At 41.2% G+C, this 72089-nt stretch overlaps 2 protein-coding genes across 2 annotated transcripts; both read left to right on the top strand.

Annotated features, from left to right (window-relative positions):
* Window positions 1–25219: 25219 nt before the first annotated feature.
* On the top strand, window positions 25220–30195 carry SPAM1 (sperm adhesion molecule 1; the record flags this gene model as incomplete). The annotated part of the gene is made up of 3 exons (XM_082014237.1): window positions 25220–26182; window positions 27632–27721; window positions 29536–30195. 3 exons carry the CDS (start codon window positions 25220–25222, stop codon window positions 30193–30195), a joined length of 1713 nt encoding a protein of 570 aa, XP_081870363.1.
* A 9334-nt stretch (window positions 30196–39529) lies between these two features.
* Window positions 39530–68639, top strand: LOC309411294 (ADP-ribosylation factor-like protein 8B; the record flags this gene model as incomplete). The annotated part of the gene is made up of 7 exons (XM_082007890.1): window positions 39530–40132; window positions 44608–44688; window positions 59548–59621; window positions 59979–60072; window positions 62225–62292; window positions 65743–65813; window positions 68590–68639. Exons 1-7 carry the CDS (start codon window positions 39944–39946, stop codon window positions 68637–68639), a joined length of 627 nt encoding a protein of 208 aa, XP_081864016.1. The 5' UTR covers window positions 39530–39943.
* Window positions 68640–72089: the final 3450 nt, after the last annotated feature.

Below are 72089 nucleotides of genomic sequence, written 5' to 3'. Positions count from 1 at the left end.
TCACAGAGAAAGCCATAAAGGAGGTAAAATCAGTAGAGCATAGACACTATTTGCTAAGCGCCAGCTGTTAATCCGGGGTACTGAGTTAATTTTTAAAGGAAGAATTTGCCGTAAGAGAGCCGTGCATGCTCCCAGGCGGAATGCACCTTCCTGGGATATGGAACCCAACCTGGCAGCAACGGCGTGGATGGTGCGAGCAATTTTTCTTCCTGAGCTTGTCTGTTGTCATTACCTATTTTTTTACATTTTATGACTCCTGCTTCCAGATGGCAATTGATAGCTCAGCTGAATAAAAACATAGAGGGTAATTTTTCTCCCTGTTTTGTAGATACATTCTTTCATTGTGATGTACAGTGCACATCACAGCAAACATACATTGTGTTTTCGAGTGCTGCTGAAAAGGCACGGGCAGTACACTAGGGTCATTTTTCCCAGGCACGCTCTTACCTATGGTGGTGCAGAGAAGAGACTGATGAAATGCCAGCTCCTTTCCTCCTCCTCCTCCTCCTCCTCCTCCTCCTCCTCCTCCTCCTCCTCCTCCTCCTCCTCCTCCTCCTCCTCCTCCTCCTCCTGCTTTGACTGGCTGATGCAGCACGCGTTCACTCACGCGTGGTGCGGAAGGGCAGCCACCCCATGTAGAACAGGACGGCATCTGTTACTGCGTTTCTGCGGGGCAGTTCCTGTACTTTGGTTTTCTTTAGCACCTGTTTTTGAAAGCAAATTAATTTAAGAGGGTGGTTCCTTTGCTTGCAAAGTATTCTAGGCCAATCTTTGGGTAATCAATCTGTAATACAAACAAATTTTGAGCCATTCCTTTACGTTATAGGGATGGCACTCATGAAGCACCCAGGATCTGTTAGTATTCCGGATTTTCTAAAACTAGATTTCTAGCTCCAGTACTGTAACTCTCAAAGCCAGAGGGTTTGGAGGTGTGTGTGCTTGGCTGTACAAACTCCTTAAGCTACTGGTGTCTGCATTTGTTTTCTTTAAGTCACTGGTACCGAATCTGCCCCGGATGCTACTCAGACCCTATTGATGACCATGCTGATGCCCTACACTTGTTCTTTATAAAAATAACTTGTCCAATGTATTACCACAGCAATTTGATAACAATTGTTTATATAGTGGGCATCTTTAGAGCTAACTCGGTACAGGCAATGCTTTGATTAAACTATCTAATGCTGTATGCTCTTTGGAAAAGTTATCGATATCCATGTTTTCATTTCACTTTTTGTCTTTTTTTCTTTTAAGTAGGTCATTATTAGAATTTATCTTTATATAATTTTATTGAAAATTAAGCTAAACATCAAGTATTCAGTTATGCAGTATCTTGGAGAAAAGGTAGATGAGCCTCTAAACCAGACAGTTGCTGCCCAGGTGAGTCCCCAGCACACCTTCAGACTGACTCTCAAATTGAGTAATGTTGTATGATGGTATTCAAATTGTCCTTTATCACATCCTGAGTAGTGCAATGTAGCGCAGAAAGTGCTTCCATCTCCTAGGGAGAGAAATTACTTCTGATTTTCTGTGTGAATAACTGACTATTTAGGTCTTGAATTCATCTACATACCTTACCTTTCATGAGCTAATTAGAGGCCTGCTCTCGTTAGGTACCATCTCCAGGCAATGGAGAGAGACAGGCACTTCTGCAGGGTGATTCCTCCCCCCTCACCCACCGTTCAGGATTTGAGATGAACTTGAGAGCTTCCTGCAGAGCAAGTCTATGACAACTGCGTTCCTAAAGCAGGCACCTCAGCTAAATGCCTGAAGTTACCTGGGTAAACTGCACTGTGGCATTCAGTTCTTACACATTTAACCATTTATGTGTTAGGCCTGTGGACCCAGCTATATATCCATGATTTCCTCCGTCACTAGAGGGAGAAGGGATCGCTGGGCAAGGATAAATCTCCTAGAGAGATGTTGTACATAGATGGATTAAGTCATGCTCTCGGGTTTTCTATCTTTCTCTGTCAATGATAAAGAGTGTCTGAAATAACTACCTTGGGGCAGGGACCTAACTTTTAGATGTCTGAGAGAAATTGCATCCTAAGTCATAAAGTATCAATTTGGGAGCTCAATAGATTATAGTCATCTTTTAGCTTATCCAGTAGGATAAAACAGGCAGCAGGATGCAAACAGGATGTAACGTTCTGTGAGTATCATTCAAGGTTATTAGGCTCTCATTTGCCTGGAGAGTGGGAAAATAGCTCAGTCTTCATTGCCATTAACCCAATTACTTTCAGCTGTACCGCAGATTTTATGACAGAGGGCTGGACAGTCACTATACCAATCTTACGTGATGCAGCAGGTAGCTAAGATACTAACTGGATAGACTGGAACTGAACTTTCAGCTTAGTTGTGATGCCATGGTGGAGGAAAAAAATAAATTTAACTGTAGATACTTTGAATTCTTTAAGAAAGAGGTGGAGAAAGGACCAGTATTTTTTAGTATGGGATAAAGGTTATAGGTTTCAGGAAGGTTTTAGTGTTCTCAAGTCTTGATCATCTATTTTTGATAACAAAGCCTGCAAAGAATTTTTAGTGGGTTTTTATATCTTATGTTTATAGAGTTTAAAATTCTTTAGAACTCCTAATAATTTTGTAATCATATTGCATGCAAGAGTGAACAACTGGCTGCTACACTGAAAGATTCCTCGCAAGGCTGCACAGACCAGCCTTGGGCAAGGTGCTTAGTATTGACACAAGTTGCTTAGTATTGGCTTGTGTGGTCTTAGGTGAGTTCTGCCATGCAGAAGCAAGATCGAGAGTGAGTTTAAAATTTAACTCATTCTAGTGTTACTGGCTGCAGTGCACAGCAAGCAGCTTGCATTCAAAGCTTGGTTTTGCGCAAGGAGGAAGTAAATGAGCCTAAACCTGATGTTTTTTCTGGGCAATTGTAAAAAAAAAATGGACCTATATTTTTAAAGACAGTCACCAATCCTGGGTGGTGCAATGTCTAAGTACCTATCTTGAAATGCTACTAGATAAAATTTCTGAATTAGCCTTACACTGGCTAAGGCAGTGGGCAGAGCTTTTAATGCTTCTGGAGACAAATATGTAGGACCAGAGACTGGAAGGAGTTTTCAAAATTACTTTGGTTCTCGTAATTTGTACATTGGTTTGCAATGAAAACATGAGCAGTCTTAAAGGTTTTATCTAGCAAACAATCCTGCAATGTGTCTCATCTCTTATATTATAATGTTGTCTGACATATCTGCAGCCAAAAGTTACGATGTATTATGTATCAACCAAACTAAAGAAAATAATTCTAAGTCAAAGAGATATTTGAATACTGCAGAATTTAAAGAATTAATTATAAAGGATTAATTATACCTACAACTTCCTTGAAAGATTTCCCCACTCTCCTAGACAAAGTATTCTACTGTTTATCCTCTCCTACAGCTACAAAATTTTCTAATATTCAATTTAAGTCTTTCTTAATGCGAGTGAGATTCGTTAGTCTTTGTCTAACCCCTAGTGGACGTGGAGAATGTGAGCATTGCTTCATCCCTTTTTAATCCTTTTCCCTTTCATGCCTATTAAAACTACTACCATGTTTTCATAATAATCTCCTCTAAAGACTAAAGAAATGTCCCTCATCCCTTCAGTCTTACCGTGCTGTACTTCCTAGACCTCTGTTGTTTTCCATGTTCTGTTGCATCTTTGGTGTTCCACTCAGTTGATTTCTTCTAACTAAGTATACATTTTTGCATGTGTCTCTACTGAGTTGAATACAACATTTTCCCGGTCATTCCTTCCATTTGAGAATTACTGGGTTTTTTTCATCCTAGGCCAGACCAATGTCAGACCTGTAGGCCATCCGTGTTGCAGGCCATGCTAAGGAAAAAAAGAACACTTGTCTGAAGATACAAGTAGGCCTCTCATAGGATTTTGAAGAGGCTGTGCATGCTGAGCTGGCACACAATTTCAGTGCACATCAGCACCGATGAATATATACCTTTTTGCAGTTCTACCTGTGATGCGTATGGGTACATGTCACATTAACTAGAGCCATATTGCTCCATGCCTCTGGCAAACAAGAGCTATTGGGCAACTGGGCATTTCCATTCGGGGGCTTTTTTACATCTTTCTGATACCAGTATATTTCCTTGATCATTTTTCTGTATTTTCTTGGCAACAAACTACTTCAGCATAAATCTTTCTGCTCATATCTAACCAGTATGGAAATATTTACAAGCAAGGATAAGCTGTTTAAGGCCAAAGGAAAGCTATAAATTAATAATCTCGTAATTAAAATGAGTGGCATGTTTTGGATTCACCACAATTACTCTTGCCCAAAGAAGCTGACACAGGCTGAGTCTACAGAAAAAGTGAATCAGTAGCTCTGGACAAGTTCTAATAAAACAGCTTGCTTTCTCTGCTATGGAGAGGTGTTGCATGCTTTGGCATTAATCATGTAAATACTTCCTCCTGTGCAAAGCTGCAGCAGGTATTTAAGGCAGGATCAGAGCAAGATGTATATTAGTGGACTCTAAATCCATCCTTGAAATATCCAGCATGGCGTTATAGATAATTATGTGTTATAAAGCTGTTTGAAGTAGCAAATAAAAGGTGATTTACTAAATATGGTAGCAAAATAATCGTGTCTCCTGTGGAAATTGGAAGTGATTGACTTTGAAAATTAATTTTGAAAATGAATTATTATTTCCCTAACCTTTGCTTGACAAATTAGTGTGATAAAATCCCAGATTAAGAAATAGGAGACTCTAACTATCATCTAATCCATTATGAGGTTCCTCTTTTATCTGGGAGCACATGAATTCAGAAGTAATATAACAGGGGAGAAAGAGATGCTGCTTAACATTTTTGCGCAGATGATATAATACTCAGAGTGGAGTTCCTTCATTTGTAAAATTTCCCCAGCTTGCAAGATTTTTCCCCCTTTTCAGTAAATTGATCATTTCCTTTATGTTCAGGGAAACATCTGTCCTAGATGATTTACTCTCAGTTTGCTCAGAATAGAAGCAAGAAAATAGCACACACACCCCCTTTAAAATAATCCTACATACAGCTTTTGAGTTTTTTAATCTCTACCTCACTCTCATGTTCTGTTTGTTTCATAACGATCTAATTACAGGTGGTTTTAGGAGCAAGTTCAAATACCTGTAGTTGGGATCTGAAAGATGGAATTGGAAATAAATAATTCATTTTGTTTTATACAGGCGTTCAGATGTTCATATATCATCTTTATACAGACACTTTCCACGTAGAATCAAGCATAGAAGAAACTGTAAAGGTTCTCAAATGACTAGTTGAAGAGTATAAAAAAATACCCTCCAGGAAATCTATTCCTATATTGCAAAGAATTAAACTATTGAAAATCAAATGTAGTCTAGACATGAAATTCTCATGGAAATTGCCATTCCCTAAAGCTATTCCTTTAGGGCCTAAAAATATTGGGTAGCGCCATGTTGAACTGTAGTGTAATTTTTATAATGTACAACAGCATTTTAAGACTATGTAAGATAAATAACCCATGAACACTGACACTGCTGCCCAGAATCACCATTTCACTTGCCGTGGGTCTTCCTCAGTTTGTTTTGGCACTGGTCTTTATGACTCCAAGTAGTTCTTTTTATGTCTTTAATATGTAGATTGCTAGCCTGGGAAGACACTTACCTTTTCTATACTGCTTTGCAATCCAAATGAACTGCTACCTCTGCAGTTTTCAGAAGTCATTTAAATTTGTTTCACAAGCAGGTGAAGCAGTTCAGAGGCAGTTTATAATGCAGATTTTCTTTAGGGCCACATTCCAGCTGTGTTCGCTGTGGAAACTCACTGGTATAGGAGCTAGCTGGTAAGCAACCTCCTACCCCAGCCCCTGTGAAAAGCCTTGATGTTTTTGTTTTTAATTCAAATTCAGGTAGTCATCTTCACATAGGACGTTTATGACCTAGTTCAATTAGCACTCTTCTCAGCAGGCTTAGTAAATTGGACTCTTATTTTTTGAAGGTAACAGACAGTGGGATCTGTTTCTTCAAGCATAATGAAACTGAGAGTCCTATTTATTTAAATAATCTATTTTTTTTCAAAGTCATTTTAGAAGTGCATAAAGACTTTGTCAGACTGGATTTATAATTGCTTGTATTATTGTTCCTAATATGGAAATCACAAGCAAAATTGCCTTGGTCTGATTCCTCTGTCATTCTGGCAGAAACAAATAAGGAACACCCTCTGGCAGTTTGTGCAAAATAGATCTAGTTAGTCACTAGAACTAGATCTAGTTAGAATAGGTACTAATCTATTTCTGATTTCTGCAGAAATGATGTGTAAGCCAGCAACAGGTAAATAATAATTAAAAAAAAAAAAAGAAGAGAGAGGCCTCTGGAGCCCTTCAACTTCTTGTAAAACAAGGTAAAGTTTGATCATAACCTTTTAGTACCTACATTTCAGAACTTCCAGTGCATTAATAGTTACAGCAAAGCTGTAATGAGTTTTTACTCTCTTGACTTCACAAGCAGGGTGGGGGAAAACAAAAAGCAGACTCGGCAGAGAAGTTCTGAATGCTCAGGAAAAAAGAGCTAATTTAACTGCAAGAAGATGTCAGAAGAAAATCCTTGAGATCAAAGTCCAAATCAAGTTCAGTACATGCAAAGGTGAAGAGAACAAAAACCTATCAATCAAACACACTGTAAAGTACCACTGGATGGCAACTGTTTGATGAAACCTTTTTTTTTTTTGACAGAAAATGCCAATCTGTTCAAAAGAAAAAAAAAAAAAGCAGAGGACCAAACAGAAACATAACAGAAACATAACAAAAGGGCATACAGGCTTCTCAGAGAAATTCATGCAAGTCCACACTGACTAGTCAAATACTTTTTCTCATAGCTGAACCGTGTAGTGGCAGCACAGCAAGGGACGTGGTCATGCCTCTGTACTGGGCACCGGTGAGGCCGCACCTCGAATCCTGTGTTCAGTTTTGGGCCCCTCACCACAAGAAGGACATTGAGGTGCTGGAGCGTGTCCAGAGAAGGGCAACGAAGCTGGTGAGGGGTCTGGAGCACAAGTCTTATGAGGAGCGGCTGAGGGAACTGGAGTTGTTTAGTCTGGAGAAGAGGAGGCTGAGGGGAGACCTTATCGCTCTCTACAACTACCTGAAAGGGGGTTGTGGTGAGGTGGGTGTTGGTCTCTTCTCCCAAGCACCTAGCGATAGGACGAGAGGAAATGGCCTCAAGTTGCGCCAGGGGAGGTTTAGATTGGATATTAGGAAAAATTTCTTTACTGAGAGAGTGGTCAAGCATTGGAACAGGCTGCCCAGGGAGGTGGTGGAGTCACCAGCACTGGAGGTATTAAAAAAATGCGTGGATGTGGCGCTTCAGAACATGGTTTAGTGGGCATACTGGTGTTGGGTTGACAGTTGGACTTGATGATCTTAAAGGTCTTCTCCAACCTTAATGATTCCAAGAGGCACTGGTGTGCCTGCTCCTGGCTGCTGCAGTCCAGGGCCTGCTGTGTTGGGTAAGGTAGAGCTGAAGGTGATTTTGGCTGAGGCAGCTGCCTACACCCGTGGTACCTGTCTCTGCTGCACAGTGGAGAGCTCCCAGCCGAGAGGCGGGAGGGCAGCAGGGACCTGAAACACCTTCAGTCATCCCGGCCAGAGCTGTGAGCTTGTTTCCAGGCACTCCTCTTCCTCTTCTGCTCTCTCGTCTGCCTCCTTTTACACACGTACACAGCTTGGCACAAAGCAATAGCCAGGAAGCAAAGCCTCCTCCCTCACGAGCCTGCTATGTGTCTTTGCTTGGGGCAGTGGTATGTCTCTGTGCTTGGGGTGAAGGTCAGTATTATTCACCAAAGATGACAGTTTATTCCTGGTCAGTATCATATGTGGTATTTTCTATCCCACGTTATTCTGGGTGACTATGGCATGGTTAACAGAAGCATTAGTATTCTAGAAAAATGCGGGTGGATAACATTAACGTGGATTTTGCGTGTCTTCCATATGAATTACTTCCAGGTGGGCTGAATTTCCATAACAGGAAAAAAGTTCTGGCCCATAAGACACATCCTGGCACAAAAAAGTCTGGCAGCTGAGGGCAAAAAGCAGGATTTCCTGGGATCCAATGGTCCTGGTATCCTAAATGGCAAGAATTGAGGGGCACAGGGAAGACTGGTAAGTGCTCCTTGTACTCTCCAGTGGCAGGCACACAGAGACGTTTAGCTCCTTGTCTATGCCAATGTGGCGAGGACGTGTGCTTCTCTCTCTTCCCCCCACATGTGCATTGAACCCGGGAGTGTCCCAAACCTTTTTGCACTTGGGCTGGGTGAGAGAAGGTTTTCTCTTTCTTTACTCCTTTATTAAAGCTGCTGCTTTCAATATGTACACATGACACACAGGAATACATCATTCTTGACATGAAGACCATTTCCCTCAGATTGCTTTTAGCCTTCACATTTGAAGTTATAACTTGAAAGTGCCTTGGCATAGATTGACATAAAAGACAATGAGACATGAAACGCAATCAGGTAAATAAGAAAATTCTTCTTTCCTAATTTTTACAGTGCTTATTGTCATGGCAGCTTGGCAAAGGATTAGAAAGATTTAAATGTAAATTAGATATGTCATTCTCAAAACTAAAATGAATTAGTTATTCAAAAATGAAGGGGGGAAAAAAAAAAGTAAAAGGCAAAAGAGCCTTCTATGTTGCCTCTAAAGCTTAGATCTGAGTCCTGGAAGGCACTGAGTACAAGCCACGTCGTAGGAGGCCTCCCGGGGAAGAGCCACGCTGCCCGTCATAGGATTTCTTCAGTCTGCACACAGGAACACAAGTCAGAGGTAGCCTTGCATATGCAAATATGCCAGAACAGGAAAAATCGTAACTGCAGGAGTGTGGTGCTGTGTCCAAACGAAAAGCTCTGCAGAGGCAGCAACAGCATAGCTGCCCCGCAGAACCGAGCACGGGACTGAGACCTCCTGGGGTGATCCATGTGGGCTTGTAGGCTTAGAAGGTGCAGGGCAGAACTATTCCATGAAGAGACCAGCTCATGTCCTGAAACTAGTCCAGACAAACTAAAAATCTTCTGTAAATAAATACGCTGCAGTTTTTCATGCGTTATCACTTTCAGCACCCAGGCTGGTGCCCCCGCATTGCATTGTACCGTGCAGGGAAACTGATTTATCTGGAAGGAAGAGGAAACCCTTCTTTGGGCTCCCTTACACGATATGGACGTACCCACAGAGTAGTCAAGTGCCACGGTGGGCAAGGGACGTTTTCAGAATGGCTTTAAGTGCTGTAATGCAATAGAGGGCTCTGGCGCTTAGACCCCTCGTGTTGCCAGCATTCAGGAGATACTTCCACCTGGAAAGTTTACGCACACGTAGGAAGGAAAATATTCTCTCAGGTTAAACGACAGTATGCTCCCAAGCTCCCTGGGTTTGTTATATGCTTAACCTACATCCTGGGGCAAGGCATGGGAGTGCACTGATTTCCATGTTTCTTCCCCAGTGCCCTGGTTTCTACAGTAGGGAAACCTGGTGACAAAGGGCAGAATGAGACCATGTGAATTCAGGTCAGATCCCTGACCCAGATGCTCAGAGAGTAAGGTTTGAGGATGTCCATAGTACATGCTTGCTGATCAGATGTCATGCAGCCCTCAGTCCTAGAAAAAGTGAGATTTACTGCTTCACTAGCACCTAAAGTGGGTCCTTCAAGCAAAAGAGAACACAGGTGATAGTTGCTTATGATGGCCCACCTCTGTGGATAGCTGAACCCTGTACCACCTGGGAGTTCTGGATGGAGTTAAGCCATAATTCTCCAAAAAGCAGTTTAAATTCTCGGGGCCAGAGCTGACAAAATACTGTGGAAAATATCTAGAAAATCTTGACTAATGAGAAAGAAGTGGTAAATTTTGACAAAGGCACAGGACAAAGTCACGTCTACAGTAAATGAGGAAAGCAAATGCCAGATGCGCACAGGTCATGCCAAGCACACGTGCTGCTAACCAAAACTACCAGCGCGACCTGAGCTCCCATAGCTTGCCTGTGAGGGACACAATGCTGCGCGGCTCTGGCTGCGGGTGAGGGCAATGCACACCAACCTCAAGAATCCTGGGCATAAGTTAGGGGACTCAGCCCCGTACTGTGAAGGGCTGAAGGAAAAGCGCATCCTGAGCGATGTAAATTGGAGGACAGGCTCTATCCCATGGACACAGTGGGTGACCATACTACAGAGTAGGGCCTTCTGCCTGGGGGCTGCGGAGGTTAAAACGGGCACTTTGGAGAAATGAAGGTTGGAGGTGAGGGTCTCCTGAAGTGTGTTGAAATACAGAAAGAGAAGGGGACCTCTGTGAAGGGTGGGCTTAGGAGAAGGGGATATGGTGTGTGCAGGGTAGGAACTGACATGTGTGACTGAGGCTTAGAGGACAGCTTGCTGAGAAACAGGTTACAGGTACCTTAATGCCTTGCTCTGCTGAGAGATGTAGTGATAGGACAAGGGGTAATGGTTTTAAACTAAGAGAGGGTAGATTTCGACTAGATCTACGGAAGACATTTTTCACAGTGAGGGTGGTGAACCACTAGCACAGGTTGCCCAGAGAGGTGGTAGATGCCCCATCCCCGGAAACATTCCAGGCCAGGTTGGACGGGGCTCTGAGCAACCTGATCTAGTTGAAGATGTCCCTGCTCATTGCAGGGGGTTGGACTAGATGACCTTAAAAGGTTCCTTCCAACCCATACTCTTCTATGATTCTATGACTGTATGAAGAGGTGCCAGGGAGGTGGGATTCACTTCAGCGCGATCAGACTGGCAGGAGGGCAGGGGACGCGTGGGGAGAAAGGAAGGGAGATACCACATCCTCAGCTCAGCCCCCTGCCTCCCGTCACTCCATGGAGTGCCCTTAGCCTTGCAACCCATTCTGCCAAAATCACAGTGTTGAGTTTTGGCATTGATTAATAATGGGTTCAGTTCCTCCATGCTTCATTCTTGGGGCAGCAGAGTTCAATTTTTGCCTACGCTGCTTAGAAGCTTTGGGCCACCTCTGCCTTTGCCCATTACACAGCCTATTTTTTTTTAACTTGTAGCGTTCAATGATATAAACTGGGTGGTATTTGCATATCTTTACCAGCTTCTCTTCCCATCTGGGAAGACATCTCCTCTCTTATTAACTGCCAGCTGTGGCTTTTCTAATTTTTCTTTTTCTCCTGCTGCCCCACAGCCAGAAGGAACATCTTCCAATTTGTGTTACACCAAAAGGAAATTGGGAGCCACCTAACAGCCATACTCTTACGATTTGGAGGAGCACAGAAACATTTAGCACCAGGTTATTGGGTTGAATCCAGCTCATTCAGTAGCCACTGGAAAATGTTAGTGTCTGCTGACGGGCTGGCAGCTGTGGGGCGTGACACCAGTGGCTCTTCTCCAGTTGCTAATGGACAGATGTCCACTTCATAAAAACACAAACAAAATGAACGCTTTTGCTGGCAGCCTCAGCAGGGGACACATTCAGTGGGCAGCGAGGCTGTTTTTAAGGTGGGGCAATGCCCACAGAGAAGCCCAAGAGTACTGGAGGGAATAATTTGCAGACCATCCCATTGCAGGGCTTGTTTGGGGGATGGGAACCTTCTGTACCAGCGCCTGCAAGTCTTGTTTTGAAAGAAATAATTTGATGATAGAAGCCAGAGGGACGTTGCTGGATGTCTTGAGACAAACCAGTAGGTTAATGAGGTGTGAAGAATGATTTGGTCATAGTTCTCTGCACCTCTTCTTTTTCTTTTGTTCCCCATCCCTCTTCAGACCCATTGCCATATCTCCTCAGGCTCCTCGACGTTATTCTATTCCACACCATCACTTCCACCAAGCACAGTAATGCTTCCTTCAAGTGTTGGGAATTATTTCACTTATTTATTTAATACTGCAGGCAGCAAGAGCTGGCTTATTCTGGAAGGAAATTCCTGTTTGCTTAGGGAACTGAATGCTAGACCACGAAATGAGCGGTAAAGATGCCACATGGGATTCTCCTGTAAGAGTCCTGTGGAGTGGATCCTCTACCATAAAGGTGCAAAGTTACAGGAGAGAAAACCGCTGCTTCAGGTGAAGTGGAAAAGCCTTGTAGTCTATAGCTTGGGCTGAAACAGCAGTGACTTGCTAACTGCCATTGAGTCTTTCAACAGTAATTTGACCTACATACTCTCATTATTGTGTATCTTATTTTCCTTGTTCTTTCGACACATAAAGCTGACTCGCATATTTTCCATGGAGGACGACAATGTTTTCTTTTACTAAAATAGTAGGTGGAAGAATTCAACCCAGACAAAATAAAATTTTAGCATTAACATTTAAAGTTCCAAAGCTTTAATTTTTTCTAGACTTTTACCAATCAATATCATTATAAAATTCTTGTGTCACAACATAAGCGTAATGTACAGTAGCTTATTACTGAGGAATGATAATGTGAAAATGTATGTATTGAAAAATTCTATTCCATCTTCTTTCTTCACCATAGCAAACTTTGCTTTAGAGTATTTTTTCTCATAATCTTAAAATAGTTTTATAAACTATTATTTTTGAAACATTTTTCCTAAATTTTTATTCTAAATAATTATTTAAAATCATTGTTCTACAGTTGACCTTAAAAAGTAAGATAATATTTTTACTAGTTTGTCATTTTGGGGATTTATCATTATATAAATTTAAGAATGTATGTCATGGAGTACCAAATACTTAGTAAAAACATTACACAAAGAAAACAAGCTGTATGACATGTAAAATGACAAAAATGTTTCCGTATTGAAATGGCTGGAAGACATGTCCTACGAGGAACAGCTTAGGACTTTGGGCTTGTCTGGTGTGGAGAAAAGGAGGCTGAGGGGTGACCTCATTGCTCCCCACAGCTTTCTGGGGAGGGGAAGGGGAGAGGGAGGTGCTGATCTCTTCTCCCTGGTATCCAGGGATAGGATGATAGAACCAGGGAACGGTTCAAAGCTGTGCCAGGGGAGGTTTAGACTGGACATGAGGAAGCATTTCTTTACCGAGAGGGTGGTCAAACACTGGAACAGGCTTCCTAGAGGGGTGGCTGATGCCCCAACCCTGTCAGTGTTTAAGAGGCATTTGGACAGTGCCTTAATAACATGTTGTAACTTTTGGTCAGCCCTGAATTGGTCAGGCAGTTGGACTAGATGGTCATTTTAGGTCTCTTCCAACTGAAATAGCCTAGCCTAGCCTAGCCTAGCCTAGCCCAGCCTATCCAGGTGTTAACAAACCCTACATCAGCATCTGCTAGGGATGCTCCACTGGTCTTGCCTGAATCTCTGCGCAAACAGAGGGCCAAATGCGCTGCTCAGTTCAGTGATCTCCAAGCGTAGCAAATGGTATCCATCCAGTGGAGCATCTCCTCCTGTAACCTTGCTTCCCGACCAGCGTGGATGCCCGGGGTTACTCTATGGTTTAGCAATGCAGAATGCAGTTTTGCTCCCCCTGCCCCATTTCTGCATAGCCATGAAAAAAGCTTTTACCTCCATTGGTCAAACCACTGCTGCATCAAAAAGCAAAATTAAGCTGAAATATAAAACATTTCCCGCTTGAGAAAAAAAGAACTCTTTCAAAGCATTTGTTCTGTAGACTATAAAACATGGTGTAAGACCTCTGACAGGTAATGTGTCGTTATACTACTTACTGCAATCAGCTGTGACAGGAGGCACCTCTAACCAACTACCCTGTAATTATGCTAAGGTTTTCACCAAATGACAAATGCCAATTGGCTGGGCCAGAGCCCTGCCTTTCCAGACAAGGCTAATTATTTTGTCCACTCACCTGTTCATTCACTTCAGCAAGCCCTGACTTGTGGAATCATGTAGGTGAGTATTTACTGCTTATTTTTTATGTTACTTAAATTTTTACTATTTTGAAATTTAAATCTTAGAGAGGGAAGGTAAATTTCATTAGGACTTTCCAGAAAGATCGTCAAGAATCATGAGGTGTAACAACCACTGTTACGAGCCATGTGTGATGCTATCACCTATTTGTCTCTCAGCACGTTTTAACTTTTTTTTTCATTCCAAGTGATTCATTGAACTATTACACCCACAAAAGATTACTTATAAACTGTAACAATATAGCTGTCATAGGTATCGAGTAAAATCTATGTCTCCATATCAACAAAACTGCTAAAACAATCTTAGTTTAAATAACACTTGTTTCAAGCTTTTTAAGTTAAATTGTTAGTCTAACAATTTTTCTCTGGGGGTGGGAACAGGGAAGAGTACTCTAATATGGATTTTTGTTTCTTTAGGAGTCTACTGGAATAAACTTATGCTCAGGGAAGTTTAATAAGAAGCTATTTGTCCCTAGTGAATGCTTCTCATCAGGGTTGAAAGAAAAGACATCTGAATGTTTTCAGCCCATCAGCTTAGGTAAATTATATGTTGCGGTGTAATAGTTATTTTTTATATGAAGCCACAGATGGGCAAGGCCATCCACAAAATATCCGAGGCAAGAGGTTTGAGTCAGAGTTGCTTATCAATGGTGGAGCACATGCTGGGCAGTCCCTGCAGAGGTGTGGGTTGGTGTGGGTCCCTACTGAAGCCTCCAAGGAGGAGAAGTCTCAGCGAGGGTGAGGATGTGGGCGACAAGAGCCAGGCCTGAAGGGCACACGCTATCCAGTCCCAGATCCCATGGCACGTGGTCCAAACTCACGCTCAGCATGCCAGAAATTAAGGCCTTTTATCCTTAAAAATAGTAGACTTGTTTCTCCCAGCTTCGCTGTCTAGCCAAAATTTGTGAGGGTTTGCAGGTTATTTCTGTCAGAAGAAGACATGGTGGCGAGGTCGGGTATCCCGGCTGTTCGTTCGGAAGGGCCGTACCAGCTTTCGCCTCCCGAGCAGTGGCAGGTCCAAACAAACAGAAGTTGCTGTTTGCCGAGAGCTGCAAGCTCTCCAGCTCCCTCACTGTAAATCCTTTTCCTCAGGCTCTCTCCAAGGGTTATGCTAACGTGCTTGCTCAGGCAGGTCCAGCGGTGCTCCTTTCTTCTTTTCAGTTGAAACTTAATTCTTTGCATAACCGTTTCCCAAAACAGCGCTCGATAATGCTAATGTCTCCTTCATAAATCACCAGTGTTCTGCATAGCTTTGTACTCACCTTTGTTTTGAGACTCTGGCATCTGCTTACCCATCTCTCTCGCTTATCTCCAGGGATGGGTGGCAATTACACCGGCTCCTCTGTATTAGTAGGTTTATCAAAGTAACAAAAGACTATAAGGATTGTGAAGAAACAGCAGGTGAAAAGGGACACAGTAGGAAAGAGAAATTATTCTTGAGGGAAGGTTAATTTCTTTACTGCAGTTTCATATTTTCCTCAGATTGTATTTACTTAGATAGAATCATGTGGGAGAAAGGAATATGGAATGAATTACAGTCCCAGGAGAGGAAGCTTAAAAAGAGAGAGCATTCAGGTATAGCACAAGAGATCATGAAACCACATACTGTGAAGATAGATATTAATATATAAACTGGTACTGAGATTAATAATACATATTTATATCCAAGGATAATTCCCTTTGAGGACCCCTCCTACGCCTGCCTCCTGTTGCTCAAGCCGTGAAGTGTTGCTACCGAAAATCCAGGAACAATTTCATCCGTGCAGACGGGGTTTACTCCAGGGGTACATCTCCTCCCCTACTTTTAAAAGGGAACACCACTACCATTTTTCTTGAAAGATCCTATTTTTTCAAAATAAGAGGGCATAATTTTGTGATTCAAACAGTTTCATGTTTGGAATCGGCTGCTGTGTTAATTTTAAAACTGCATTACTTCCATGGATTAAGCAAAAACCAGTTCTGTCTCTTCTGCAGACGTTCTCTAGAACAGTCTCACTTCTTTCAACGGCACAGCTACTTCTGTACAGTGTAGATCGTTTTTTCATATTAATCCCTAGAACAGGGCGATTATTTGCTGGGGGAAAAAATGTAACTAACACAGATGTGAAATGCCACCTGCTTTGACCAAAAATATACTGCAGTTATTCCTCTGCCGCATGAAGTCTTAGAAGGAAAGAATATAATATATTTTTACATTCAGTTCAAACTCTGGTTTTCAAAGTAATACTCCTATGGGGGATGATGAAGATACATGTACATTAATAGAGTATTATAATCCTCCAAATTACGGGCTCTCTTTGGTACTATCTACACACTTGTAGGTATAACATAGTCTTGTTTGCAACAGCTCCCTGAGATCTAGTAAGTGGCTTAGGAAGCCTGTTCTTGCACTGTAGTGCACAGTGACCTGCACTACAGCTCTTTGTAACAGTCGCTGCCCACAAGAGTTTAAAATTATACTGGAATACAAGATACTGTTGCAAAAAATCCCCCAACAACCCACAAAGTGCATCTTAGGTGGAATTTCAAAGCATTATCTTGATGAAGCCATTCAAAGATTATTTAATTTACTCAGCTGATGTCCCCATAGAATAGGGGAATCCATGGAAACTTGCCTAGAACTTTGTCATGGAGTTGGAAGAAAGGTTGAATATACAGGCTAAACCAGAGAAAACAGGAGTTGGTTTTTTGGTAGTTTTTTTTTTTTTAAGGCTTCTAATTAGAATTATTCAAGAGGGTTCAGCATGACACAGTGAAAAATATTTGACTAAAAACAAACCAAAGAAAACCACTAGTTGCTTTTAAAACTTGGGCTGTGATTTGTCTGATATTCTACATTAGGGTAGCAGTAATGTAGTATAGAAATGTGATCCAAATATACTCCCAGGTCGATTTGTGTTTTAATTAACTGTATGCTAACTGATATTAGTGATAGATATATGATTATATTTCTTATGTTGTATTGACTAGTAATGTATATTTTTAATTATTTCAAATCTTGCTATAGAAAGTATGTTTGGACTTGTTTTGCCATAAAGCACTAGAGATTCAGCAGCCACTGAACATTTTGCAGAATAACCTGAGATGGAATACTCTGCAGAGTGACATGTGACGGACTTTTTATCTTGTCACTCATTCCTCTGCAATGGAAACTTTCATTACACAATCTGAGTTCTGCCAAGCCTAGTTATATACAATACAGCAAAGGAAATTTTCCAAATACTCTTGGAAATGTGTTCAGACAGTTTATTTGGCTAACTCACTAAAACCATCAATAAACAGGTTGTTAGGGTATTAAGAATTTTTATAAAATTGAGAATTAGAACTTGCAAGAGAAAAAATGAGAATGAGGAGGATAGAGTTTTTCCTAACATTTGAAATTAGTCATGGAACACTGCAGCAGTCATTGTAAGACTACACAAAATAATTGGATGTATTCGTAAAAACATATAGCAGACTCATATTTAAATAATTGAACAGTAGTTTGACTAAATCTTTTGTGTAAACATTTTTAAGGGGGGCTGTCTACAACCTGGATGCTCAGCTCCTGACATGTACATCGCTGGCATATTTTGATTTCTTCCACAGGCAGCAGTCAGGAATACTAGCACAGAAATTTGTTTGGAGGCTTTCTCGGGCTTCAGATCCTCACGCACTCGTTGCCCTGTCTCAGAAACAGAACTCAGGAATGGGAGTTAAGCAATGATGAAAGAGCTGGTTTGGCAGTTCCTGATGATAAGGACAGCCACAGCACTGGGGTGTAGTTTGCCAAGCACTTCTTAAATCAGACACGCTGGCTACACTAGCCAGTTTTGCTGGTTCATGTACTTAGCCACAAAAACCCCTCTTCCCCTCTTTTCTTTTGGCTGAGGTATTTTTAACCTAAACTTTATTATGTGGCCTCATAAAAGTTGCCGTAGCCCAATTGAGAAGAGTATACTGAAGTGAAGGTGGAGTTTTAGAAACCACTGGCAAAATAAGGGCTTACCAAATTTTGACTCGACAGACAAGTGCAGCTTAACCCATTCGTAACAACAAGGCTACCTCCTAGAAAGACTGTCCTTCACACTTAATGTTTGATCAGGTTAAACTTGCCATCAGCTGTGCAGCACAGATGGGCTCGTACTTCCCGAGGTGGACCCTCTTTCTGAGGAGCTTCCTATTCCTCACAAGCGTTAATGTTATCCTCACAACACCTGCATGTGTTTGTGTTAAATGAATATCACTGCCTTCTCTTTTAGAAATGCCAAAATGACTGAAGTGGGGAGTAAAATCTAGCTACAAGGTTATTCTTCCCTTTCTTCTCTGCCTGTTTCATGATTCTGACACCTGTTTGTAATGAACAAACAGCCTCTAGCCCAGGACATGCACTTCTAAAAGAAGCAGGAGGGTTTAAATCCTCTCTAGGTTGAAGTTCCAGCACTGGTACTGTTCCCTTTGATCCAGAAGGACCCCTGCAGAATGGACAGCAAGAGAACGGGGCTATTCCTCACAATAGCACCAGCCGGGGCACCCAAGGACGGGGCAGGAGGGTTGTCAACCACACTAAGTATTTTCCTCCGATTCATGAAAAATACAAATGGTGACCTCAGACAGCTTTTTGCTAACAGTGTGGGCTGCTTTGATGCTATTCAGAGAACCATAAGTCAATGGACTGTATCAGTATTGCTGGTACTTTAAAAAAAAAAAAAAAAAAAAAGAGCTTTGGACTCTGCTTCAAGTTCCAAGTTTAAATACTTCAACACTTAATTAAACATATACTTAGTCTGTTCCTCTGCTCCTTAGGAGTCATGGCTATTTCTCCTTGGGACTTAATCAGTGCTAATCTCTTCACAGAGGCTGGAGCTGAGTCTTTAGGTTTCTGTCACAACTTCTTATTTTCATAGCATTCAGATAAAGGAAGATAAAAAGCAACATGCCCCAAGCACTTCTAAAGTTACAGTGTCAAGTTCTATACTTTTGTCTATAATGTTGGGAGTTATTTTCACACTAATGTAGCTAGTGTTTATATGAAAATGAAAGAATAGGGACTAAATCCTCAATATTCTGGTCCCATCTGCATATTTGACCATGTATCTTACACCACAGCTTTACAGCAGTTTAAAAACAAGCATTCCTCTACCCCACCAAAAAGGCAGTTCCACATGCAAACTTTTGTATCCATATTTCTCTCAGCACAGGAAAAAGACCGACCAATTTTCATATCAGTATTTTCCATTATTATTTTATGTCATTAATTAATATGCAATAAAAGACACAGTTTGCAATGCAAGAAACAGCTAATAAACATTTGAAAACTATGTTATCTATAATCTAAAATGATAATTATCTTGATGATCTTGGGCTTAGAAATGTTCTTACACGCCGTTGTTCAGCTCAATAACAATTGACTTCTCCCTTGGAAGTCATGAAGGGCATCCCTGCTTTCCTAGTGTTCAAGCTAAATCAGAGAGGGTGTGAGGATTTTATGGACTTTTGCTTGAAATTTGACAAGTGTGGTTACAACCATTAGCATAGGAATGTCAGATACTGGTTATACTTATTGCCTTAAATTTATTTTTAATGTTAGCGGATCTGACTTGATTAAGCAATGTCTAATTATCTCAAGATTGAACGTGGACTCTCATGTCTAATTTTCCTAAGAAAAACAAAGCTGAATTCTTCTAATATTCAGTGGTACTTCTTGAGTATGAGCCAAACGGTGTAATCCATAATTTTTGATGGGACACATCATCTGGTTGTGATGCACAACATTTGTGTGAAGTTCAAGGGTACATATCATACTCCTCTCCCTTTTATTTTCTAACTTTTTTTGGCCAAGTGGGGCATTTTTTTTCTGGGTCACATGGCATGGCCCAGATCTATGACGGTGTAGCTACCAAAATATGGGAGCGCACTTGCTTTTTCAATCATGTGTGTTTCTGCAGTCCAGTTTATGCCATGACAAATGATGAAATAATTAAACCAAAAAAATTAATCTGATTTCCTCTAATACATAACCTTTAAAAATGCCAAATTCAGGAAAATCTAAAGCAATAGCTGTTTCCCTAGACTAAAGGCATTTAGATCCATCAGCATGTACTTCTAGTCAGGTAGCCCCAGAGCCATTAGTGTTAATATATTGTGAAGGTATTGACTTTTTGACAAAGACAAGGGCAGCTTTGTGACTCAGCTCACTCAGACCGACATTCAAGGAGACTGAAAAGAGTAACATTTATCAGACCTGTCATCATTAGGCTGGGCCAAAGGCAATCCTTTTAACTAGAAACTATCACATAAAATAATCTATTAACTTATACCCAGCAGAGTACATACAGCAAGATTTGGAGGATAACCATTTCCCAATAATCAGTTAAAGCAAAGTTTGCAAGATCAGCCAATAGCAAATTAGTTCTAGCTAAACCAGTAAAGATAGTATTCAGAACAATGCTTTCCTCTTTTTTTTCTACATCAAATCAGCCTATTACTGAAATCCACTTATAAAAAAGCTTACAGCACCAAAGAGCTAAATATGTGTCCTGTAGTTTTCTGACTTTGATGGGGGCAAGAAATACTTCATGACCAGAGGCATAGGAGAAGCTGAACTACTCCTACAACTCCTTTCTGAGGTGATCCCACTTTGATATGATGTAACCAATTACATAAAGGATCATTGTCCTGGCAAATGCTAATTTATCTCAGCTCTTTATGTGTGATGATTTTATTTAATTTTAATAAGTGTTATTTGCATAAGTGGAAAATATTTTCCTCCAAAATTTCTGTATGGAATTATTTTAGTTTGTCCTGGAAGTCTTAGTCTGCACTGGTTCAGGAAATGTCACTTTGTTTGGATAATGTAGAAGCCAGCAAGGGGAGATGCCCTGTTGGACCTCATAGTTACAAATGAGGAAGGCGAAGGGCAGTCTTGGCTGCAGTGACCATGAGACGGGGGAGTTCAGGATCCTGAGAAGATGGAACAAGGTAGATCTTAGGATCACAAATGTTAACTTCAGGAGAGCAGACTTTGACCTCTTCAGGGATCAGCTTGGAAGAATCTCATGGGACACAGCCCTGGAGAGAAGAGGAGTTCAGGAACTGGTTGATTTTCAAGAATCATCTTCTCCAAGCTCAAGAATGGTCCAACCCCACATGAAGGAAATCGAGCAAAGGCAGGAGGAAGCCTGCATGAACAAACAAGGAGCTCCTGACAAAACATAGAAAGGAAGCACATACGAAATGGAAGCAGGGACAAGAGAACTGGGAGGAGTACAGAGACACTCTTTGAGTGTGTAAGGATGAGGTTAAGAAAGCCAAATCCCACCTGGAGTTCAATGGGGCAACAGATGTGAAGGGTAGCATGAAGGGCTTCTATAGGTCTAGCAGCAGCAGAAGGAAGACTAGGGAAAATGTAGGCCCACTGCTGAATGGGGCAGGAGATCCAGTGGCAAGGGAAAAGGCCAAGGTACTCGATGCCTCTGCCACCTCAGTCTTCACTGAAACGACTGGCCTTCTGGGATCCCAGACTCCTTAGACCCGTGGGAAAGACTGGGGGAAGGAAGACTTGCCCTCAGTAGAGGAGGATCAGGTTAAAGGATATTTAAACAAACTGGATATACACGAAGTCTATGGGACATGATTATATGTGCCCATGAGGAGCTGCATGCACTGACGGAGCTGGCTGATGATAATACTGATAATCTTTGAAAGGTCACGGTGTTTGGCGGGGGTTCTGAGGATGAGAAGAAAGCAAATATCACTCCTATCTTAAAAAAAGCAAAAAAGAGGAACCAGGGAACTACAGGCTGGTCAGCCCAGCCTCACCTCAATCTCTGAGAGTTCGACAGAGCAAATTCTGGAAACATTTCTAAACATTAAGGACAAGAAGGTGGTTGGAACTATTCAGGATGTATTTACCAAGAGGAAATCATGCCTGACCAAGCTGACAGCCTTCTACAAAGAGATGACTGGCTTGGTGAACAAAGGGAAAGCAGTGGATATTGTTGATCTTGATTTTCAGCAAGCCTTTCAACACTGTCTCCCATAACATTCTTGCAGATTAAGTATAAGCTAGATAAATGGACAGTAAAACTGAAAACTGGCTGAACAGCCCAGCCCAAAGGGTTGTGATCAGTGCCAGAAAGTCTAGCTGGAGGCCTGCTGAAGACCAGCCAGATGCCTGTTTCTAGTGATGTACGCTAAGGGTTCCTACTGGGTTCAATACTGTTTAACATCTTCATTAATTATCTGAACAATGGGACAGAGTGCTCCCTTGGCAAGTTTGCAAACAGTGCAAACTTGGAAGGAGTGGCTGATATGCCAGAGGATCATGTTGCCATTTTGAGGAACCTCCACAGGCTGGAGAAGCAGGATGACAGGAACTTCATGAAGTTCAGCGACAGCAAATGCAAAGTCCTGCACCTGGAGAAAAATAATCTCATGTACCAGTACAGGCTTGTGGGTCAACTGGCTGGAAAGTAGTTGGAAAGGCCCTAGGAGGTTGTGGTGGACAGCAAGTTGACTGGAGCAAGCAATGCATCTTTGCAGCCATGAAGACCAACAGCCTCCTGGGTTGCATTAACAGAAGTATCCATCACCAACAGGCCAAGGAATGTTTATTTAGCACTGGTGATGTCACACCTGGAGTGCTGTGTCCACTCCTGGGCTCTGCAGTACAAGAAAGAAATGGACATACTGGAGCAAGTCCAGCAAATTGCTACAAAAATGAATAAGGGATTATAGCATTTGTCATATGAGGAGAGGCTGAGATAGATGAGATCATTTAACTCGGAGGAGAAATGGCTTTTTCCTGCTGTCATCTCTTGATGAGAGAGTTGGGGGAAGTGCATGAAGCCCTGTTTTCTGCAAGTCTCACCAAGCAGATGCCACGCAAATGAGGTATTGCTCTTGGAGCAATTTTAATGAACAGAGCCACACCTTCTTTCCTGGTGATGGGATCTATGATCTAAGTCTAACTTATGAAGCTGCTTCTTGGCAGGGTTTCTTTAGTTATCACATCAGCAGCTGCAGAATGGTGAAACATCTGTGTGGATGTTTAGACTTCACTCCAACTGCTGCTTCCTTAATGAGAACTTGTTTTCATCCTGTGATTGATAAAGCTTTTGTAAGGTAAGTGAAATGGACAAATTCACTCCTAGGTGAAGGAGTCCAAAACAGAACTGTGAGAACTCATCTACTGCTGCTTGTTCATCATCCCAGGAGAACCAAAGAGCTTGATCATGAAAGAAGATCCAACTTTTTTTTTTAAATTAATATGAAAGCAATAAGCAGTCATCATACACACCTCTTTATCCTAGGGTCTCAGGTATCTGCAGTTTCACTTTTCCTTTACAGCTCTTGGCCTTTCTGAATGGTAGTTTAGCCTTCAAATCATTGGTTTTCATTTCTTCCAAAACGTTGATGAAAATTTGTCCATTGAAGAAAGAATGAAAATCTTTCCTGTAAAAGGTCAGGGGGGAAGGTAAACCTAACAAAAAAATGCAGAATGGCATTTGACCAGAGCTCAGCTATTTGTGAAAGGCCACAGAAAACTCTTTGCAGATATGTGCATAACGTTGCAGACACTCAAGTATGGTGCAAAAGCAATTTGTATTAATATGTTGAGGGGATGAGGATGACAGAGCCAAAATCCTAGCTGAAGTTTGTGCTGGTCTGTGGAATAGGGGTGTTCTCTCCTGGCAGAGAATGTAGGATGTGCTTGACAATATCAGAAATTGGGCTCTAGCGGCTCAGAGGCAGTGCAACTGAGGAGACAGATGCTGTCACGGCTGGTGGGAGGAAGCTGTTGCAGTTCTAGCTGTGCTGTACGTTGCACCTCACCACCTATACTACATTTTACCTACCTGTCTTTCATATACCTGCAGATGAGTTGCGAAGGGACATCTGATACTACTCGGGTGTATTTTCTGCTCTTTCTACTTGCACTTCCTACTCCAGGACTATAAGCTCCTGTTTGGAAAAAAAATTCCTCCTTTGCTGCCAAACCCTCTTCCAAGAATCCTTGCTATTGAGGCTCGTTTGCCAGTCTTTCAGCTGTGCATGCTTGTGTCTTTGAGTAGCTGGTTTCATTCACATGTGCTGGCACCTGTAAGCCAAGAAAATGTAATTGGCTGTTGTTACCTCCTCAGTTAGGTTGGGGACCTGGCAAAAGGAATGGCTAGCAGCTCTGTGCTTCTCCATTGACACGATGACCACGAGCTGTCAGCGTGCCCAGGAAGAAAAAGAATAAAAGGGAAAATATCCCTACTGCCTGTTAGCATCAGAAGTGATAGATGAAGAGGAAGTGAAGTGGGGTCTGCAAAATAGACTTGCTAATCTGGGAACCTAAGCGTCTGAATTCTGTCATTTTTTGAAGATTCCTGTAATGCAAAACCCCTCCTCTGGGAAAATCCACTCCTAGAGATCTCCTCTGTCAGTACAACTTCTCCATTTCTCCTTCATCTCCTCCTAGTCCTCAGAAGAGGCAAATTACCCTCAAATGAAGAAGAAGCCCTGAATCATCTCTAGAGAGTGTGATGTCCATGACCACAGGCAGGACCTTTAGTTGACATAGGTTCCTTCCTTGCTTTGGGGTCACTTAATCTGTAGATCTCAAGTGGCCTTAAGCAACATATAGATGGCCATATACCAAGATGATATGCAGCTCTTGAGCCTGTTTAAAAGAGCTCTGGACAGAAGATGGAGTGCCTATAATATTTCAGATACCTTACTGAGTATGGATGGTTTTCTTGCATGTACAACAGTTGAGGTTCCAGTTTTGTGTTATCTTGTATCTTCCCTTAAGTGCTGTGTAAAATTAATGAATTAAGACCTAGAACTTTATTTTGAGATAGGTAAAAAATATTATATATAGATTACTGTTGATTAAGAGAAGACATTGTGAGACTGCTCATGTTTACAGACATCAGTCACTGGCACAATCAGGACTACTACAAAGCACACTCATTCTGATCCATGACTCACTCGATACCATTCCACTCTTAGTTTTATATCTACTTTATATATATATACAGCTTATTTCCTCTATGATTGTACATTGTGCTTTTCCTTCAAAGGGGAATTTTATTGAATGATTACAATATACTCAGCATCAAAAATGGTATTTGTTTCATGGTTAGAAATGAAATATTTACCATCTCTTACTTTATCTACATTTGTCTCTTTTTCTGCGTTAGGTCTCAGAAGTTGTTGAAAGGTTTCCTGCAGTTGGAAGTGACAGAGAGCCTCATATAAAGGATACCCCTATTTTACACCTAAGGAAATATTGCTTAATTGGTATTAATCTGAAGAAATATATTGTATGGTAAAGCTTTTGTCGGGCTATCAACATTCTGAACACCCAGAGCATTCAATTTTTGTCTGAACTGAAGCACCTAATGTCACTGCACATGCTACAATGGAAACTCTAAGCCAAAGTTTTGGTATCTGTGTTACCTGTATGTATCCTATAGCACCCAGTATGGTGTTTGCCAGTCTTCTAGTTTCTTGCTGCTCATCTCTGAACATAAGAGCTCGTCCACTTGTTTCTAATTCACCTTTCCTTTCTATATGGAATGCTCCTACAGAACTTTGTACTGAAAGGACTGGAGTGCAGCTGGACATGAAATTTTTTTCTCTTGTTGGCAGCACACTGAAGACATCCATTGGGCAAAACATCACTCTTTTCTATCCGGACAGGCTTGGCTACTATCCATACAAAAATGAAGTCACAGGAGAGGCGTTCAATGGAGGACTTCCCCAACTCTCACTGCTGGAGAATCATTTAAAAAAAGCCAAAGAGGACATCCAGTTCTATATTCCTTCAGATGAACAGTTTGGATTGGCTGTCATTGACTGGGAAAACTGGAGACCTGTGTGGATAAGGAACTGGGGATCAAAAGACATTTATAGACAGGAATCCATTGAACTGGTTCAGCAGAGAGACCTCAGTCTATCAGAAGCTGAAGCCAGGACTGTAGCTAAAATGGAATTTGAAGCTGCAGCAAAATCAATTATGTTGGAATCTTTAAAGCTGGGCATAGAAATGAAGCCAAATCGTCTGTGGGGATATTACCTTTATCCAGACTGTTATAACTATGATTACAAACAAAACCCGCATAATTATACAGGAACCTGTTTAGATATTGAAATAGAAAGAAATAATGAGCTTAACTGGTTGTGGGAGAAAAGCACAGCACTTTATCCATCTGTCTATCTAGAGACAGCCTTAAGATCTTCCAGAAATGCCCAACTCTTTGTTCGCAATAGAGTTCAAGAAGCCATTAGAATTTCTTATGTCTCTAATTCTACTCATCCCCTTCCAGTTTTTGTATATACACGTCCAGTATTCACAGATGTCTACGAGGAATATCTCTCCCAGGTGAGTGGAGCTAGACCTTAAATATTTCAAATTTAAGTGGAAAGAAATTACAAGGTGACACTTGCTTAGTAAATATGCTAACTCATCAGAAAAAAAGTGTGTAGATTTTGTATGAAAAATTAAATTAATCCATCAAAGAAATCTGATCAAATGGAACACTAAGAGGTCTATTTTCAAACCTTCCTTGTGATATTTATCAAGGTGTTTTATTCTCTGAGTAGTCCTCACATGTAGAAAAATATTACAAAGCTAGAAAGCATATTTAGGATATTAAGTCAGAGGAAAGAAATTGAGTAACCTTTTCCAATGTGCATGAGTAAAATTGGGCTGGCCTATGTCTGCTTTTTAAATTATAAGAAAAAAAATAATAAAAGGGAGGGGTTTTTTTTCTTTAAAAAAGGGTTTAAAAGCTAGTGAGAAAATTCTGCCCTTAGTTGTACTGGAGTAGCTTTCTAAATGGTGTTTCAGCATCTCATGGGTTAGCCAAGGTTAAGCTCTGATTAAGGTCTAATCATCTTATTGCAGTTCTGGCTATGCTTTTCCCTTCACATTTTTATATATATCCACACTGTAAGAGATACCACCAATCTGGGGAATCTCTTCCTGGTCATCCAGGCCACGAGAAAGGGTAAGTTGGAGGTTGTGGTCCTGGTGACTGCATTGTGTCTGGTGTTCTCTCACATCCTGGATAGAACATCACCAGGCATTGCCATGGTTGTTAATAATTTAATAATTAATACTTAAGTTAATAATTTAAATCCTGTAATCCTTACATTCTTCCTTTCCATGTGTTCTGCCCCGCAGTAAATTGTTCTTGATGTGTTGTTCTTCTACCCATAGTCCGCTCCCATCCCAGATAGGCTTTAAGATTTTGTTAGGGCTGGGCTAATAGCTGACCCTAAAAGGAGAACTGAACAGAAGCAAATTTCCCAAATCAATCTCTGTAAAAGACTATTCTCTGGAGAAAAGAGATTCCTGCTGGTGAAAGCTCTTTCTCTTGCTACTTTTCTGCTTTAGCACTTTCTGGAAATCGAAATTACGTTGGGGGGGGGGGGGGAAAGGTGTGCTTTCCAGCCTCTGCTTCAGGCAGCATTACTGAAACCAGTAACTACCAACTCTGAGCAGCCAGGAGGCAATGCAGCAAGATAAAATTGTTGGAGGAGTGTATGTCATATGCCTAACCATTGGCTCAGTTTTACAGCCTTGTTTTTCTAATCACATGACATACATAAATTGGATACAGTTGACAAGATTTTCTGGCATCACCTGTGCAACCCGATCCCAGAATAAAATAGTGTAATTGAGCACAGAATGTTTGCATCGTGTGTAATTGCTTTCTGTCTTCAAAGTAGTTATTTTGGATATGTAATTTACTATATGCACTATACCTTTGGCCCTTATATTACAGCTTGCTTACATTAGTATGATTCTTTGCATATTTCCTCTCAGGATGACCTGGTAAATACCATCGGAGAATCTGCTGCACTGGGTGCTTCTGGAATTGTGATCTGGGGTGATATGAATTTAACACAAAATAAGGTATGACAGATTAATTATTACATGACATTTTTAAAGAGCAATAAAGTGAAAAAGACATAAAGCATTAGGATAACTTACATTCTATCTTCTACTTTAAGAATGATGACTCCATATTTCCAGCAGTCTTCTCTAGTTAAAAACCAAGCACATTTGAGGCTTATGAATATTGTCATTGACTACACAGAGTAAGAGTTCAATCTTTTAAAATATCAGTAATCTGTGTAACTGGACAAGCTACCACAATAACTGTAGGCAAGTTAGCACTTGTTTAGTTAATTTAAGGAAGGAATTCCTATATCTTCATTACATTCCAGTCATGAGATATAGGAAAAATTGCTTGTGCTCTCCCAGAAAAATTCTTAAAAGACCCTTCTGCTTTTTAAAGTGGTGCACTTAGCAATAAGTGCACTAGGAGTCAGTCTGTGAAATTTCAGCTCTAGCCTGTTCTGTGTGTTCTAAGTAGTACTTTGATTAATTTCATTGTAAGAAAGAACTGAATCAGAAGAGGAAAAAATTTGTTTTAGGAAGATCAAATACGTAGGTTGAGAAACGTTGTTATAAGGATATTCAAATAAATCTTTCAAACAAGCACATTCATACCCAGGCAAGCTAGATATAATAAACTACCGTATGGGAAGACTCTTCTGAAGTCTTCTAAGAGCAAAGGACTGAAACTCTACAGCACTGTTGAGCCTCCTGTCACAGAAAGCATGGCCACATAAGCCTCCACAGCTCTGGAAGGGTCAAATTCCCCAAAGCATCTCACTTTGACTCTTTTTTGTATGTGCCTGCCTTTGAGAAAGTGTATCAGTTCCACCTGAAGCTTTTTTCCCCATTACCCCAATACCAGAACATAGAGGAGCAACAACTTTTATTGCTTGAATTTTGAGATTTGTGTGAGCAAATAGAATTTTCCACAGCCCAGTCAGACTATGTATTTGTGCACTAATCGCACCTTTTTTTTTACAGCTATCACAGTCAGTAGTCAGTAGTCTTTCATCAACAAAATATTACTGTGAGCCTCACTTCTGCAAGAATTGCATCAACCAAAATTTCCAGGCAGGGTTTTTATACATAGCTAAAAGAAAAACAAAAAAACTACATATACCTCAGATTCACTCACGTGATCTCCATGGGTGTAAATATTAGCTGTATCTATGTGTGCTATTAGGCAAATGCCCTAAGGAGACAGCATCAGAAACAAAGAATTCCCAAAGCCTCTGGTTATTAAACTGTGCCAAGAATACACAGAATATATGCTGACTTCATAATCAATTGGAATGATCAATTCTCTTAGCATACTTTCCATTCGACCACTCTCCCAAAATGGTTTCCATTCAAAAATATTGTGAAAGCTCCCTACTCCTGCAGCCTAGCTATCCAGGTCAGGGGGAAATGGAAGAGTCTCACAGGGATGATTTGATAGAAAAATTGTTCAGGCTGAAGAAGTGAGGCTTTTTTTCAAGATTCTTTCAAACCATTCAAGACATAAAAAGGAACCTCAATCCTTCATGTAACTTCTTTAATACAGCTGATTCAAAATGCTACATGAAATATACAGATAAAATGAAAGCTTAAAGTTGTCTGCTTTCCGATATAAGTGCTTTTTGTAACACCTCCAGCAACCACCAACATAAATTTGCTGTGATCCTTGAACTATATAGCAACTTCTCAGATAAACTTGCTTCCAACCACCAGTTACAACAAACCTCAGGAGAAACATTCACAGGTATCCACTACAGTACTGTTACTAGAATGGCAGCGTTTTAATGGTTTCCTTACTAAACGTTGCAGATATGATGTTCTTTTCCCAGAACACTTGTAGGACTCTGGACAACTACCTTAGGAGGACTTTGACCCCGTACCTCATCAATGTCACGATGGCAGCCAGAATCTGTAGCCAAGTGTTATGCCAAGACTTTGGTGCTTGTGCACGGAAAAAATGGAATTCCAGTGACTATCTTCACTTGAACCCTGACAATATTGTCATTCAAATGACAAAGGATGGAAAATACAGCCTACAAGGGCAACCAGCATTTCAGGATCTGCAAACATTCATAGAAAAATTTGATTGCCACTGTTATGCAGGGCACAGTTGTGAACCTAGGGCCGATATAAATGACATCCATTACCTCCGTGCTTGCATTTCAGAAGATATTTGCATTCAGATATCCTCAAATTCACTTTCTTATATAGAAGCCTCTGAAGAAAAGATCCTGTCTAACAGAACTGTATTTTCATTTACCTCTCAGAGTAAGGTGACATTATCTACATATCCTGAAATAGAAGATTTCCACTCTACCTTTGGAAATAATATACTCAACATAACAACTGCGGAATATAACACAGTCACAGCTGCCACTAGATATGATTTAGAAGCAAATGATACTCGTACTTTCAGTAGTTCTTCATCCTATAAGATAAGGATGTTTAATCTGTTTTGTTTAATTCTAATTCTAAGAACCTTAACATAAATGACCCACAAACACGACTATATTCTTTTCCCTGGCTGTGTTTGAAATTCTAAAGGTTTTATTTACACAGAAAAATCATTCCTGAAAGGCATATGGTCTTATCTGCATCAGGTAACCTTTTCTACTCCATAGGTGACACTTCAGTTTTTGAATATATTTTTTCGGTTTAGTTCTATAAACTACTATTTGTGCCAAAGATATACTGGTCTGTATATACTGATTTTACCATATGAAAGCATAATCCAGAATAAGGAACATTTTTTAGAGTTTACATGTTTAACAATTCTATTTGAAAAAAAATAAATTGTTGATAATGCTGTTTTGGATAATTCAAGCTAAGGCAGTCAAATACGTCTCAATCTGGATTTCATTGAGTCTCAGCAGTTAACAGATTTGATACCCTATTCAGTAATTAATTTCATTCCATATGAAAATTAGCTCTTAAAAAAATATTTGGCTTAACTTTAGGTATGTGGGTCTTTGCAGCATAAAATTTATCTGATTAATGTAATGTTTCTCCACTTTCCACAATTTCCACACAGAGACTGTGTTTTTCCTTTTAATAAAATATATTTATAACTCTTCAAAGGGTTCTAACTTTAATGTAAATGTTGGCTTCAAATATCACAGTTTCGTTATTTAAAATTTGAGCTGTAGTAGTTTATCCTTGGCCAAGTCCAGAGAGTTGTGGTGAACGGTGTTAAATCCAGCTGGTGGCCGGTCGCAACCCGTGTTCCCCAGGGCTCGGTTCTGGGGCCGGTCTTGTTCAATATCTTTATTGATGATCTGGATGAGGGGATAGAGTGCTCCCTCAGTAAGTTTGCAGATGACACCAAGTTGGGTGGGAGTGTCGATCTGCTGGAGGGTAGAAGGGCTCTGCAGAGGGATCTGGACAGGCTGGATCGATGGGCAGAGGTCAACTGTATGAGTTTTAACAAGGCCAAGGGCCGGGTCCTGCACTTGGGTCACAACAACCCCATGCAACGCTACAGGCTTGGGGAGGAGTGGCTGGAGAGCTGCCTGGCAGAAAAGGACCTGAGGGTGCTGGTTGACAGCCGGCTGAACATGAGCCGGCAGTGTGCCCAGGTGGCCAAGAAGGCCAACAGCGTCCTGGCCTGTATCAGCAATAGTGTGGCCAGCAGCAGCAGGGAAGTGATTGTGCCCCTATACTCAGCACTGGTGAGGCCGCACCTCGAATCCTGTGTTCAGTGTTGGGCCCCTCACTACAAGAAGGATGTTGACGTGCTGGAGCGTGTGCAAAGAAGGGCAACGAAGATGGTGAGGGGCTGGAGAACAAGTCTTATGAGTGGCTGAGGGAACTGGGTTTGTTTAGTCTGGAGAAGAGGAGGCTGAGGGGAAACCTTATGGTTCTCTACAGCTACCTGAAAGGGGGTTGTGGTGAGGTGGGTGTTGGTCTCTTCTCCCAAGTAACTGTGATAGGACGAGAAAAAATGGCCTCAAGTTGTGCCAGTGGAGGTTTAGACTAGCTATTAGGAAAAATTTCTTTACTGAGAGAGTGGTCAAGCATTGGAACAGGCTGCCCAGGGAGGTGGTGGAGTCACCATCACTGAAAGTGTTCAAAAAACATGTGGATGTGGCGTTTCGGGACATGGTTTAGGGAGCATGGTGGTGTTGGGTTAACGTTTGGACTTGATGATCCTGAAGGTCCTTTCCAACCCTAATGATTCTGTGATTCCATGATCCTCCTTCCTTTCTTCTCTTCTTCTCCCAAGCCCTCCCCCTTATTTCAGATGCCCCCTCCTTGGCTTTCAGTTGTTTTGTCTGGCCAATACTCACAATTCAACTGATCTGCTGCTGCACTCCTTACTGGCACTGGTCACCAGTCCTAGTTTCTCTGTCCAGCCAGCCCTAGCAACTGGATAGGACTGTCCATGCCATTAGGACAAAAGCCTGTGAGCATGGGACTTTATGCCTGACTCTTTCCTGACCAGTGTCTTTGGTGGAAACCAGTTTATTCCTTAGGAAGACTCAGCAGTGGAGGCTGTAAGATGCCGTGATGCTGGGAAGATGGGGAGTTCCATTTCCAGTGCCTGTGATCCCCAATCTCAGGACTACCTTTTTCATCCAGGCTGCTGGTGGAACTAAGACTATTTGCTTAATATTATTTCATTGCCAAAAACAATGTTAAAGTAGCAGAGATACCTCAGAAGAAAAAACACTCCCAGTTTCACATCAAGAGTCCAGTTATGATTTATGTGTAGTCAGTTAAAGCATTTAGAAGCAATTAACTGTAGTTCATTTGATAAAATGTCCTTTCCAGATTATGTCAGATGCTTAATAGATGGCTGGACTTCTGATGGGTGAAGAGTAGCTGCTGGCATGGATAGATTAAAAAAGTCTCCCTAAAGTAGGCATGATCTGCATAAATGAATCGCCACCTCCCACAGATACAACCTGCCTCAGTAATGGAAATATACCTGGGATTTCAATATAGTAGCCCTTTATTCATGAAAAGTTAATGCCTAAATTTAGCAGAAAACATATATTATATCCACTGCCTTTGAATTTGCAGGTTGTCAGTCATAACAGACATGCAGAAAAATAGGTAAAAGCTTTAGATTTAACATGGAGAAATAATGTTTTATGGCTTTTGGACAACAAGTTATCAAGAGGAAGTGACAATTTTCTCATCACAGTTATGGTGTTGAGTCCACAGGTCAAAGCTCTTTCTGCTGTCAATGTTCCAAGTAGAACAATGAATAAAAAATATGTATGTAGCGGACTGTCTGGCACAAAAGAAGCCATCTGGTTTTGACCACCTTTGCAAAAACACAGTTTCTTCACTGCAGCTTTGATTTTGGTTATCATGGGTAAACAAAAGCCATGGTATGTCTTCTGAATAATTCCTGTACCTGAAGTCCTTCCCTTTCACTCTGCAGTTGTGATAACTACCAAAGAGTTTCTAAAATCTGGAAACATCACCAGTGAGGTCTTAGTGTGCTTTGTATGATTTATATGAAGTTTTATTTTTTCATCAGAACACTTTAAAATGGTTAAAATTTTATGTTGACACACAGAGTTCTAGTTCAAACGCTGCACTGCTTTGTTAAATTATAAATTGGCAGTTTCCTGAGGTTAGGCTTGTTTGTATGTAGTGCTCTGAAAGATCTGCTGGATCTGGAGCACTTTGTGATAAGAGAGCTTGCAGGTTCGCAAAATCTACAAGTCTTGCCATAAGTATTTTTGACTATCAGCCAACTAATAGCAAGCAGAGCATTTGTGATGAGGAAAGCATGAAATCACCAGAAAGGGAGGAATGAGAACTTAAAATCACAGAAGAGTTGAGATGGAGCACCCAGGATCTCCCAGTGGATGCAGAGGAAGTGAACTGCAGAAGTGAAAGAGTGAAACAATAGGGAATGTGGACAGACCAGTCTCTTCCCATTCAATAGTTTTTATCTACCTGGTATTTAATACACACAACCTTTCCCTGATGCCTACTGTAAAGATAAAGGAACACAGTAACTGATATGTTAGATTAGACCTACTCATGTGATCCCATTTCTTTTTTTCTTGAGAGCAGCCAGGACCAGAAAAGTAAAAGGAAGGTGTGAGGAAAGCACACTATTGCAATGAACTGTCCACAGAAATGTGTCTTCCAAACCTCCATCCATAAACATAATTTGGGATATTTATGTTACCTACACATATCTGCAATTCATGCTTTAAATCCTACAAACTTGTCATAGTGAGATTCAGGCCAGCTATGTGCTATGTAAAATTACAGTATTTTCCAAATATATTATTTTGCTCTGTATTATTATTTGTCTTGCCTATAGCCTATGCTAAAGAGTCACCATGGAGTTGGTGAGTAAGAAAGGAGAAAAGAAGGAAAAGGGATGCTATGCCTTGCATTGCTAGTGACTATCTCATGTTCAAAGCCAAACTTGTATTCTAAACCAAACATTCACCTTCCATTCACTGCATTTCCTGTAACCATTAGGTGTCTCTGTAGCCTTATAATTTCAGTTTCTTACATCGTCGTATTTTTCAGAAGATTAAATACTAGAGGAATGTTCATTTCACTTTGTCACTCATTATTTTGTACTTCTCCCTTCTAGGCAGAATTCAGGCTGGCAATACTTAGGGACTCGGAAATGCTAAAAATGGGTTTGATGAAGTGGTCTAAATGAAAGTTGTTTAACTACCTTCAGTGCCCTCCTTCAATGTCTAGAAAATTTGCTCTAGTTTTAATTGAAATTCTGCTTCTCTATCTGAAGAATCTAGACGTGGTTTATTGTATTGCTTATTCTGGGACACCCAAAGGTACTGGCACTTTTAAGACAGATGGCTATTGGCACTTACAGTATCTGAACAGAACTGAAACCATAGCCGAGTGCCTGCCTTACAGTTTCTTGCTTCTCTGCATTAAAAATAACAACATGGAGAGAGATTTTTAGAGACAGGTCAATAAGACCACTTTGTAGACAGCCTAGGATGTGACTAGCATCCCAAGCAGTCCAGCAAAATTTGCTTTAATCCTTGCATCACACTGGGACACCCTGTTGTATATATATCAGCAAAGCATTGTGTGGAGGATTTCAGACCTGTGCGATATGCACTAGACAACTCCCAGACACAGATTAGATTTGTACAGGTACTATCCATCACTTTTCAATACAAACAACAAGACAGTTACATAATTTTAAAACATATTCAGTTATGGAGCACTGATAACCTTTTTAAGATGACAGCTAAATCCCATCCTTCAAGCATACACACTTAAAACTTACTTGAAATGTTTTCACAGTGTGCTTTGTGCAGGTCCCTTTGCACGTGCAGATACCCATTCTGCCAAAGCAAAACAGCCTGCAAAATTAGGGTCTGAGATTTCAAGACAGGGTCATGAGTTTCATGCCAAAGAATAACATTGATATAAAACAATGTCTATTGCATGACTTAAAAAAAACCCAAACAAACCAGCTTTACTAAACAGTAACTTCATCTTTCTTAAAGAAATTTCTTTTTTGTTGTTCAGTCTTGGCAGTTTTTTTTCCTGTCCTATTTAAAACCACTGTGTAAGTGGCTGGAAACGGATTCAAAAATCTTAATGGTCTAACTTCATCCCTTAACACTTCTAAATGTTTCCTAATGTGGGGCTATCCCAGACCCTTCTGTCCATTCTTCTGGAAAGACTCCACTGAAATTTAACCCAGCATCATGGTATTTTTCTTAATGATGTAAACATACATAAACATTTTTCTTAATATTCATGTAAACATACAGTATTTGAGATCAATCCTAAGTTTTTGTGTACACCAGTCAAGGATCTGGGTCTTTAGAGAACATTTCTTTTGTTGTAGGTGTTCTGAAACTTTCGCAGCTGTTTTTCTCTTCACTGTCAGTAGTATTCAGGACTGCAAAATCTTCCTGCATTTGTTGTCCCCTTGTTACATATGAGAAAGTAAAGGGTAAAGAGGTAAAGGGCACCTATCAATATTATCATCCTTAAGGGAATAACTCTGGATTTCATTATGTTCACTAATGTGTTACCACCATCGTGGTGTATTGATTATAGTTCTCCTTGGCCCGTAGTAATTAGATGACATTTTTCAGCATATGCTTGTATACCACTTAGTTTATAACTGATAAGGTATTTATTGATTAGTAATCAAGACACAAACAGACAGTATGAACATTAATGTGAATCACTACTTTACATATTCAGCCAACATTTTGTTTCTGTGCACGCAATTCCAGAGCGTGGTGTTCAGACGCGTATGTATGCGGACATCAGACAACATGCAGTCACTCTTCTCTGCCTTTGTTTTCATCTCAGAAATACATTTATTCAACAGAACTTCAAGATCCTGCAGAAGAAATGCACCATATGTTGGCAGTCTCATTCTGGAGCGCACTGGTCCCTCAGGCTACCAGCAGGTTGAGACAAGATGACAGCTTGCTAGTGTCAAGTGATGATTTCCTGAGGCAGGGACCTAACAACCACCCTTTTAAAGGGAGGCTAAGGGCACCCTGCAGTCCCGTAATGTTAGTATTGTTAATGTCACAACAAAGCACAAAGTACCTTACTGCTGGGACTAATAATACACACTCTTAGGCTATCTGTAAGTCCTATGTATTGTTTCAGTCTTCACACTGCATATACCAAACAGGTATCCAAAATGCAGAGTTCTTGAGTTAAAAACCTTAATCTGCCCCACTCTGTCAGTGTAACAATCCTTACAGAAATCCTTTTTCACTCCTTCCTTCACTGGAGCGTGAGAAAAATTATTAAGATACATAGTAAAGAGTCTCGGGTGTTCCAGCCAGCAGAGGGCATGGACGACGCACATAGACACTGGCAGGTACATTACAATGCTTTCACTGAGAAGTTCAGTACAGTCTTTCTATTCTCTTTAGCAAAGCAGCTGCTTCACTCTGGCCTACAAACAGGAAAGACAACCAGTCTCTCACTAATGCAGTGCCTCATCAGCAGAAAAGAGGTATGGCTTATACTAGAGGTTTTTTTCCCCAAACATCTGGTGTATCAGGACAAACCTGAAAATATCGGAGTGAGATATCACCTCTTCTCATGTTCTCCTACCTGGAGGTTTCATTCAGCTGAAGGTTTCTTCTCATTAAGATCTTCAGCTGTCACTAAAATCCATGCTTAAACTACAGGTAATGTGATCTGATCTCTTTGGTAGTACCTCAAACTACAGACGTGTGTCCCAAACACGTTTCTCCACAGATGTGAAATATCTGGATACGCGGTGTTGGTTCAGGTCAAGCTTTTCCGACCATGTATTTATAGCATCACCACCATCATAATCTGAAATGTAAGATCCACTGTTACAAAGTCTCTGCTTTACTACCACCTCAAGAGACAGAGCACTTGGAAGACTCAATACGCTAGGTGGTACGTGGACCCATAATACTGCTAAACTGGTCCTGAAGTGTGTAAATCTCAAAAGACAAGACAGAAAAGTGAAATATTTTATCTGTGGTTAAATGTTACCGAGAAAGATTAAGTGGCTTGTCTACAGACAAATGGGATAATGAATTGTGACATTCTGTGCTCCAGCTCAGGCTTTTAGCTACAAGAAATGTCCTCTGAGCCGCTAATTGTAGCAAGGTAGTAGTATTTTTACATGCAATATTCTATTACCAAACAGTCTGCAAAATAAAGAATTTCCTTTCGTAATTATATAGTTTTGCAAAAAAACCCGAACCAGATTTTAGAACAATGTAACAGATCTTTGAACTTGGACAAACCTTCCAAGACCTTTTCATATATTATATTTTAACACCCCAGACGCTGTAATAGACTTCAGCCAGCATACAGCTGAATTAAGGTATTAGAATTTACCTGCCCATCCTCTGCTGGCCTTTTATGAGGATATGAGAGAAATGTATTTTTTATTTTTTCAGAATATGTTATTGTATCTACAATATATTGTTCCTTTAAGCTTGCATCACTATGAGCCTTAAGCACCGTTGCAGTATTTAAAAACTTTTGCCAAAATAGAGACTGCTCTATTTTATACGAGTTTTCCCCCATGCAGTAATCAGAACTTCTTCATTCACAGAAACCACTCTCACACATGGACTGTCTTTATTCCAGACGTTGCCAGGTGGATGATAGGTGGAGATGGGAGAAATTCTTGTAGTTTTCAGTTTTAAGGAAGCCAAACACATTTCACCTATTCACTCAAATTTGGTAATTGTGTTGGCTGAAACAAGTTTTTAAAAATAGTAAGATACATAACAGAAAAAGAATAGTGGTCCATGAAGTATTTCCTGAGGTCCTTTTACACATCCAACCAGAATAACCCATTTCCTCAATGGCAGCTTTTCCACCCATTACTCCAGTGATCTCCCCAGTTATGTTTAGAGTAAATGGTAATCGGCCGGTAAATTTGTGACTGCTGGCTGAGGCGAGGATGTTCGTACATATTGAACAGCCATCCAGCTGCTACAAAGAGGCAAGTACAGACTCTCCCTCAATGCAGGATCTGATCACGTTCCTCTCTTTCACCATACCACCAATTTTCAAGAAACTTTGAGAGCTGTACCATGCTCTGAAACTGTTGAAGACACCATCAATGCCGCAGGTTTAAGTGTGGGACCTCAAAATTCTGACTCTAACCCAAAACACCAAAGCAAGAGAATAGCATCAGGACAAAAGGACTTCATGTATCAAGGGCAGCACCTTAATGCTTGCGGGGCGGGAAGCCTCTTTTTGTTTGTTTGGGACTTGCCATGTAAATCTGTCTGCTTTCCTCCAAATTTTATATTAAGAGAAACAATGAAAAATAATTCCCTAACACTACCATCGGATGGCAGGGCCAGCTCTAGTGTCCAGTTTCCTTCTGGAAATGTTCAATTCAATTTACAATGAGTTAATGAGTATCTAAAAAGTCTTAGAATTACACTATGAGTCATTTTGACCATATCTACACCCAGGGCATGAAAAAGCATCAAGTTTTTCACCTTTACAGCTAGCCCAGAACCAACCTTCCCGTTTTTGTGGTCTGACTGACATGACCAGTGAGGTTTGTCACAAACTGCATTCTCTAAAACACTGAATTACGTCTCTAGAAAAAGCACTACAAACTTCAAAATGTTTTGATGAATTCGCTACGTTTCAACAGTATAAGTATCCATACTAAATTTTTTAAGTGCCTTGTTTATACCTCTATGAAAGTCCTTCATCAGCCAACAGCAGCACTGTCGCCTTCTGAAGCATCACTTATGATTTCAATGACAATTTCAGAGGCTGGCAGATGGATCCAGGTTAAGTGTTAGCTCTGTATTTATGGAGAGAGCAAGCCTTTACTGCTGTGTGGCACCACGATACGTTATATGTCGCTTATGCAGTGCAGGCAGAAGATTCCTGGTGAAGTGGCATGTCTCGTCATTGCCCACGATACCAAACCACCATCGCAAGCGTCTCTTTTTGAGGCAGGGAAGCATGCTAGAAGAGCCTCTCCAAAAACTGGCAGAGAAGAACCCAAACAAAGCCACTGCAAGCTCTGGATGTGAGAGCCCGTCCCTACATAAGGAACGATGCGAGAAGAGTTTCATGGAAGAGTGGAGGTCGTAGGAGCATGAGAACCGCCATCACTAGAGGCGAAGGACCTACAAAATCGATCCTGCCATGGACACCAACTCCACCACCTCTCGCAAGCCAGTGCTGCACGCGCGGCCCTCGGCCACCCCTAGCGGGGTGCGGGGTGCTGGGCAGACAGCCCACGGCGGCAGAGCCCTACGCCGGGCCGCCCCGTCCGCCAGGGACCCGCTCTTCACCTCACACGATCCCCGCGGTGCCGCCTCCTGCTGCTCCCCGGGGCGTGCGCTGCCTCCACGCGCGCGCGCCTCAGGCACTCGGCACCCACCGAGTGCCCGCCGTGATTAGATGCCCTCCGCCCGCCGCCCCGCGCCCAGCCCCGCCCGCCATTTCGTGCGGGCACCGCCCCGCGCTGCGGACGCGGCTCCGTCACCTCACACGACGGCCGCCTCCGCGCCCGCCCCCGGCCAGCGCCCGGCCCTGACTCACGCTCGCCCGCCCGGGCCCCTCGCAGGGCGCCGCCGCCGCTCCACCGCCCCGGCCGGGCCAAACGCAGCCCCACCCTTCCCCTCCCCTGTCTGCACCAAGTGGCCGCGGGAGAAGGGCGGCGGCGCCATCACGTGAGGGCGCTGCCTGGCGCTCGGCTCCCTCGCCGCCGCCGCCGGCCCCCGGCCCCGTCCCAAGCCCCGCCGCCGCCTCGCCTCGCCCCGCGCTCCTATGCCCAGCAGCGAGGCGGTGCCGCTGGGGCTGGGCGCCTGCCGCAGGTCGGGGGCGCTGGCCGGGATGCTGGCGCTGGTGGCGCGGCTGCTGGAGTGGCTGCGCTCGCTGTTCTGGAAGGAGGAGATGGAGCTCACCCTGGTGGGGCTGCAGTACTCGGGCAAGACCACGCTGCTCACCGTGCTGGCGGTACGCTGCCGCGGCCCCGCGCAGGGGCAGGGCGGGAGGCGGCGGCTCAGGGCGGTGGCCGCGGGAGGGGGGGGTCGCGGCGGGCGGTGAAGCGGAGGTGGCGGCCCGGCGGGCGAGAGGGGGCTGCCCGCCCCGAGCCGGCCGCTTCGCCTCGCTTCCCCCGGCAACAGGTGCGGACTTTGCCTCCGCGACCTGCGGCGAGGCCGCCTCCTCTCATGAGGTCCCGCGGCGCGGCGTTCCGCTGCGGAGGGTGGCGGGCGGGCAGTGAGGTAGCTCTTGCATCCTTTGCAACCTGGAGAATTTCACAGCAGGCTCAGGTGGATGTGAAATTGTCTTAAGAGGGAGAAAAGAAAATGTCTCCCGTGTCTGACTGCAAAACGTACCTGTCTCAAAGGAGATTCCTGGGCATGGGCCCTTGCCTGTTTGTCAGGGCTGGCTTTTCATGGCCAGTGTATCCCAAAATAACTCAATATATTGTGCATTCTCCAGGGCCACAAGTCCCCTGTTACAGAATTCTCCCCTCCCATCAGTTGCATCAGTTTTAATACCTCCCACAATGCCTTGATAGCTCTTTCCCATCATTAAAGTCTGATTTTGGCATTCCCGCTGTGACAATTGCCTTGCAGCCTTGCTGCTCTCTAACGCTGACATCTATCATGACGTTTTCCATTTTGTCGCCATGCTGAAATATGTTTCTCATCTTTGTTTGATATGCCCTCTGCCCTTCAGCATTTGGGTCCATCCCGAAGATTTACTTGCCATTGGAAGATGGAAACAAATATATATATTAATCAGGGTTAGTACTAATCACGAACCTTCTCAGTGCAAGCTCTTTTCTACGAGGTGATCACTGCTGTTAGATGTATTGCAGCTTCACCTGCCATGACATATGGGCTTCCAGATGTTCTTCAGTTCTTACCCTGAAAAGTTACTGGATCAAGAGTCAAAACCAGACTGGGAGGTGTATGGCCTAAAGTCAAAGAGATTGAGACAATGATGAACATGAGTATATTATATTTGTTGTTTGCTTTCATATACTTTATGAATTAAGAGAAAAATAGATTAGGGTGAGTGAAGAGGTGGAGAGAGAGAAGGAGAAAAAGGAATGGCATAGGGAAAGTACAGAAAGCCATGAAAGTTCGCGTTGGGGGACGTCAGTGATCAATAAGCAGAAAATTCCTGGAACTGGTATTCTAGTTAGTTTGTGAAGCATCCAGGCCATCATGGTAACACAGGCTTGGTAACACACACTCCTCGTGCCTGTTGGAAGTGTTTCGTTTCCCAAGGGTGGGCTTTGCTGAGGAAGGGGGAAAAGGTATGACAAATGATACTGCTTCTTGGATTGATCTCATAAATGGAGCAAAGAAGAACACAGCAGTTCAGAGATGTCTAACAGTCGTGGTATTGGACTTTGCGTGTGTAAATGTTTGTCCACTCATTTTATACTACATTACCTGTGGAATGGCATCATATGTGTTTGTCTCTCTTGTGCTAGTATCTTGAATTCCAGTGCACTGCTGTTACTGTAGGTCTGATTTTGCCAGCAAACATATTGCTTAAGAATAGTCTGCAAGGCATACACATTTTCTGATTTGGGGAGTGTCACAGATTGCAGACTTTGTAGCTTTTGGATCTTTCAATCTGGAAATGACACACCATGATAATCACTGAAGACGAGTGGCTGAAGAATTTGGGAGTAAGGCAATGGATAATAGGCTTACTTTTGAATACAGTTGATGTGGGAATGGCAAATAGATTGGGAACTCTATGTGTGTTTGTGTGTATGTGGCTAGAGTGTGATGAGATGAAAATAACCACTACAAAATAGTGGTTACTTAAAATGCAGACTGCAGTGGATCATAAAAACAAACAGTAGGAAATTACTTTTTTTTCCATTTTTCAGTAGTATTCAGAGATCCTATCATGCTAACACTGAATAAACACCCTTTGAGACAGTCTCTTCCCCAAAGAGTTTGAGCCATATTTAGTCCTCTGTTACCAGTGGAAACCTTGGATGACGACACTGCCTTTTACTATAGATGTGCACTGATGTAATGGAGTAGAATCTGGCCCATGGTTGTTGATGTGGTAGGGGTAATGACAGTATTCATTGTCACCTCAATATTCAGCAACATTTAAAGAGGACATTACAAACTTCTTAGCATCAGTTATTTTCATCTGTGTCAGGAGATAATGTCTTTTTTTACTGCGATATGACAATAAACTTGTTTGCACATCTTGAATATTCACAAAAATAGGTAATTTGTCATGTAAAACTTCCTTAGCAAGCAAAATGGAACAGATTTTTTATTTTATGGTGCGCACAGCACTTGATACAAAACACAGTAATCAGAGCTTTTGGAATAATGCGGGCAAAAGATTCAACATACTACTTTCTTTTCTTCATTGTGTGGGAAAATAAAGAGTTGTAAACATAATACTTTCTTTGTAGCTGGTTCCATTCAACCAGAATGGAAAATTTTTAGAGGAAAAGACTAAAGAACAATAAAGGGGACATTAATTCTTTGCATTCTGTCCACAATACCAGAGCAGTTATGATTTTTTTTTTTATTTTTGTCTTCCAGTTTAGCATATTACATACTGTAATATGTACATAATTTGCTGACAGAAGTGGAATCCTGACTTTCGATGAGTTTGTTTAACCAATAGCCTCCTGAGTCAGCTGGCTGGATTTCCAGGCATTCCTGTGCTTGAGTAATGATGCTACATTCTCAGGGTTTATGTGTTCATATGTGTTTATATGTCTGTTCTCCACAAATAAATGTGCTATATGTTTAAACAAATTAGACCAGTACCTGCTACAGAAGATGGTTGCTGATTGTTTTTGTCTTACTCCATCCGATTAAAACCTTCTGTCATTGCTGGGTACGTGTAGCTGTACAAGACTGCAGGTGCAGTCTTCACTGTTTTTTCCTACTGCTGTTGACAAGTCAGTGAAGCAAGGAAAGAGGAGGAAAAGAAGAGACTTTCAGAAACAAAATGATGGGGAAGGTGTATAGTACAGAATTTAGCAGGAAGGCTCCCGTAGGTAAGGTTGAACAAGTAGTTGGTGGAAGTCATTTCTTGCCTGAAGGATGTAATTCCAAAAGGAAAAATCTTGTGAGAGGATCAAGTAATTGTCAAAGGTTATACAGCTTTTAAAGTCTCAGATTAAAAATAATTAATCTTAGTTTGTGAACACAAACTGGAGGCATAGTGTATTCTCACTGTGCCATGAACAGTGAAGAGAAAAGTTGCAGAAAACGTACAGAGACTAGCAGTAGCACTAGGGGTGGCTGGTGGCAATGTGTGCACTGTGAGGCACGTAGCTGCTCCAGTGGATCCTGAAGCCACTGGATCATCCACTTCTCAGGTAGGAGGGACGTGTTGGAGCATGCCTGCTTCCCTCCCTGTCCACATACCTGTATTTTCTTCCAAAAAAACCAGCAGGGCACATGGGATAATGAGGTGGGTGAAGGGAATATGAGCAGATAGATATGGAAGGGCAATGACAAGTCCAGAAGGTCCTGCTTCCCTTTCTGGATGACTGGAAAACCAGGGCTACTATGTATGTTGCAGAGTCCCTGGGCCTCGAAAGTAGACATAACTGTTAAGTAACCATCTGCATATCTTAATGCACCATGCCTAGGAGACATAATACCTTGTTAATGATACATTTTGAAAAGGAAGAATGAATAATGCATTATCTACTTAGATCTGAGTTTCACTTTTCTCCTCAAAAGTGGTCTTCTGTAGTGGGTAGGTGTGGGTGAGGTTTCCATTGGCATGATAACAAGCATCTTGTCTTGCAAAAATATTTCTCTGAACTGGGGCAAGAGGCAGCACTTTGGTTTTATGTTTTGGTTTTATGGTGTGCTGAGTTAGTACTTCATATTTTTCTGTCTTAATGATATTCTTTTAGCTTCCACAATGAGAATCGTCTGCTGTCACCTACTCAGAAAGAAAGGGTCTGTACATAGTACTCTCTACATGAGTACTCGTTTACTGTTTAGTATATTTGGAGTCAAAGCATTGGTAAAGGTAGTGAGAAACTACAGCGAAAAATCCTGGTATAGTCAGTTGTATCATACCTTGTCGTATTGGGGGTTGGACTAGATGACCTCTAAAGGTCCCTTCCAACCCAACCATTCTATGATTCCATGATTCTGTATTTTGACCGTGCTGATTTCTGGTTTGCTGAAGGATCAGATGAAGAATTATATGAAGTCTTGTGGTTTCTGAGGTGATCTTTGTCACTGAGGAAAATAAAAGATCATTTAAATGGGCTGAAATGAACAGTCTTCCTTGGTGTGACAATGCATTAATTGAAGTGCTGGCCAGTGCTCTTGGAGAAAATTAATGCAGTATTTTACAGTGTTGTAAAATAAAAATTTTACATTGCAAACGAGAAACTTATCTGCTGTGTATCAACTATTTTATAATAAATAGAAATTTTGTGGGTTTTTTTATTCTAGTCAGGGCAGTTCACAGAAGATATGATTCCTACAGTGGGCTTCAATATGAGAAAAATAACAAAAGGAAACGTTACTATAAAGGTAGGTGTGCATGTTTGAATTAGTAAAGGGTGAATGACTAATAGTCAAAGTGATTTCAACTTGGAATGTGAAAGTGCAGGAGATTTCTTTTAAGATGATAGGATCATTTCACTGTTTTTCTAGATCAAAAATAACTTTTTAAAAGCATGTAGTTGTGTCTTTCTTTGTTACATTAATCTGATTTCATTATATCCATGCCAGGCATAAGCTTTGTTGCACTCTTTTGTGTTAGAATGGTCATAAAATTCTGAGATATTAAGGGAGCTGAGCTGACTCCTGGAGGTGCCTGTCTCTTCTCTTTCTCTCCCTCTCACAACTGTAAGTGAAATGTGAAGCAACTTCACTCCTAACTTACACATCTCAGTGGAGAGTGCAGTTTAGCTCACATAATGTTAGCTATACAGAAAGAGAACATCTCATGTAAGTCAGTTGTCATGGAACCTCCTCTTAGGCCTATAGAGAAATACAGATGATGCCAGTTTGATTGTGATTTATGCCACAGGCATCAAAATGGAGATAAATCACTCCAGGAGCATTAAGGCTTTCTCTGTTGTCTGATTATGAAGGGAGCCTGGTTGATTAGTCTAGATCAAATTAATAACTTTTATCTAAAATGAGGTGAAAGGAATATAGGTTTTTGCCTTTGCCTTGACTTTTCCCCCCTTTCCCTTCATTTTCTCTCCTTTCTCCCTCAGTTCTACAGATACTGTTTTTTTCTCTGGTTTGATGTGATTCCGAAACCTAGGGGGGTGGTTCTGAAATGACCTATAATGTGAATATAAGCAGTTGTTAACTCTCCACCCATTCTCTCTAAACAGTGAGCAGGTAAAGGGTGGTAAAAGGGATAATTGACTTCTGCTGGTTGGTAGATGTTAAAGCTGAACTAAAAACCCCTAAACTTAAAATGACCATAGTGGTATAAATATTGTGACTGCCTGTCTGTTTCTGGTCTTAGTATCTTGCTATACTTTTTTAAAATTTCATGTGACCATAGGGCCTTCAGCTGTACATCTCACTTGTATTTCTACTTCTCTGTCACAAGCTTGCAGAATAATCAATAGGTTCCTCTATAACTGCTTGTATATTACAGTGCCTAATAAGCCAGCCTTTTGAAATGGAAAGTCTAATGTCACCAATCTGTTTCCTCTCATCACCCCAACCCTCCTTCCTGTATATCCTCTTGAAATTCATGTCAAGTTTGGCTGAAATAAAAACTCTTAACAATACCTGTGATTTGGTCTGATATTCATTTCCCAGGAAATTTTGGCAGATTTAAAAAAAAAAAAAAAGATTATGAGTATCTTAAAACTAGGTCCACAGTGAAGACTGTAAAAGGCTTAAAAGGAAAATGGAGTAAAATATAAAATGGAATAAAAGTAAAGTGGAGGAGAATCATTATTGCATTGGTAACCTCAACTCTGTGACTTTGTGCATGATTGTTATGATAAGAACATGATCAGAGCCTACTTTGGGACAGAATCTGACCTCACTCATCACAGAGCAGGTGAGCAAGAAGACAAAGTAGCATCATATAAGTGTTTTTAATTCATGCATTTCCTGAAAGGTAGATGATTGATAGAAGCCTAAACTTTTTTTTCAGTATAGGTGGTGCGTGTATGTTTGCGAGTTTAAAAAAAAACCAAACTGTCACACAGTGAGCACTGCAATACTCAATGCAACGTGTCCAAACTCTTCTTTGAAGTAAAAAGGAGAGACTAGCATTACTTTACACACTGGGCAACTCTCTGAAAACACTGAGGAATTATATGGCAATATGAGTAGACCTACATCATTTGGACTTTTTGTGGGGAAGACGTAGGTGACCAGAATCAAGAGCATCTCAGCACTAATTCTTGCAGCCAAGCCTGTATCCTCAGTTTATTTTGGCTACCCAAGAATCGGAAGAAGTAAAAGGTAACTGGTCTTTCAGGAGACAGAAGTAGCGCACAAGGTGCATATTCTGCTGAGTAACAGTTATGCAGCTTTTTCTTGTAAATGGAGGCTGTTATTTCATGATTCTTTCTGTTAGTTGTTATGAATGCTATGTTTGAAACTGGTGAAAAAACCCACAGAAATTCATTGATGATGAGATTCCACTTCTGGTCTTGGCCTTTGTTCACCTCTGTTCTCAGTATATACAAGATCATCCAAGCTCTCCCTCATCTCTGCTGGCTCATTTTTCTGTGGCCAGCTCTGCTTGTGGTAGTGCATACACTACATGTAAGGTAAGGCTGGTAAGGGGAAATTTCACTTTATGAGAACATCTGCTTTGATTGAGGTAGGGCAGTATTCATTCTGCCTAACAAGAAGATATACTGATCAGCAGAGAGCCATTTCCTCTCTTTCCTTGCTATGGAATTTCCTTCCAACTCTCCTTGTGTCTGTTAGCCTCTCCACATCAAACATGTTCCCCTCTTCCACTGCCTGGTTTCTTCGTGCCTCATCTGTTTGCATATACACACAAAGGCCAAACCCTAAACACCTCATTCTTCAAAATACCCACTCCTGTCCCTTAAAGAGGAATCAACAAATGTCCTCACTTAGTCCAGGAGTGAGTTTGTCAGTGAATGAGAAAAAAAAGAAGTTATTGTAGTCTTGGGTCCTTCTGTTGAGTGTGTCTCAACAACCATCCATGTGTTGCTGAGCAAAGAGCTGAACTCTGCTATAGAAAGAACATCAGCCTAACGGTAGCTTGGTACATTCCTGTTTACCTTCTGCCAAAAGAGTGCCTTTTTAATCAAGATCAAAACTTCTGAATATTTTTTCTTTGGGATCCAAATTCTGTTTTCCAAACAGAATCTTTCTTGTAAAGGGAAATAAAACCAGCCCCATTTAAAAAAAAAAAAAAAAAAAAAAAAGGTCACAAAATAACCTTTTAATACAACCTCTTTTCTGCCTGTGGTAGTACTTCTAAACCTCAATATTATGTTCCTCATACTAGGGACAAACTAGACTTACCTTCTGGGAAACCAAAGAGGGAATCAGGCCAGCCTAGTGAGGCTGGCAGAGATTAAAGGTCAGCTTTTACAATCATCTTAAGTACATCATGGTGTGAGGTTTTATATTCCAGTTTAAGCCTGGCCTTGGACCCCTTTTCCATCAGCACCAGTGATCACATGGCAAAGCGGTAGTCAGATCAGCCAACTGATGTAGATGAAAGCAATATCTAAAAAAATCCAACAACCAACCCAACCAAACCTGCCCCATGCTAATTTCTCCCCACTCAAACTACCTAAATAGCCTGTTCCCCAAACAGCTGCGTGATTGTTGGTGCCACCACAGTGTGGGAAAGCAGGATACACCGACAAGCAAAATGATGCATTTTGGGGGTAATCTGGATAGATTGACTTAGATAGCTGCAAATCACCATATTTAGAGTGCAGAATCTGGACAGGAAGAAAGCAGTCTCTCCATTTGGTGGGAAAAATGAAGTTTTCCTTCATCCTTCCATTCTGGTAGCTGCAAACTTTTAAGCACAACTAAAACCATCTGTTGCTAGAGGGCTGCCAGAATTTTGTATTCAGTATGCACACATAGGCTGCTTCTGGATTCAGATGGATCAGTGACAATATTTTTAAAAAATAAATGTTTAATGCTGTATTGTTAGGATTTATGAACTTTGGATGGTGTTAAGCTTTCTAGTCCTTATGATTAATTCATGATTCATATTAGTTATGAAAGAGAATTTACGGAGAAGTCAATGGGCATTGATATCAGAAGAACAGTCTAATTGATGTGCTAATTGTATAGATTTTCTCCCCCAAGGTTCTGTTTATTATACACAAATTAACATTTGCTATGACAGCAAATCAAGTAAGTGTCTTTAGAACATCAGAGATACTGCCTTACAAGTGCAAATGCATCCTAAGGCCATCCCATGCTTTCTTGACCTCCTATACATCAGTGGCAGATGTGTAGGAGAATAGGACCAGCAACAAGATTGTGACTAGCATTGTGATGTGAAGCAGCAAATGGAGACTCACAAGCAAAAGCTGTTTCAGTAGTAGTCAAAGTGTCCAAAGCAGTCAAACCGTCTTAAGTTTTCACTTACTTAAAGAGGTATTTTTTTCTTACTGTTCTTTCAGGCATGCAGGTGTTCTTTGTCCTCCTGCCTGAGCCTTCCCTTCTCTTTCAGAAGAGTACATTTGTACTGAAGTGATACCTTCCACTTGAACTTTAGCAATGCTTCTTAATTAATCCAGGAGAGGATTCTATTTTAATTATTCCTAAATGTCACTTTCATACACTTTTCATTGCATCTGTCTTGGTTTACCACTGTTCAAAGAAGACCATAGATGCCACAGTCAATAAAAAAGTTACCGCATTCAACCACAGTTTGTAAATAATCCACAGGAGTAGGAATTTCCTTTCAGTTCCCTTGTTTTCTGTCTTTTGCATAGAAACAATAAGGCCATGATTTAGAGTTTATATAGAGAAAGCATAAGGATAGTTGGAATGCTATACTGATGCCGCTACAGAATTGTCAGACATGGAAAAAAATGAGAAAACTGTTGACGGTTCATTCAACTAGGCGAACAAAAGTAACTTACAAATAGACAGAGTCTTCAAAATAAAGTATTTTTTTAGCCAGGGTAGTTGAAGTGGGTGAAGGAAATTACTAATAAGTTTGTACTGGAGTTGTCTGCACAATCAAGTTCATGCAGGAAGAAGGTGTGTGAGTTTGTGTGGAACTGTGCCTTGTTTTAAACTTTGATCTCAAAAGTCATGTTACGTATAGTTGTTACAGTAGGATTGTTAAGAATAAGGGCATAATGCTAACATTATTAATATGTTTATTAGTTTCAAAAATGATACTTGGTTTGGAGCTAATCTGCACAGGAAAATACTTTATCTTAACAAGTTCTCATGGGCTCTCTGCTACAACAGCATACAGTGAAAGTATGAGGTGTAGGGGGATATGGCTTTTATGTGTAGATGCTCATTTCCTTAAAAGTCTGTCAAGATGAAGTACTTGTACGTCACTATTCCTGTATGTAGGTAAGTTGTTAAAATCCTACAGCCTAATTGCTAGATAAAGTTTCCAAAATTATTTTACTGTGAGAAGAATTACATCATTTGTTGATAAGTTGATGACTGAAGAATGGTGAGGGGGGATGCCTCTTGCTAGCATTCTTTGATGAGCTATTTGTGGCCTAGTCAACAAGGATTCAGAGTGAAATTTTCTTCAACCTTTTTGTCCCAACAAAGGTTACCTTTCTCATAGAAATATTATGATATCCAACTGTCAGCTATTATTAAAATTCCTGCATAAAGTGTTATTTTACTAAACGTGTGAAGTCCTTCAAACATGGCAGGAATGATCTTCATGGTAAGCAGATAGGTCTTGTGTCTGACCTTTTTCAAAAGTCTCAGGGGACACTGCAAAACAGGATCAATTAAACTTACTATAAGAGTGAGGCTGAGAAACCATCTGAGTCAAAAAGTCATCAAGTGAAAAATGGCATTCCGGAAGTGCGAGACTGGTCACCTTAGGCAATGTAAGTTGTAACACCAACAAATAGGCAATCCTTTATCTGGTTGTCCTGGTTTTGGCTGGGATAGAGTTAATTTTCTTCCTAGTAGCTGCTATAGTGCTGTGTTTTGGATTTAGGATGAGAATAATGTTGATAACACACTGTTGTTTTAGTTGTTGCTGAGCAATGCTTACACTAAGTCAAGGATTTTTCAGCTTCTCGCCCTGGCCTGCCAGCAAGGAGGCTGGGGGTGCGCAAGAAGCTGGGAGGGGACAGAGCCAGGACAGCTGACCCAAACTGGCCAAAGGGATATTCCATACCACACAATGTCATGCTGAATAATAAAACTGGGGGAAGTCGGCTGGGCGGTAGCAGCCGCTGCTTGGGGAGTGGCTGGGCATCGATCAGCGGGCGGTGAGCAATTGCATTGTGCATCACTTCTTTTGTATATTCTTTTATCATTATTACTATTTTCCCTTCCCTTGCTGTCCTATTATAACTGTCTTTATCTCAACCCACAACCCTTTTTTCTGTTTCTCTTCCCCATCCTACTGGTGGGAGTGAGTGAACGGCTGTGTGGTGTTTAGCTGCCTGCTGGGTTAAACCACAACACTCATTTTTTTCCGTATTTTGGGGTAGGCCACTAAGAAGGAAGTACTATGCTAGTGCAGTGTCACCGCCTGCTTTCTCTACTACAGTTCTATCTCTAGATTCCATAGAATTCCAGAAGGCAACAAGAACTAAGGAGCCCACGGTCTTCTTTACTTTCTGCTGATTTTGGCAGTTGTTTCCAGGAGCCAGTAGATTTATTCTCATAGTCTCTAATCCTAGTGTGTAAAAGTATGGTCACCGGCATGCCTATGTGTAGGAGTATTTACTTGAACCACACTGGAAGAAAATCACTGATTTATGCAAGCCAAAGCATTTTGCAGGAAGTTGCCAATTTCATGTGCTCTTTAGTCAAAGTTGAGCATGATCAGAAATGTATAACTGTTAGCTTTACCCAGGAATTGTCAAATTTTGGCTTGTCAATGTATTTAATAAAACCTGTCACCTGTTATTTCCAAAAAAAGAGGAGGCAAAGATTTTGCCAACCATCTAAGCAGGAAGCTTTATGGATTTTGAGGCTGTGGTTGAAGTCTTAAATTACAGGATGATTTCCAGCATCAAAATACCTAATGTACTACAATTTAGGGATCTGTTAAAACTATTTTGATGAAGTTCATAACAAAACTGATGGCTGACACTTTTTTCTGACAAAAACAATCTATGACTGAATTAATTTTGGGTTTTTGTTGTTTGATTTTGATTGAATTTCTCTGGGTTTGCATCAGCTCAGTATTAGTAGTCTTTTTGCTCTGGTGAGATTTACAGTCCAATAAGCTAGACAGTTTGTCTTTTAACAAACCAAATTTTGCGAGACTCAGAAGACATGTGTCACAAACTGTTATTTTAAATGATTGTGAAGCTCCAGCTAACTGACCTTTGCTTCTCACAATGATGGTCTTAGAATAATCTCAGGTATTGAAAAGGAATAGAGCAACACAAGGCATGCATACGCACAGGCGATGCAGCAGCTTCATCGTCCTTGCTGTTGCATTTTTTTAATTTTTTTTTTTTTTAAAACGGCTCCTCCAGCCAGTTTCTGCGCCCCCGGGGTGAGCTCGGGGGGCTGGAGCTGGGGAGGCTGGGCCGGGGTCCCCCCCAGCTGTCACCACTAGAGGCCAGCGTCCTTCCACGGGAGCTGCCGCCCCGGCCAGCCTGCTGTGGGGGGAAGCCAAGCTTCTGGCTGCTTGCTCTGATGTGGCGGAGGGGGAGGAGGAGGAGTATCCCGGCTCTGTGCCTTCCTCTTCCAGCTTCCTTCGTTGCAGCACTCCTCCCTCTGGATAGTAGAGTTTGCAAGTCTCCAAACATCCTCACAGAAACAGAATCCTCCTGCTTTGTAATGCTTCATCCTGCTATTCAGCAGCAATTAAAAACCATCTTACCTGTCATGTCATCATCTCACGTGTCATGCAGTAATACAAGCCTATGTGTACTGCCCGTATAGCTCCAGCTGTAGTTCAGCAAGTACTGGCTGTTCCACATGGCTTGGGTCGCTCGGAAAAGGCCGTGCCGTATCTGGGCTGATTTCAAGTCAAAGTGATTATTTCTGTAAAGAAAATTTTTTGTGGGATGTCCCAGTGATTCATGATAGTTGTGTGTAAGGAAGAGCTGTACTGCTGGATTCAAAAGGGCTGTGAGCCACAGCAGGAAATCCAGGTGATACACTGGCATCCTGGGCTGCATTAGGAAGGACTTTCAGAGCAGGTCAAGGGAAGTGATCCCTCCCTTTTACTCATCTCTGGTGAGGCTGCACCTGGAATGCTGTGTCTAGTGCTGGGCTCCCCAGTACAAGAGGGATGTGGAGCTGCTGGAGAGAGTCCAGCAAAGGGCCATGAAGATGATTAAGGGACTGGAGCAACTTTTGTATGAGGAGATGCTGAGATACCTGACACTTTAGCCTAGAGAAGAGAAGGTGATGAGGAGATCTCCTCATCAATGTATCCTGAAAATGTAGCCAAACTTTTCTCAGTGATGCCAAGTGACAGGACAAGTGGCAATGGGCACAAACTGAAATATGAGAAATTCCATTTAAACCATAAGAAAAAGCATTTTTACTGTGAGGGTGATTGAACATTGGAACACGTTGACCAGGCAGGTTCTGGAGTTTCCATCCTTGGAGCAGGCTGCTCTAGGTGACTTTGCTTTGACCAGGGCAAGTTGGACTATGTAATTTCCAAAGGCTCCTGCTGTCCTCCGTGTTTCTGTGATTCTGTGAAAAGGAGTTAAATGAGGGTTAGAGAGTGGCTGAGAGAATAAGTATGAAGCATACTCAGAATTACTCAATAATCAACTAAGAAGGAAAAGTATGAAAGCACTGTCCCATCTGATAATTTAGGAAGAGGAGCCTTGGAGACTGTATCTGTGCTGGGAGTTGTGTGCGGTGGAGTGTGAGACAGGATCATGCATGAGATAGGAACCTCTGCAGAGGCTGCGACAAACACATGGGGCCAGAAGGCAGTGTCCTTAGTCAGAGTAGGCAGTGGTGAATGTTTCACCAGTCATTCAGAGTAACTGTTGGAACTCCTAAAACTGAGGACCAAGAGTTGATCTCAAGGAAACAGCTAAACCAAACTTGTGCTTTGAGGTGATTCAGATAGTTACCCAAATATCTTTGGTAATTGTTTCTTAAAATTTGTTCTTGCATGAAGAAAGTTCTACAATATCCCTTGTTTTGTACAACATTCTTTCAGTCCAAGTGTTGGAAAGCTTTTTTCCTAGTATCTGGCATGGGTTGCTGTCATCACATATTGAGCTCTTTTTTTTTTCCTCTTCTATATCTGGCATCCATTTCCGGGGAAACATTATGGTTTTTCTCCTCCTTCCTCTCTTTATAGATTGTATTTTCAAAATCTCTTTCCAGCCTTTCTTTTCTCATCTGGACTTTTTCAAATTTGTCTGTGTCTGTTCTATAGACTGATGCTCAAAACCAATATAGGAGTCTCCCTGGCACTGAGGACAGGGCAGTATGTACTTCCAAAATCTTGCCTAAGATGCTTCTGCTAGTACATGCAGATTTAAGATCTGCAACACTGTTGAAACACATATTTAGTTTGTGAACTGCTCAAGCCTTTTGTCCTGCACCTCTACCTGGTTATTGCCCATTTTGTGCTTGTGCATTTGGTTCCCTGTGTCCAAATGTAGCATTCTGAACTTGAGTGTGTTAATTTTCAGCTGCCTTATTTCAGACCATCCTTCTAGTTGGTCCAGATACTTTAGGATTCTGATCTTTTCTTTTTATCCACTCACAGCTTAAAGTTATCTGCAGCTTATATAAACATATGTTCTATTCCAACATCCTGTTGGGACACCTGGGAACCATAAATGCTGCCTCTGGTTAGCTCTGTCCTCAGCAGCTTTGCCTCATTGATAAATGCTGGGAATCTGTCAGGATTGCTCAGACTTGAGAGGCAGAGGGCAAGGGGGACACACGAGGAGAGTGCCAGGGAGCTGCTCTGTGGGGTTAAATCTGTCATGGGAGAATGTCCTTTTCTTGTCTAATGTACCAATATTAGATTAGCTTTTCCCAGCATACACATCGTTGCACATCCTCCTGGCTTTTCTCTGTTATTGAGCAAATACTCATTTTTGCTTTCATGGTTATATGTTCTTCAAGGACAAGCAACATTAATAATCACTACAGTAGTTATTGATCGGCTGTTTTGAGCTATCTGTGTCCTTACTTCTTGCCCTCAGTCTTCCAAATGCAACTTTTACCTACAACTTACAACTTCTATATGCCTACTTTCACCAGAATCTTAGATTTTGACATCTAGAGGATGATTCATGATCATGTGAAAAGAGGGTGCAAAGGATTGCATGTGGCAGTGCAGAATCAGGGCTTTCTACTCCACGGAGGACACAATATTGAGGCTAGGATGGATTGTCTCCTTCTATTTAAAGGTGTGTTAAGTCTTTAAAGCTGAGTTCCCTGGTGCTCTCCTGCCTTAGAACACAATGTGGAGATAAGCAGCATGAGTTTCAGAAAATGGTTTCTGAGAACAGACTTTGCTTTTGTGTCCTGTTTAAAATCCAGCCGTTGATCCTTTCAATGTTGTACCTTGTGTCTCTGATAAAATGGCATTGAGAAATAACCCCTCCCATTAGAATGCCTCTGCCCTTGTTTTCAGTAGTTGAAGATACACAGACATGTTGTAAGTCTAAGTCCATTTCCCATTCTTCAGTGAAAGAGCTGTGATCAAATTAAATAATTATAAACTGTGAAGTGTGCATATAGCATTTGTCTGACGTGATTAAAATAAAATACCTAGTTGCAAAAAATGTTTAAAAGTTGGACTTTACCAACAGTGAGAAGTGGCAACAGGGTTCTTTCAAGGACCAAGACTGATTTCAAAGAACATAGTGTTCTGGGAAGTGTTGCCTGCAGACACTGTAGCCATGTGGCATATTTTTTTCAGCTTTAAGTGCAACTGTAAAGGCATTTCCAAAATACAGGGTAGTAGAAAGTTAGTAAGTATTCTAAGGTAGTAAGGTATTCTAACCTCTGTAATAGGTTACATGGCTGGTACTACAAATAAGGCTGTATAGTTTTGTATCCACAAGGCAATTTATTAAGAATTTTAAGGTTATTTAATTAGGTCTTTTGTTCTTCCTGTTTATTAGATGAGGAAGCTGAACATTACTGTTTGAAGACTTCAGTCTAGAATAGGTGATTGTTCAGGATTTGTCTCCCTTGAGCTTAGCCAGGTGAAAAGGAGGAAGCCAGCCCGAGCCAGTTGTCTAAATTCGGTGGAGAGCAGTGCATGCTTTGCAAGAAAAGAGTGGTTCACCTGGTAGGCAAGGTGGGTAAGACAGATGGAATCGTTTCCTGCTGTGGGTGCCCTCTGAGCTCTTTGGCAGCCACAGAGGGATTTTAGTCACTTGGGTTAGATGCCTACATTTTAGGTGGCTGAAGAGGAGGGAAATGAATCCTATGCTTTCCAGTTCTCCCTGTTATTACACGTTGAGTTGGCTAAGAATGCTATGACTGCTCGCTGTGTATGCGTGAGCTCATTAGTCACATCTCAGTATACGTGGACTCATCTGTGTACAATGTGGTGCTGGATGTTGCTTGTCCTACCTTATTCTGCCCAGATGCTCTTCTGTGTTTAGAATTTCCTCACCAGTGTGTTCAGATTAGGTTTTATGGGTGATATTTTCTGAATAGTTCCAAGCAGAAAGATATATTTCTGAGTTCCAGTATTTGTAGTTTTGGATTCAGCTGCAAATTAAAATGCCTGAATATAAACAGCTATATGTCTGCAATGAAGGTTAAGCTCCTTTAATAATAATCAGAGGAGCTCTAGTCAGTACCATGAAGCCTAGAGCGTAATTCTGTCATCCTAAAGAAGATGTTATATCTGGTCAGCTGAATAGCTGCCTAGGCTTCACTGACTACCGTGAGATCGTGGGTGCTGAACCCATGCATTGACATTGAGATACAAATGTGTCATTGTACACATCTCTGTCCGCAGGAAATATCCCACCCAGCATGTCTGAAAAAAAGCCATGTAAAACTGACATCTAGAAAATACTTTTCCTGCAACTTACTCATTAACTGTCAAGCCTTCCCACAATATAAGCTAATTAAAAGAAACATAACTAGGGTGTTAATGGACCTTCCTGTAACTGAAAGTTTTCGAAAACCTTTGAACCTATTCCCCAGCTGCATTTTTGATCAACTGTCATGATACATCTCTGTGCAAAAGAAAAGGATTTGCTCCTTAAACATAGCTGGTAGCTGCAGTCTTAAGAAGGAGCCTTAGATCCACATGAAGATATTAAACAAGAGACATATCCAGAGAGATTCCTGTTTTAGAAGAATTTTATTTAAGAGGTACGTATAAGCACTATGGTAAATGATGATTCCAAAGTATGGCGATTAATCTAGTTTACAAATTAAAACACTACATTATTTTATGAGAGTGTAGACCTGCAAGTACGGTAAGAATTACTGCTTATAGGAGTAGACAGGAACAAACAAAATAGTGGTTTATAAAATGCAGTAGAAATAAGATGTATGCCTTTGAGATTCAGCCTAAACAACAACTCCTTGAGATTTTAATCTCCTGTGAGGCAGTGGTACTGGGTATCAAAGAAACTTTTTCTCTGTTTGGTTTGGTCATTCCGTAGGCATTTTCTGATTCTTAAAATCAGGTGGTCTTTTAGGGGTAGAATTACCTCTTAAATATTATGAAAATTTTACTCCCAAGGGACCAATGAAAGCCATGGGAGCTATTGGAAGTCCAGTCTCTTTTTAAAAACACCCAGACAAAATAAACTTGTTTTTATAGCTAGCTATAGACTGTTGTTAAGGTGTAGTCTCCTGCCTCTCCCAGTTCACACCCAAAATATACTTTTTACCTGTGTATTAAATACTGGGTTACAAAAATGGGTGGTGTACAAAACATGCAAGGCTCATGCAAGAAAACTTCTTTAATGCTAAGACCTCTCCCTTTTCTTCCTGGGTGTCTCCTGTGTTCTCACAGTTCTATCTGTTCAGTCACGTGCAGTGGAAATGGTTTGGGGCAGAGATCTGTGTTTTGAATAAAGTCATTGGCTATTCAGTATAATGAAGAGTATTAGAAAGTTACTACCAGCACCATTTTAATTTCATAGGCAAAGAGATCAGGAGTTTTTTTATTTCATGCATTTATTTTCTTTCCCAATTTCACATAATTATAACTTTAGTCTATCTTCTGTCCTTCATGTTTTACTTTAATGAATAGCTGTAAGCCTTATTAGGGAAGCTGGCTGGAAATGACTTATCTTTCCATTGTTTCAAGATGACTCTCCTAATGAGAATAATACTTGTTTTGCAGTGCAGTTTAATATAGTATAATTATAATATGTCACCAAACAAGGACAAAACCAGTATTTCTTTATCATGTATTATTTATTTTGTGATTAGTCCAGGCTACATCATCTTGCAGATTTTTGTGGCTACCAAGAGTAATCACTGGCAGTCTCCAAAAATCTAATCTTACTGCTGGCCTTCCCTGCCCTCTTTCCCCTTCTTTCTTCTCTGATCTACCAGGAAGATAATTTGGTTTCTTTTTCCAGACACACAGATGTGCACCAGATGGTTACTGATAGTTTCAAGGTCCTGATGAGTTATTGGAATAATTAGTGTTGGTGTGAGGTTTGTCATCTAACTGTAATACTGAACTGTGTACTCATCTCTTTCAAGCTTTTAAAATAAAAGGTTTATTTTATTAAGACTTTTGAAACAGCACTTCAAATGTCAGTGCAGATAATAATTGATACCCAGTTCATGGTCAGAAGTTCACTCAGCTCTCTTTAATGTGTAAAATTCTTGATCTTACAAAGGGGATCAAAGGCAATCTACATTTAGGTGATATACGCATTTTATACCGGAAGGAACAGTAAGACATCAATCAGGGAATTATTTTAATGGTGAATTTAGAAATATTTAGTTCTAAAATATGAATATAAGGTGCTAAAAATGATAGAGAAATGGATACATAAATATGATTTATGGATTGTGGATTTAAAAATGTCGTCCACAGGGTCTATTAAGTCTCATTCTTTTGTGCAAGTCTTTTTTTTTGTTGCCACAGCAGGTTTAATATGTTTCGATTTATAAAGTATAAATATGAAAACAGCTCTTAAGAAAATTTGCTTCTGTGTATGTTACTTGCACATTTCTTTTGTGCTGTAATGGATATGCCCCCTAGATCTGATATATAGCACCTATTGTTTTGATAGCTAAATCTGTTTAAAATAAGAAATAAGTACTTCTCTTTGACATAGGAACAAATCCATTCCTTTTATTTTTCAGTGTTCATCACTATTTTCATAGGTGTGTCACTTGTAACACAACTGTCTTTGGTTGTAGCTGCAACAGCTACATCATCACGCAGCCCATGCCTGTGTGATTTAGATCCTTTCCCTGGTATTTTGATCTTGAAAACAGTTTTGAAACAAGATTATCGCCATCCACCAAAAATACAGAATTTTTGCAAGCAAAGCAGAATAGGTAACTCCTGTACAGAAAAATAATGTGCTAGCCTTTTGATGATAAGGAATTCAGTGGGATTGCCGGGCACTAATAGCATGCATAAGTATTTGCAGGATTGGAGCTTTATAAAATCCTAAGCAGAATTTGAGCTTCCTTTCCTTAAGATTCACTGATTAATCACTTCAGGCCTACCCCACACTACTGTTTCCTTTCTGGTTCTGATCAGTTAATCCATGTGTCTTTTAAAGCACATCTGATGAACAAATGGGAGAGCTGTGGAGGTATTGGAGCTCCTTAGAGCTCCTTTATGCTCAAGGATGGCTCAATCTGCTCTCCAACCAACTCTTTATTTACTTAATATCTGTCTTTATCCTGCTGAAGGCCTGATGCATTCTTAACTCAGGTTTCCCTAGCCCCGGAAAAAATGTAACTTCTTAACTGTTTTCATACAATGATGCTATTCTTTCTGGGTTCTAGAGTGTGTATTTGCAAGAATTCACTTTGATATCTGAGTGAGACTTTTCTTGCAGTGAATGGGAAAGCGCAGAGTTCTCCAAATGGGCATTTGGAGCTGTTAAGGTCACAGGACTGACTTGCCCTGTGAATGTGCCTGTCCCCCTCCATTGGCTGGAAGGAGCTGAGAAGGCCAGTCTCTTAAGGAAGGTCACTTAAAAAGCTGCCTACATTTAAGTGTTGTCAATACAACCTGCATGCTGCATGTAAGAGTTCCTTTAGTTCTGTTCTGTTAGTACTGTGTAGTTCAGAAAAGTTTTGGGGTTGGGGTGTTCTTACCTTTTCCAGGTATGGGACATTGGAGGGCAGCCACGGTTTCGAAGCATGTGGGAGCGTTACTGCAGAGGAGTCAATGCAGTTGTGTAAGTTTTCTTGTGTATGCCCGTACAAAATGTGTTATAAAATACATATTATTAATATAGGTATGCTTTTGTTCCTGTCCACCTCCATCACATAAGAAGACCCAACACAATAGAAGTAGTGTGTTTTACACATCCACCAACCCAGGTGTATAAGTAATTGCATGTTCCAGGCCATTTTTGCCCCACAGCCCGTATTTAATTCTCTCTCTTCCTGTATTAATAAATACAGGGCTTATACAACTCAGGACTGTGTTAATGCTGTTGTCAATGCAAACACATTTGTCACATTTCAGATGTTTTAATGTGACTTTCTGCAAGTAATAGACAATACTATAAATAACTATATTCCCATTGCAGTTACATGGTGGATGCAGCAGACTTAGAAAAAGTAGAAGCTTCAAAGAATGAGCTACACAGTTTGATAGATAAGCCACAATTGCATGGAATTCCAGTAAGTATTTTGATTATTATTCTTACCTGAATGTAGACAGTGTAGCCTAAATCCTCATGAATTGGTTCATTTGGACTTTTGAAAATAGTAGCTTAAATGTGGTGCAGCCTTGATGCATTGAGTGCTCTTACAAAAATTATTGTGATATTTTATCAGGGGACTCAGCATCTTCTCAGTGCTGTGGTGTGTTTGTATGTTTTCTAGTCTAAAGGTCAGAATAGATTTTGAAAAAAATCATTTTCACATGTGGCATTATCAGACTAACTACTTCCAGTCAGTCCCCTTGTTGGCTGGGTTTGAACCAGTGACCCAGAGATGTTTCTGGTAGTATCTTAAGGCATGTGAGGTTTGTTTTCCTGAAGGTTGGCAGACACTAACATCAAATAGTGCCCTCTGCTTCCAGAGATTGTGGAGGAGCTTGACTTTTTCTGTGTCCTGACTTTTTCTTCACTTTTTAGTTTTTCAAACTCAATTGTATGAAAAAAATGCTAATATGCATCTGTTCTCTAGTAGGAAGTGTCAAAGAATAATATATTCTGCTGAAATTCTGGTGAGGAATTATGGAGGTGGAGACTCATGTTGTTTAATTAAATGTAATCTACCGATTTAGAGCTATTAGGAATCAATCAAGTTAGCATTCATCTTTGATACTGACATCACCAAGCAAGAGTTCATACCTTTAATCATAAGAAAGAAAACAATGGTACATACAAATCAGGAAGAAGTTACTCACAAGTTCATGGCTCTTGCTTGGCCCATTTTTTGTAAGCAAATATTTGGACACTTGGCTAGCGCAAGTGATCGAAGTCATCTGAGGATGAGTAGACAGACAGCCAACATGAAATCATTGTGAGAATAAAGTTCTTACACATCCGTCTCAAAGGAGAATTCTTCAAGTGACTCTCCATCTTCTTTATAAGGTTTGCTATTATTGTTGCGTTTTTTTATGTTAAGTACATACTGAACAAATCCTACAGAAATCTACAGTCACGCCATGTCACAGCGAGTGACATAGTCTGTTCTTTGTACTGGCTTCACATCCTGTTTTACTTCACACTTTTCCTTCCTGAAATGATAGGTCTCTCATATCTTCAGAAGAATTTAATTAAGTTCCTTTCCTCTTATATGTTATAATATCACATTCCAATTGCCCAGCCTGACCAGCAGAGTAATTTCCAAGGTGCAGTAATGGTTTTTTTACTTATTTTTATTTCATAGGTAGTAACTAGTATTGAAATTCCTTCAATTTTGGCATCACAGACTTTAAGGTTGCTTTATTAATCTGAGACTGCAAGTAATGAGTTTTAATGTATTGCAGCTTCGCAGGAAACAATGGGACAATCTTCACTCAGAATTGTAACACATCTGGAAAACAATAATGCAATCATAATTAGAAAAACTTTCCATTGCTTACTTTATCTTAGGATGTGCTCAAGCCATTCATCTGACCTTAATTTATATTTGAAGCCTTAAGTACTGCATAGGAACTCTTAAGTTCTAGCATCTATTCGGTAAATTTTCTGCATACTCAGACTTAATTACTAATGGCTGCCCTTCTGATTTCTACCATGGATGCTCAAAGGGGAAAGAGAGGAAAGTGTCATTTGGCTGGTGCTTGGGTCATACATGGTTTGGATGCCTGGCTGTTTAGTATGTCAATATTAAGAAGCAAGGGAGCAAAACTGTAGAGACCCAGCAAAACCGGGTCTTGAGGACCCAGCTTCTACTTTTGGGGCCCTGCTTTTGATTAATGTTGGTCTGGTCCTGTGAATTGAATGTCCAATGGTGGCTTGAGTGCACCTGGTGCATGCTCTCCTCATGTTTAGTTGCCTACAAAAGGAATCCACTTAGTGCAGTCTGACACCAGCCTGTAACGCCATCCGGAATGGAGAGATTGTCTTGCAGAGGGGTCTTCTGATACTGATACACCCAGAAGTAATGGGGTCCAGTTTTCAGAGAGTGTGCCTCTAGCATCTGGCCCTGGCTAGGAGCAGAATTTCCATGAGGTTCCCACAGTCACTGGTCATTTTGAATATGTCCGCTGTTGTGTTCTAAATACTTGGCTTCAAAATCCGGTATAATGCCAGCAAGTGGTTAAAGACTAAGCTTTTATTACTCCTGTATTTAACACGAATATGAATGATTTTTTCAGGTGTTAGTCCTTGGAAATAAAAGAGACCTCCCAGGTGCACTGGATGAAAAGCAGTTAATTGAGAAATTGTAAGTAGATGGCCTGTGTAAAAAGCTGAAACACTGTGAAATTCAATATGTAAGAGAAAATCATTGGTCATGTGTGGCAATAACCAGCTATAACAGATTGCATTTTACATTCTGAGATACTCCACTTTGAGCTCTGCTGGCAGTTGAAATAGCAATCTAGGCTGATAACTGACTGCAGTAGATTTGAACCTTTCTTGATTATTATTTCAGTTGTATAAAGTTGTTTCAGATAATCCTGTTTTCCCATCACTGAATATCCAACTGCTATAAATAGTAATAGGCTCACTTACACTTTTCAGAGTACACTGTAGTGGCAGTTTAATGCTCAAATGGTATTAGGACAGAACCAATTCAAACTACTGTCTCTAAATCCAAGTGATTCAGGTATTTTGGTATGTATCCAAGGCATATACTTGCGGATTACTGAAACTAACCTAAATTGACACATTGTAAGGGTAATTGTAAAGGCAATACACAATTTTGTAAAAATGGCTAGTGTAGCAATAATTTTGTGGAATAGGATTCTGTGTATCACAGAATGTATGTATCACATAATTTTAATCAGTAGTGCAAATGAAGTGAACTGAAGTGAGGTTTCAGTATAGAAGGATGGTCCAAATGCTAAGCAACTGAACTGGGACTTAGGAAACACAGAATCACAGAATGGCTGAGGTTGGAAGGGACCTCTGGATGTCATCTTGTCCACCTACCTGCTCAAGCAGAGCCACCTAGAGCTGATTGTCTGGACCATGTCCAGACAGCTTTTGTGTATCTCCAAGGATGGAGACTCCATAACCTCTCTGGGCAACCTGTGCTAGTGCTCAGTCACCCTCAGAGGTAAAAAGTGTTTATGTTCAGAGGGGGCCTCCAGTTTCAGTTTGTGCCCATTGCCTCTTGTCCTGTCACTAGGCTCCATCTTCTTTACAGCCTCCCTTCAGATATTTGTACACATTAATAAGATCCCCCCTGAGCCTTTTCTGCTCCAGGCTAAACAGTCCCAGGTCTCTCAGCCTTTCCTGATATGTGAGATGCTCTAGTCCCTTAATCATTTTAGTGGCGCTTCACTGGACTCCCTCCAGTAGCTCCACATCCCTTTTGTACTGGGGAGCCCAGAACCGGACACAGCACTCCAGGTGCAGCCTCACCAGGGCTGAATAGAGGGGAAGGATCACCTCCCTTGACTGGTTGGCAACACTCCTCATGCAGCTCAGGATACCATTAGCTTTTTTTGCCAAATTGCTAGATCATGTTCAACTTGGTGTCCATGAGGACCCCTAGGTCTTTTTCTGCAAAGCTGCTTTCCCAGACAGTTGGCCCCCAGCACGTACTGGTGTTCCTCCCCAAGGACTTCCCTGTGTTGAACTACATGAGGTTCCAGTCAGCCCATTTCTTCAGCTTATGGGGGTCCCTGTGGATGGCAGCTCAACCCTCTTGTGTATCATCCACTCCTCCCAGTTTTGTGTCATCAGCAAACTTGCTGAGGGTACACTCTGCCCCATCATCCAGATCATAATGAAGACGAACAGGATTGGACCCTGTATTGATCTCTGGGGTACACCACTAGTTACTGGCCCCCAACTAGCCTTCATGCCACTGACCGCCACCCTCAGGGCCCAGGTTTAACCCTCTGTTGAAACAGTTTTCAGTCCACATCACTGTCTGCTCATCCAGCCCATACTTCCTCAACTTGTCTATGAGGATGTTAGGGGAGAAAGTGTCAAAAACCTTAACTGCAGTCAAGATACATAATGTCCACTGCTCTCCCCTCATCTAACAAGTTGTAGATTTCATTGTAGAAGGTTATCGAGCTGGTGAAGCATGAATTTCCCTTTGTGAGTCCATGCTGACTACTCCTGATCACCTTCTTGTCTGTCACATACCTGGAAGTGGTTTTCAGGATTAGTTGCTTCATCACCTTCCCAGGGATCAAGGTGAGGCTGACTGTCATGTAGTTCCTGGGGTCCTCCTTCTTGCTCTTTCTGGAGATAAAAGTGATGTTTACTTTCCTCCACTCTTCAGGTACCTCCCCCAGTCACCATGATTGTTCAAAGGGTATCGAGAGTGGCCTCACAATGACATCAGCCAGCTCCTTCATCACTTGTAGGTGCATCCCATTAGGGCCCCTGGAATTCTCTGTGTCCAGTTTGCTTCTGTATTCCCTGACCTGATCCTCTTCCATCAAGGGTACAACTTCCTTGCTTCAGACTTTCCCCCTGGTCTCTGGGGCCTGGGGCTCCTGAAGGCTAACCTTGCTAGTAAAGATGGAGGCAAAGGCAGCATTCAGTAGTTCTGCCTTTTCCATGTCTTGTGTAACCAGGTGCCCCGTCTCATTGAGCAATGGGCCCACATTTTCCCTTGTCTTCCATTTGTCACTTACATACTTACAGAAGCCCTTCTCATTGCCTTTGATACCCCTCACGAGATCAAATTTCAGTTGGGCTTTGCCTCTCTTAACTGTGTCTCTGCATGCTTGGACAGTGTTTCTGTGTTCCTCCCAGGTTACCTGTCCCTGCTTCCACTGTCTGTATGCTTCCTTTGTGTGATTGGGTTTTGCCAGGAGCTCGTCATTCATCCATTTATCCCTCCTGGCTTTTTTTCTGGACTCGTTAGGATGGGCTGCTCTTGAGCTTGGAGGTGATCCTTGAATATTAACCAGCTTTCTGGGGCTCTTCTTCGCTACAGGGCCTTATCGCATGGGATTCTTCCAAGCAGATCCCTGAAGAGGCCAAGTCTGCTCTCCTGAAGGACAGGGAGGCCACTTTTTACTTCTCTTCTTTATTAGAGTTTCTTATGTGATCTCAGGACTCTTTCCTTCTCAATGCCTCCACTCCCCATCTGCTCCAGGAACGTAATATGTTTCCTGCATGTTTGAGTCACTTGTGTGAGGATAAATAAATGAAAAAATAAGAAAATGCTCAGAAGCTCTGAGGGGGATAGGGAAATTCCCAGAAAGAAACAAAAGTTACTTAAGAATCGGTTTCTTCCTAAATGTAGAGTCATCCTCTCAGTAAGAATCAGATCTAATATACTTAAGTATGATATAATAAAAATCCTGGAGATTGTGAAGGTGTGATCATTTGAGTACTGTTAGTTGACTATACGAGTTATTAGAAATAAAAACTCTGAATTATAAGTGAAAAGACTAAAAGGTGAATGCTAAGACATGTTAATGTTACTTGGTTGCCACTACAAAATGTTATTTTCAGCTCATGTATTTCTGTGTTTTTATTATTCACTATTACACTGATTTAATGAGAAATTTGAACTTTTAATCTTTATAGCTTAAGTAATGTGGGGGTTTTGTGTGCAATAGCATATTTTAAAGTTTAATATCTGAGGATAGAATTGAACCCACTGAGTAAAAAGCAGAAAACATGTAATTTAATGGAAATTTCTGTTGTCACTTTTTGTGGAGTTACAAGACTACTTTTTTTTTTCTTTTTTCTGTAGAAACCTTTCAGCTATTCAAGACAGAGAAATCTGCTGCTATTCTATTTCCTGTAAAGAGAAGGATAACATCGGTAAGCTTCTTTTTCTTACAGCATCATCAATGTATACCTTGTACTTTGGATCAGATGTTAAAAATGTTAATGAGATTTTAATATCTAATATATAACTGAAAAATCCTAATTTACTTTGAAAGATTTGGTTGCAAAAATTGCATGTAGTTGTATTTGTTTAAATATAGAATTATGTGTAATTTAAAAGTCACTTGTGGAATTATTTAGTTCCATGAGAAGTTAAATTATTTTGACAGGGGCCTTGGAAAAGCGTATTTAAAACCCAAAGTAATTGAATCCTTCAGAGAAAGAGTGTTACTGCTGAAAAAATAGTAGCTGGATAGGAAGGCCTTCCAGCTATTAGGTGATACTTAAAAAATATTGGTATTTTGCACCATACAGGCTTTTACTTTGTAAGCCAGCCTTACACGCATGTGGCTGTATGGCGGTGTTCCTCAGACCGAGGGACTAGTGCTTCTGTCCTACTGGAGATGCGCAGTGTGTATCCTGAAGTCAGTGAGGAGCTATAAAAGCCTCATGAAATTGTCTCCCATCTGCCTTTGCTTTTTGCCCTTTCCTCTCTCTTCCCCCCTCTCTTCCACTTTCCTGTCCCTTTCCCCTGTTGTGTTCTCCCCTTCGCTTCCCTGCACAGAGCAGGAGAAAGGGGTGAAGCTCAGGCTGGGCCAGCAGCAGCGGTTACCTGGGGGCATGTGCCACCCTTCTTCCCTGCACCCTGCTAAGACAAGCGGTGCTGGATGGCAGCGATACAGCCTGGGTAGATCTTTATAGCCGCTTCTTGAGGAAGCCAGGCTGGTTAGAAGAGCTAGGCAGCTCTGTAGGGCTCAGCTGAACGAGAGACGGTGGGAGTGGGAGCGGGAGGAAAGCCAGTTTCTCCCAGCAGCAGGGGAAATTTCCATCCTAGGCAGAGAGGACCAGGTAGTGGAGGAGGTGAGGAGACTATGCCATGATACTTGGGCTTCAGGAGGCTGGGGGAGATGTCAGCTGTGTGTAGGGACGTGTTAGGCAGCGAGGGCTTCTCTTGGAAATCCTGTACAGCGTTTGGGTACGCTGGTTTGTAGGAGGCCAGACCTAGGTTTGCTGCGGCTTGGGGTGCAACAGTTATCTCTGAGGGAAATACGCAGAATGTATTAAGATTAGACTTTGGATTATAAGGACTGAGGAGGACAGCCTAGTCAGGATTATCTGCTTAGGTGAAAGGCAGTGAAGGTGATTGAGGTTTTAGAAATGTAGTGCTGGATCCTTATCAAATTGGCAAGGCTGCAGGGGAGCATCCCAGAAGTGCTCTTGTGACTAGAAACTGGTAAAACTGGCTTAATTTCTGAGAGGATCCTGGAGAAAATACTTTTTGATCCTGGTTCATTTATATGGATGGTCTGGAGGAAAAAACCATGCAAAAAAAGCATGCTAAAATTTACAAATGGGAAAATAATGAAAAGAATGATCACTAATGCAGAACTGTGTAGATCATTTACTTGTGGCAGTCCTGGAAGTAGTGATGAAAAAGACTCAAATCCTAACTGAGAATCAGTCAAGTATCTTCCAGTGTAACATTGTGCTTAGAAAGGGTAACCTGGTTCCTGAATATTTGTCCAAAGAAATAACAAATGGGAGCAGATTACGTATATCGTGTGTGTTTGGAATGGTGCGGGCATTACTGGAGCACTGTGTGCCATATTTTGAGGAAGACCTTGAAAAACTGCCAAGAGGTTGAGCAAGAGCCTAGGGAGATCAAAGGACAGGAACATACCATTTATAGTGAAAAACTGCAGTGAGAATATAGTTAACTTATTAAAGTGATGAAACTACTAGGCTGTTAAGGGGAAGAGTGGGAGCTGTCTTCTTCCTCTGCATTTTTGATTGATGTCAATGCAATTGAATGAGATGATAGTTGTTTTTTAGTGCAAACTGCAGCCTAGCTAGCTGGTCTTATCGGGAGGTGGAGGTGTAAGGCTGCCAGTTTCTGTGTCCTGGGAGACTGTGGAAGATTATTATATAGTTATTAGCTTTGTTTCAGATGCTGTGGGATGCTTTTGTCTGCAGTCTCTGTGCCTAAGCTGGTCTGCCAGGATATTCATGGAATACTGTCTTGAATTTAGGACAGATGTGTCAACAAATCTAAATTTGAGGGCTAGAGCTGTTGCTGCCCCCTGACAAGCTTCCTACCTCCCTGACAGATGTTACTGCCTTGAGGCAAAAACATCTAATCTGCTCATGAATCAATTTGTGAACTGCTGCAGTTTTCAGCCCAATGCATTAGGTTGTATCAGGAAGGGAAACAATTTCAGCTACCAAATTGTAGTCTAGTATTGCATGTCTTTCAGAGACCTTGGACTCCGACAACCTACCTAGATGGCTTCTTAATGCTTTGTCAGATGTTTGCCCTTCTCTTTCCTTCTGGTCATGTATTTCTGCCTTTGTTCTCACACTGCATTTCATTCCAGTCTGGATTTTACAGTTCATTTTATGGTCGTCTTAAATCTTTGCTTCTCCAACAGTTCTTCATCTGTGGTTTAGAGAATTTGATGTCAGTCATCATATTTCAAGAATACAAAATGCACATGATTTAAAAACAAACAAAAAACGACAGGAAAAAAGCCAACTTGGAGTCTTAAGTACTGAATTTTTAATTAGGTGTGAATGAGAACCTGTGGTTTTTCTGGGTTTGTTTGTTTGTGGTGGTTTTTTTATTTGTATTAGCCTGCTGGTGTTCTGTTGTCCCTTTACACTCTGCAAACAGCTGGTTGAGTTTTTAATTTTGTTTTATCTATCCTGGCAGACATAACATTACAATGGCTTATTCAGCACTCCAAATCAAGACACTGTTGAAGAAAACTTTTGCTGAAGATAACTCATTCCCAATCACTTTGACTCCTATCAGCTGTACACAAGTGAAAAGACAAAGAATGCAACTGCATACTACCAGGACTCACTTTGATCATATTTGTTAACAGAAGTAAAACTGAGTTATAGCTTGTCTCTCTATCTTGGGTTCTTGTTTTTTTAAAAATCCAGATACTTGTCTGCCTATGTGAAATTCCTGAACGCCTTAATACAGGACCGAAAGAAAACAATACTTTTTTGGGCTGAAATGTTTGAGTTTATGCATGTGAATTGTCAAATACTTAGTAATTTTTTTCTAATTTGAAACTGAATAAACTGCACAGTGGAAACAGATATGACTGGGTTTTTTTAACATTTCATATAATTTTTCATACAGAGTGTTTCCTTGCGAACACCTATAATTCTCAATAATCAATTAAAACCATAATTAAAAGCATCTTTACAACACTTTCAAATACTCTGATTGGTGAGAAGTTATTTCCAAAGTCATGTATCTGTAGTTATCTATTTTTTCCAGTCACTAATGTAAATGATTCATATGAATATTCTTTCGGAATTCAAAAATAAAACAAATTCTAGACAATACTGTCCTCCTCTGTTGGGAGAGGAAAGAGCCTGGAATGCAGTGAATGTTTTTCTCTCTTAAACAGAGAAGGAAATACAGAGGGAGAGCAGGTGAGAGCATGTGCATCCTTTCTGACATTATTACCCCTAAAATTCATGGATTTCGTAAGCATTTTTGTTATGAATGAAATAATTTTCACAGTGCTTCTGGACTACTTCTTCCGTTCCTGAACCTTCAGAAGTTTCAAGTATACTATACAGCCTAACATTAGCTGCGCTCTGAACTTGGATTAGTTCTTTTGAAACAGATTAAAGGAGCAGTTAACTTTTTAATTTTGATGCATTGCTAGCGTCTTACAGATACCTGCTTCCAAATACTTCTTTAAAAGCACTCTGGTGGGAATTCTTCTGTGAGTTTGGAAATTCTATTAAATATGGAAAGTTTATGTCAAGAAATAGTAGATAGAGTTAAAAGTTATGCAAGATAGATGCTCAGTGGCCAAGTGTTTCAAGGACACGTGCAGATCTAGGAGGGAGAAGTTCTTGAATGCTGATCTAAAGTTGTGGTAAGTGGACTGATTGCCTTAGTATTAGAAAGGCTATATATGCAGTTTTTGCAATTAAGTATGTGTGCTGCAAAAATAGCAACATTTTTTGTCAAGTCTGTTTGAGGATGCTTTTTGGTTAGTGGCTCTGATAAGCTGCTTAAAACATGCTGAACAGACTTGATGAAATCTTTATCAAGTGTCACAGGAATGCTACTACAAGCATGATAGGTTATAGCAGTTGTTCATAAATGTTTGCAATATAGCCTGCAGAAGTCTGGCCAGAGAGGCTAATTTTTCTGTGGTTACATGAAAATAATTTGTCTATGTGTTATGTGCCAAGTGCTCAGTAAATATGTAAATAGTGGATGTTCCTGAATTGGGATGTTGGAAATGACCTTCCAAAATCTGTCATGTAACCCATCTAGTGACATTTTTTTATGCTGAAAAAACAGCATTAAATGGCTAAGGTGACGAATTTTGAACACTGTTGTTGCTCATGGACTTTTGAAGCAGTGAAGCCATTGTAAAAGGCACTGGAATTGCAGTCATTATGCATACAGGAGAAAAGCCGCTTCTGTACCAGTGGCCTCGGCAGCCTTCCTGTAGTTGTGCTTTTTGGCTGTAGTGCCTCATCCTTCCAACCTACTGTCACGGCATGCAAGGTCACGCTTCTGGAACAGGAGCTCCGTATCAAATCTTACTGCATCGCTCCCTAACCTGGACCTCTCTTGCCCCTTTGCTGCAGGTGGTTTGCGGGGGTGGACACAACCTCTTTGCAGGCTGATTGGAAACCAGCCAGTTTTCCAAGAGAGCACTGGTGAGAAAAGTTATGCTGGCTCCTGTCCTTCCCTTGCTTTGCTCAGTGTAGTATTTCCTTGGGAGATGACCAAAGAAGTTAACTTCCTGTATGTGGTATACACGTCACCAAGTACCAATGCAAGCTAAAGACAGCCTGTGGAGAGGGTGGAGGTTAGGTTCCAGGGTGGCTGAATGAATCTCTGTGATTAAGAGATGAGAATGAACAATTTTCTTATTAAAATCATGCCATTATACAGCATAGGATTTTTTTTTTCTTCTTTTCTCCTGCTGTGTGACCTTGTATCCAAACCCAAGGCAAATCACCACAGGCACTGGCCTCACTGTTCCCATTTGAAACAGCCCGTTTGTTTCTCAGCAACTTGCCTTCAAGTAATTTTTCAAAATGGGCTGAGCTCAAGATGAGTGTTTACTGTCACACTCAATAGCTTTGTAGGAAAGATGAATTGTAGCTGACTGACAACTCTGACATCCTGTTTCTGAGACTGCAAACAGCCGTAAAGTGTTACAGAGGTCTAGACAACTGGCAGCAATGTTGTTTGGAGAGGTCACAAATTTCCTCTGCAGCGGAGCCTCTGCAGGGAGAGTCCCCTTGCTGAGACAGCAATATACAATGCAGTGCCTTGCGTGGATCCACCCTAGGTGTATTTCAGAAGCAGGGAGGGCATGGAGGTACGTGGAGTGACCACACTGTGGTTGCTGACCGCAAGACAGAGCAGCAAAGGCTGCTGTTGTGCTCCGGCTTTTCTGGGAGGTGGCAAGTGCCACGGTGTGCTCAGCGGCCCTGAGCCTTAGGCGTGTGTGATGGTGGTGATCTGGCCTACATACACAGGAACCTCCAGGCTATGGGAAGAGAGCAGCGTTGGGGGATGTGGACAGTTGAGGAACTAGGACTAACCTTAGTTTAGGCACAGCTTGTAACCCCAGACCTGACAATGTCAAGAGCCTTAAAATAGCATGAGTGCAGCAGTGATACAGACATGTTTCTCTTACCTTTTTTCCTTCTCCCAAGCGTAGGAACAGTTTAACTGTCACCCAAGGCTATACAGAACCACCAGGTGCCAACCATCTGTTTTACTTCCAGCGCATTTTATTTTTTATTTTTTTTTCCTGCTAGTGATGTAATTTTCCTCATATTTCTTTTCCATTTGCATTGTGTATTGTAGAAAGCAATCACGAACATAAAATTTTAGTTAAATGATATAAAAAAGCCATATAAAGTCAAGTTTTTTATCAAGTGCACTATAAAACTTTCTATATTTATTGCAGAGCGCAGTGACACATACATAATTTGCTCCTGAATAATCTATTTTGTAAAACGCCGGTACTTCAGTCACTTGAGCAGCATACTAAGCTGAATGCCTCTGTTCTGTGATTTAGGACAGGGCGTGTATACCGGCTGTCACAAGACTTTTGAGCAGGGTGATGGAACATACACAAGAACTGTGTGTAGTGACCCCAGAATTTTAAAGTTTGTGAAACAGGACAGACTGTACCCTTGGCTGGC

This window comes from Phaethon aethereus (assembly GCF_964289735.1).
Source record: "Phaethon aethereus genome assembly, chromosome: 1".
In the NCBI taxonomy this organism is placed as follows: Eukaryota; Metazoa; Chordata; class Aves; order Phaethontiformes; family Phaethontidae; genus Phaethon; species Phaethon aethereus.
The sequence above is the reverse complement of the archived record's forward strand: the minus strand, read 5'-3'. Positions and strand labels throughout refer to the sequence as shown.